This window comes from Medicago truncatula, chromosome 5, assembly GCF_003473485.1.
Source record: "Medicago truncatula cultivar Jemalong A17 chromosome 5, MtrunA17r5.0-ANR, whole genome shotgun sequence".
NCBI lineage: Eukaryota > Viridiplantae > Streptophyta > Magnoliopsida > Fabales > Fabaceae > Medicago > Medicago truncatula.
This window is the reverse complement of record NC_053046.1, coordinates 39172867-39243573: the sequence shown is the minus strand read 5'-3', so window position 1 is coordinate 39243573 and position 70707 is coordinate 39172867. Positions and strand designations below refer to the sequence as shown.

Sequence of the window (70707 nt, the reverse complement as noted above, 5' to 3'; positions counted from 1 at the left end):
AAGAATTTGGATCAAACCCAAAAATAGTTTTTTATAGAAAGAAGAAAGAATATACCCAAAAAGCAAAAATCACAGTGAAGCAAGAAAAAGTAGGGAAATTTGGTGGGTACCAGAGTGTGCACATTGAGAACTTGGATTTCAGAGAATGATTGAAAGATATAAGATTTGAAGACAAAGAAGAGAATTTTTCAGAGAAGAGAGAGAAAAATGGAATGAATCTGTTCACTCCATTGCTGGCTACTACCATGCAAAAGAAAACATAGGAAGACACAGACATCTCACCGTGGTTTGTGGGTCCCTTTTCCATGTGGGATAACCTTTTGCTATAGTGGAGGGTAGAATCTAGGGCATCCAATACGACACTGACACAAACAACTCTGATACCAATGAAAATTTTATAAATGAATAAATTAAAAGTAATAATCATATATATCATTGTCGTATTGATCTTAGACGCTAAACACATTTTGTTTGAATGTCGATGCTACATAGTAGTGAATGTTTTTCATTTGATTAAATTGAAAAATAATCACATACCTCGGTTTTAGACATCAAACATGCAATCTATTTGAAGTGTCGATATTGCAAGTAGTAGGTGAATTCATAATTTCATTGTGGACTCAAAAAATAAATAATGTACTATCTTTTTCTTGTTGAAGCATCTAATTTCCATAATTGAATTTTGTTTTCCAATGAGAAAAGTGGACATGAATTGGATCTCACAGGTACTCATTATTAGATTGAAATAAGTTTGAAAATTTGGAGAACCTTTATGAATGTACTAATAAGGATAGTACATACACAAATATTACATTTGTAGTGAAATTTGAGAAACTTGCTGCTACAAAGTCAGCAATATAAATAAATTAAATAAGTTACGGTATCATTTTTAATGTTTGATTGCATAATAAGGTATCATATTATCATTATGATAAGGTGTCTTTTTTTTTTTTTTTTTTTTTTTTTACATTAGATTTGGAGCAGATATGTATGAGTTGTAAAAGTATGAAGTATCGTTATAGAAATCGTTTTTTTTTTTTTTTTGTGGTGTCGGGTTTAAACTCTGAACCTTACATATTTTATGCATTATCCATACAAACTGAATTAAGTTCACGAAGACATAGAAATCGTTTATTAATAGTGCATAAAACCCAAAATTGATTCCTTTAAAATGGATATTATGGTTTATTGCGCCAGTTTTTATTGCATTTTCCATTTTAAAATGGATAATGTGTTTATTTTTTTTATTATAAATATATTTTATAAAATTTAGACATTTTCGTTCATCTTTTTATTTCAACTCTCTCACCTTTCTCAAATTTTCTTATCATCCCCACATTCATTTGAAGATTTTAAGTGACTTTTTTTAAACGATCACCTTTAATAATTAGTTATTAAATCATACTTCCTTCTTCACCAAAATTTAAATCTATATCCTCGTACTCCTTAATTCTTAGTCTAAATCAGTTGAGATATTTAACCTTCAAACACTTGAAACGAATCATTGAAGCAAAATGCTATAGAATATTAAAAGAAAATTCTATAAATTAAGTCTTCAATTTATAAATTGTGCCTCATGTGTAAGCTAATGCGCGCTTAGAAGAGAGAACTTATTTTGGACCATAAAATGTTTGATTCTATAATGTTTGAGTCCAACTTTTGTAGTCAATGTGAGAATTTTGTTTTTTTTTTTTTTTATTATCAAAATGTGAGAATTTTGTTGAAAAATAATTTGTAGACATTATTTAATGCTATTTGAGTTTTGAGACTTGTCATCACTTTAATGAGCCTCACGAATCTAATTTGCCAAAAAAAAAATCATTAAAAATTCTTTGATTCTGGCTGCCACCTAAATAGATCTTGAAAGTACCGGCCAACGGAAAAATAATGTTATTTTTTTTAGTGAATTTTCACTTTTTTTGGTTGAATAAGAAAGGAATATTCCCTTAACTTCTTTGCATGCATGTTTCTTTTAAATATTGGTACTTCTCAATTCTTGTTTAAGAAAAGACAGAAATACAATGTGGAAAGATAGAAAAAATTCTCTTTTTTTCTTTTCTTCTTCCTGAAAAACCTTTTTCCATCCCGGTAAAATCTTATAATCTAATTGATATCTTTATGAAACTTCAATATTTTAAAAAGTAAACAAAACTTTATTTGGTTTTCTCTGCTCAAAAACTTTATTTGTTGTGCGTGTCATTGTCAAGCTTTATACGACTAGATAAATAAGGTGTCGAATTTCAGTTACAGCATGGTTCATCAAGTTAGTCCACGTAAGAATGACACACATTGACCTGGATTCAGGTCTGGCATGTGAACAAATCTATTTTTGACTTTTTTCATCTTTACAATTAGGGGTCGATTAAAAATTGGTCCATGTATATATTTCTTTATAAAATATGTAGAAAGTACTAGTAATTATAAAAAAATTAACAGTTTGTACAATATTTTACCACACAGCATTTAACTTAAAAATAGTTTTAAAATTAAAAAATCAAATAAACCAAACAACTTTAACTTCTTTCGTAAAGGCCTTTATTTTAATGTGGCCTTAATGTGTCAAACAAATTTGTTAATTTAACGGTGTATTTGCTAGATTTATTGATACATGTCTAAGAGTATATATTCACTAATATATGCCATTTTAGAAAGAGTTTACGAATATGGTAATGAGTATTCATTTCATCATTGTCAATTTAGAGATACTTTTATTTTCCTACTTGACTACTACTCATTTTGTTCTTCATGAACTCCTATACTCTAGCTTGTATGGTACCTGAATGTATAATACTTTAGACTTACCCTTAACTCTAATTCAAAACTATCTTAACTTGGAAATGTTGTTTCTTTGGTTCATTTTGTGTCATGCGAATGTAATCGTAATTTGCACATTATTGGTTCCTTCATCGGTTCCAATTAGTTTAATCTTAATTATTATGTTGTTTTCTCAATCTCGTGAACAAAATATATGCTCTTTTTATGAATCAAGACCCGGTAAAGCTTTGATAAATATTTCTAATATTTGTGCAATATTCCTTAATTTGCTCATTTTTTCTTTGAAACAACTTTTTTTACAAAATATGTTCTTCAACCCGTGCGAAGCACGGGTTTGTAACTAGTTAGAATATAAAAAATTAAGAGGATAAAATAATGTGAACAAAAGAGGGGATACAACCATAGTTTTGAAAACCGGACCGGCCGGTTGAACCGGTCCGACTAGGAACCGGTGGGGTGACCGGTTCGAGTTGATAAACGGATCGGTCATGTAATCAAACCGGACTGAACCAGCGTGACTCGGTCAAACTCAGGAAAAACCGGTGAACCGGCGGGTTTGACAAACTGGACCGGTTTGAAGTAAAGCAGAAATTAATTGAATTAATTAAGCCAAAAAATGGCAGCGTTGGGTGTTGAACCCACATCCCTCAGCTTGCAAGGCAATCACTTATCCACTACAACATGAACCTCTTTTGTTTTAAAATTACTTCTTATTATTTATATATAATAACTGAACAGTTTTTTTTAGGGGAACGAAGTACACTCTATTTTTTTTAAGTAACCAAACACATTCTTATCATTTAAATATTATTGTCCGACATCTCAAATATTTTAATAAACATTTTTTTTACAATATTTTTTTAGAAAGAATTTTTTTATTTTACTATATTTATTTGAATATGTATCACTCTCTTCGTCCATATATTTAAACACCCATTTGATTTTATTTTTGTCCTTAAATGTAAACTTTTTTTAAATTACAACACTCATTAATTATTTTAGTTTATAAAGTGACCGAGTCACCGATTCAATCCGAGTTAATCTGGTTAAATAACTATATAAATTTAATCTAAGGATCGAGTTATCTGACTGAGTCATCCGAGTGGTTCCGATTCAGTCATGCGGTTCGACCAATGACTCAGTGGTTCGACCATTGACCCATTGACCCAGTACCTCCGCCGAATCGATGACCGAGCCGAGTTTTAAAACTATGGATACAACTCTCTTTAAATTTAATCTATGTGAATTAAGAAATTGAGTTCGAATAGCTTAAACAACAAATTGTTCAAGAGAACCCAATTCGATTATCTGAACTCGTTTTCCCTTCCCCTATAAACCAATGAGTTAACACCAAAAAGAAAAAATAATGGAAATGTTAACAAATGTTTATAATGCATTTGATAATAAGTCTAATGAGAAAATTTTATCTTAGAAATTTTGCATTTTTTGTTGTGAGGTAGCCTAGTGACTATAATTCACCTTTTTCAAGATGAATAAGTGGGATGTCCGAGTTCGAACCTCGACCCCTGCATATAACAATGCATGTCCCTGCCAACTGAGCTATGCTCATGGGGACCGAAATTTTTCATTTATTACATTGAAATTTTAAAAATTGAGTTTGTTTCATTAAACTTTAAAACTTGTTCTAGTGAACATAGTTCAGTTGGCAAGGACATGCATTGTTATATGCAGGGTTCGGGGTTCGACCATTTGGTATGTTAATGATTTAAAATACAAAACAACTAATAGAGTTGGGGATTAATCAAAGAAACTTTTGACAAAGGCAGAGACAATTTTAAATTTTTTATTTATTTATTTTTAGAAAAGAGATCACTTTGAATTATTAATATCGTCGAACACCAATTTAAGAATTTAGTATAAAAACATGCACAAATTTAATCGTTTATTCGATATAAATTTGATCCTCTATTTTCCCTCGTTCCCTCCTTCTCCCTCATTCCATAATTTGTTTCTATCTTTCTCTTGATCTTCTCTTTCAACGACCTACGAGAGGAAGGAGATGATCCAAATCCATAAAACTTGGCTTTAAATACGACTCATCTCAACACAATTCCACACCCACCGCCTGCAACTTGTCATTATTTTTTAACACACTTGTCTCTCTTCTTCACTTGTCACTTCCATCATCCTGTGACTGTGATTACTGCCTCCATTTCCCATAAAACCATCATCATTAGATTCCTCCTCTACAAGACTACAACATTCACCTAACCTCTTTCTTTCTCATATCTTCTAACTTCATTTTTCACACCTTAATGCTCGCTTCAAAATCATCCACTTTATTTCCCGGCGACCACCGCGCCGGAAATCACCCTCCTCCACCGTGGTAAGATTTCCTCTCTTTTTTCCCTTACTCTTGTCGTGATACTTCATGCATGTGCTGTACTGTACTGAAATTCATGTATTTTCTTCTCTGTTTGTTCCAACACCGTAACAGGACAACACCACCGTCACCGGAGCTTCACACCGGAACATTACTGCCGTCATGGTGTCCTTTCCTTCAAAGGTTAGTTTTTTATTCTTGTTTTTCCATGTTTATTCTTCAACTCAACAAAAGTTTCAATTTTTATTTTTAAATTTAAATCTTAACATCTTTTTTTTATTATTCAGGTCGATGCAGCTTCACTTCATTGATTTTTGTTCGTTTGTTTTTTATTTGATCCACCGTAATTTCCTTGATTATGAGTGTTTGTTGATGGGAGCATATTCACCATCAAACCATGCAAGCCACCGTCTCAAAGTAACATCATGTGTAATTTCGGTAAGAAAGTTTCCACTGATATGATTCTGTATCTTGAGCTTCTCTTTCTTCCTCCATAACAATCTCACCACATAATATCTGATGTTAATCTTTTTGATTATCTGCTTGAGCAGCCCAAAGATCTCTACTTTGCAAAGTTGAGAGATAAAAAATGGTATGTTTTACTTACCAATTTCAAAATCACATTTTTCTCACTTGCTTTTCGTAGTTGTTTTATATATTTCTGTGATAATCATGTAACCGTTATTGCAGGGTGACGATTCTGGTCTGGAGAGTGACATTGATTGGAATCGATGAGCTTGAGATTCAGAGCTTTCGTTCCTCAAGTTCAACTGTTCCAAATGGACTGACTATTAATGCTGGGTCTCCAGAGGTAACCTATTATGCCATATTTCTTTTCGGAAGTTATCTTTATGAGCAGTTTAATATTACAAAACTAGCAGGCCAATTTGCTGGAAGTTAAAGATAATGCATATATGCTGCTGACTTAAGGAATAGGCACCAACTTAAAGTGATAAACCAAAAAATTGAATAACCCATCAGGTCATTGCAGAAAAAGAAGCTTTGAGAATTGAGAAGTAGTTTTATGTTTTTGAACTCAATTGACGCTATATATTTTGAAAATACAATATTTGATTTCTAAGAATATGACTTTAATCTTCAATGTGTTAAGATGATGCCTAATAAATTTGGATTATTTCCACACCACCTTAAACACACACCAAACTAAACAAACAAAGAAACAAAGATCCCTTCAATGTGTAAGTTTTTTATTTGGTGTGATTTAAGCCATGTTAGCTCAGAATGATTCAGTTCTATTGGAATGACTGAACACGCATCATTCCTTCAATTTTTATATCACTTCCTGCTTATTCCACTTGTGTTTCTATTTTTAGATGTTGAAAAAGATTTTACCATCATAAATGTTAATTTAAGGGTACTCATACTCATTCTGCTTGTGTTGATTTGGAGTGGAGTATCATAAAGTTGAACCTTTCAATTATTAAGAAAAGAGATTCTATTACAACTACATTGTTTAAAATACTCTTTATATTTGATATTAATTTTCTTATTTTTTGTGTTTGAAGGTAGAGATGTTGATCATACTATTTGTTGTCATATTCTTTTTGGTTGCTATGGATGGAGGTGATCAACACCATCACTAAAGGATGCAAAGGGTTGAATGAAAGATTTGTTAGTATTTTTGAACATGGTGTTTAATGAAATTGGTAGATTTGAATTTATTTATGGCCTTTCCTGCGAAATGTATACCTGATAAGGATGGTTAACTTAGAGGATTTGGATCCTAGTTTTGTAGACTTTCTCCTCCAAATTTTATATATTAATCATACATAGTAGTGGTATTATGTTTAGTTATTATACCTTCCCCATGTTTTTCTTCACAATAATTTTTAAATTCTTCACTTCTCCATTTAAGCCTTTGCCCCTGGCATGGGTGGCCCCAATAAATCAGAGCATTCAATGACTAAGAGCATTCATAATGAAGACACTCAATCTTGAGGTCTTAAACGGATCTCACATAGACATATCATTTTTTTATAATTTTTTAATAATAATATCTAATAGGTACTCAATCACTCCAATAGAGAATCTCTAACAAAAAGTTTAAATGGGTTCCACCAATAACTCTTTATCATTTACATTTTAATAAAAGCAACATAACAATGATTATTTTATTAAAAAGTGATGTGGAGCCCACTTAAGAATGGAGGTTTTTAATAAGATCTTGGATCTCAAGAGACTTCCGAATTTTTTTTTTCACAATGGAGGTACCAAGTCTTACATGGTGAAAACCTCACCAATGTAGATGGTCTAAATAAACTTTGTCCGTATAAGACCGGTATGTTGACAATAGCATTTTGTGCTTGATTAGTTGATTATGGGTACCACTTAACACAAACAATTCGCAACTTATAGGTTGTAGAAGAGAAACCCAAATAGAGAAATTTTTAGCAGTTTCATTGCGATCCATGGAATATTATTTAAGGTAGAGTAAATTTTTAACAGTTTCATTGCATGCAAATCCAAAAACTTTTCCACGATTTTTAATTAGTTATACACGTATTATTCCATATGCTCTATCCATATATTCAACCTATCACATATTTTAGTTATTCACTCAACTAACTCCTGAAATAAAAGATAAATAGCAATGTTATTTGAACAATTATTTTTTAACAACATGTGGGACTACCATAATATACAAATAAATATAGGTATTGATGACACAAAAACCAAAGCATAAGAGAGAGAATGTAAAAATACAACGTGAGCATGAGAGAGAAAGTTGTCGTAAAATGGTTGTTTAAATATCATTTCTCAGAGATAAAACACAAGGAAAAAAAAATAAACAACATCATTATCTTCACATGGTAAACTAAGTTCACTCCAACTTTAACTACACCAAGATGATCATTTCTGTAGATAACATCTTGTTTCATATAAAATAGAAACAATACCGTGACAATCCTCAAAAGTGTCAAATTACAAGATATTATATACTCTCACAAGGTTATAATCTTTCAATGCAAGTGCTCTCCAACAGAAGCTACTTCTCCATGATTATGATCATGATCATGAAACATTAGGGTTAACACTCCTACTAAACACAGTACTGAACCAACAAGAAGTTTGTCGTACCGCTCCACCCAATGAAACTTCAGCTGACTGGCCCCATAAAATGACAATGCTACTAGTGAAGTCATCACGGAAATTGTGCTGTAGATGCAATGCAATGTGTTAAAGATTAGTAAACAGTAGAAAATCCCCAAACAAAAACTTCCACAAACTAATTTGGCATCTAGGGCCTGTTTGGATAAATAACCGCTTATCATATAAATGCTTGTGTTTAAATTATTCTTATATGAAACGATAAAAAAAAGTCAAACTGTTTTTATATAAACTATGAACTGTTTTCTTAACCTATCTTGGAGAACATATAGAAATAAATTGAAAACAGCTCATTGGCATGTCATTAGCTGGTTCCATAAGTTCTCCCAAACAGTTTCACAAGTGTTTATGCCAACAAATAACCTCAAATAAGTCGATCAAAACAGGCCTCTAAAACCAAACTAGCATCAACAGAGCATAAGAAGGAATTTCAGGCTTCAAAATTAAGCATCTATACAAAACAGCATTTAAAATTCAAATGCAAGACAGAAATCAGGATTCTCGAGATAAATGTTCTAATCAACTAACTAGAATTATGCAAAAATAGCAAGAGGTATCTAGCTCGAATGTAATTAATATTTGTTCAAAACTAGGTTCAATCTGCTTATTCAACTAGTTGAATTAAATCAAACATCATGTAAGTGGCGACCATGAAATTATTACTTAATAAATTTCCTGAGAGGACTTTAGAAATATTATCCTGTTTAATGTGAATTACTTGTACAATGTCATTTGATTCGACTAGTCAGTTTAAGTTTGAATTGCATATTCATGTCCTGATGGTCAAGACACATTTCATGATCCTGACGTGAGACATTTCTAAAGGGCATTTTTTTAATTCATTGCTGATAATGATAACCAACAATTCAGAATGTCCATTCTTGATAACTACTGACGCAGTGTTCCAAAATATAATCTTGATAACCAAGACAGGAAACCACTGCATTTGCACACGAAAGCAGAAGCAAGTTTGCACCTTTGAAAAAGAAGCACCAAAAAGCAGCAGTAAAAATAAACTTAATACCTGAGTAGCAGCACAATGATGGCGAGCACCATCATGGAAGATGAATTTCCAACAGCAAGAAATACTGGAAGTGTTGTAGCACAAGGAGACAATGCAGGAACAAGAATAAGCCCGGCTACAGCCATTTTCTCCATGGGTTGGTTGTGCGAATGACTATGGCCACCTTTTCCCATAAGAAACAATATAATATACATACCACCGAGAAATACGAGCAAAAGTGAAGCAAGCTTATGCACTGTTTCTTCACCAGCAATGGTGTTAGCCATGGTAATTGCTGTTATACCAAGCAGTGAAGTGGATATTACATGCAAAATTGCTCCAAATGCAGCTGCATGAAGAAAACAAACAGTTAAAAACGAACTGTGGGCCAGTTCAAAGGAAACATGGATGTAAATAATTAATTGCCGCTCTATTAGTAAAATGAACGGTGGGCCAGTTCAATTCATATGTAACTGCTCAAATACTTGCACCGCACTTCACTCGTCAACATATTGCAAATAATAACAACTCTAGTTGCAAACGTTATTTTAGAGAAACTGTACAGATACTTTAGGTTCAAACATACGTTAAGGATTTTCCACAAAAATCCAAACAGACATGATCTTCCATAGCTGTATCTTATTCAGAAAATATGTACTCACCATTTTTAGCTAGTAACTGTCAAAACTGTTAATTGTTCTGTTATTAGCGAGTATTTAAATGGTAGTAGTAGTTTTTTAAGTTAAGTTGTACTGTTGTACAAACAATACATAAAGAACCATCGACTTATAACTGAAAAACAATACAATTCAGATAATCTAGACTGAGCAAGGCCATCTTTGGATTAACTTGTTTGAGTTTATCTACTCTGTCATAAACATTTATTTATGAAACTGTTTGAGCGAGAGCTTATGGAAATGACTTATGAATAATAGAACAAAATAATGAATACGTATATTCTGTTCATCTAGTGACATGACCATGTATTCAGCTTATTTCCTCAAGCTCTACAGGATAACTAATATAACCAACTTAGCTTATAGTTAATTTTTTGTCATAAAAATAGATTATACATAAGCACTTATAAACAACTTAATTATAGCTTATATGAAAACAATTTAACTTATTTCAGCCCTGTTTGGATAAATAGCTTAATTTGCAGCTTACAGTATAAATGTGTATCATGTTAAGCACTTATGTATAAGTTGTTTCTACAACAAAACATAAAATAAAGCAAAATTGTTTTCTTGTAAGTTGTAAAGAATAAACTGTTTTCATAAGTTATCTTGGAGAGTATAAGAAAATAAGCCGGAAACAACTTACAAACATGCCATAAGCTGTTTTAATAACTTCTTCCAAACAGTCTCACAGGTGCTTATGCCAGTAGAAAAGCTCAAATAAGTCAATTTAAACTAGCCCTTTATCTTTTGTTATATAAATAACTTATACATAAACACTTATTTGATAAGCACTTCAATTAAATTGTTCCAACACCCAAATCTAATGCACATAACTACTTTTCTTCCACCCTCTTCAATCTCACATCCTTAATTATTTAACACCCACAAACTAAAGCTTCAATATTTTTCCAGTATAATAATGAGTTTAATTACCGTGCACCGACAATGTAATACTTTATTTATTCGTACGTACATCCAAACAAATCATCTTATATTAAAACTAAAACTTTGATTAAATGCACGTGTAAAACAAAATTACACGGTCATTATACACAAATGAAATCCTATAATAAATAACACTACCATTTTAACACAACTTATTCAAATCACTGAGAAATTAAACATACATCATAAAACTAATCAATAACCAAGCAAGAAAAAAAATGAAAAATGGATCTAAATGAAGAGAAGAAGAATCACATACTAACAAAGAGGGTTCTGGAAAGGGTCCATTTCTGAGCACGACCCACGATGGAAAAAGGAAGCCAGTGTGTAGGAATGAATGAATGGAGAATCGATACGGTGGCGATTCCTCCGATTGTGGACAGATCTTCGGCGGTGAAACTATTCATTGGTAAGAAAAAATTCAGACTTTTTTGGGTAGAATCTGTTAAGGGAAAGACCAATTGTGAATTCTGGTAGAGGATTCAAAAGGGTTGCTACATTAGCAAGAAATTGGAAGAAAAATGTAGTGGAGAAAATGAAGGTGAGAGGTGAATCTGATTGAAATGTAGGAGACGAAAAATGTGGTGTTATGTTAATGGTTACTCTATTACACGAATCTTTAGATTAATATTTAAATGAGTTTTTTTTTTTAATTATTATTTATGATTATAATAGTTTTTTTTGATAATATTTATGATTATAATAGTTAAATGGTTTAATAGTGTTTTTCACCTCTGTAATATAGGTTATTTTTGGTTTTCGCCCTTATTAAATTTTTGGTTTGATTTCTGTCTTGTAAATTTTTTTTTTCCGGAATATCCCCCTCCTCCCTCCAACTCAGCAAATCAGCCTATGTGGCGCTGACATGGATTTTTTTTTTCACTTGTCACGTGTATAATTCGTTTTTTAATTTTAATTTTAAAAAACTCAATTTTTTTTAATTATCTACATCATATTTTATTTTTTAAAATATTTAAAAATTAATTTTCAAAAATAAAAAATATATTCAGATTTTTTTTCAAAAAATTTAAAAATCGAAAAAGAAAAAATTCAAATATTAAAAAAATCAGAAAAAACGATAAGATTTTTTTTGAATTTTTCGATTTTATTTTAAATTCGAATATTAAAAAAATCAGAAAAAATATTCGGTTTTTTTTCGAAATTAATTTTTTTTAAAGATTCTGGAGTTTAATTTTCAAAATTAAAAAAAAGTTAAATTAAAAGAAACAAATTCGAAATTTTTTAAAAAAAGTCATATTTTTTTTTATGGAAAATATTTTATTTTTAATAATCTGGATACAGATTTTTTTAAAAATTCAGATTTTATTTTCGAAAAATTTTATTCTAGATTTTTATAAAATCATTTTTGAAATTAAAATTTTAAAAAAATCATTTTCTAAAATTTAAAAAATTCTAAAAAATCATATTTTTAAATTTTTGGAAAAAAATCGAAATATTTTTTTTTTTTTTCAAATATTTTAAAAAATAAAACAATTAAACAAAAATTGAGTTTTTTAAAATTAAAATTAAAAAACGAAAATTAAAAAACGAAATTAAAATTTCACAATTTAAAAAAAAAAAACGAATTATACACGTGGCAAGTGAAAAAAAAGAAATTCTTGTCAGCGCCACATAGGCTGATTTGTTGAGTTGGAGGGAGGAGGGGGGTATTTCGGAAAAAAAATAAAATTTACAAAGACAGAAATCAAACCGAAAATTTTATAAGAGCGAAAACCGAAAATGACCTATATTACAGGGGTGAAAAACACTATTAACCCTAGTTAAATTTTAGATTAAATTATGGTAGAGATTTTTAAATTATTTAATTGTAATAAGGTAGTCTTTTTAAAAATATTTTTGTACTAGTTAAATCCTTTAAGTTAGCTAATTGTAACCGGTTGATTTTTAAGTTTTTCATATTTCAATTAGGTTATTTAATTTATTTAACCGTAACAATTTATCGATATTTCAAATTTTGAAAACGTAAGTTATGAGGTGTTCAAAAGGTATACTTAAATAACTTAAAAAGACTTATGTGGTAAGAAAAAATGTTTAAAAGACTCAATTGTTACAATCAAATAACTCAAAGCATGTAAGTGGTACAAATAACTCTTATTTTTTTTAAGGGCTTTTGTAAAACGATATTTTCTAAAATATAAACAGTTGATAAATAACTATTTATTTTATAAAAATGATTTACAAATTTATTGATTTAGAAAACGAGTGTATCATATAATTCTTTGTATTTTTTTTATGTCCGAAATTCGAACCTCAGACCTTACATATATTATACATTTAAAGTCCAACTCTCCCATTTTAATGTTTTAAAAAATTCATTATTTTATCATGAATCGAGTCTTGTTAATAGCTGTTGTAGCAAAGATATTGGTTTTTTTTTTTTTTCGTTACAAAATTTTAAGGTGAGTGCATGATGCCCTAGTCCAAGACAGAGAAGACCTACGGATTCAAAGAGCACTAACGAAAAATGATATAGTAAAGACATTAATTAAAAGAAAACTTTATCTATTTTTGTCAATGTAATATACTTGCATCCATTATTTATATAAAGTAACTTTCTTTTAGTTTCTTAACCAACTTTTTTTCTTTAAAAAAACTTGGTTAAGAAATGTAACGAAATAACTTTATATCAAAAATGGACTAGGTCAACATTATCCTTTTGTATAAAGTTTCAATATTGTCAATTGAACTAGGTTTTAGTTTTACGATCCTACGAACTTAACTCAGTTGGTATGAATATTGCATATTATATGTAGGGGCTGAGTTCGAACCCCAGTACTACTTGAAGTCTCCACATTTAAAATGTGTGAGCTCTAACCACTGTACTACTTGACAAAAACAAAAACAAAAATTTGTGAGAGATTTTGATGGCTGATTATACATAAGAATTGTCCGGATTATAAAATCTGAAATAGTAAACACCATTCCGGATTATGAAATCCGGAAATCTCAATAACATTTTAAAAAAAAACACAATGCGCGCGAGAATCCTATGGGGATGGAAAAAGTAATACTCAAATATTATTTCCCTTTCAAAATATCTCTTCAGTTACATCAGACGTTATCTCTAATAAAAACATCCTTCCAGTACCCTCCGTTGACTCATGGCCATGGAAGATAAGCCTGCTGCGCCAACAAGTGAAGGCCAACAATCCATAAGATGTAAAGGTGTGTGTACATTTCTCCCATGATTCATTAAAACATAACTTCATTCTTTGCTGTTCATTTTTTTTTTATATAATAGAATTTTTTTTGAAGGATTTATATAATAGATTTCTTTACCATTCAATTTATTTTGATAATATCATAAGTTAATTTCATGTGTATGAAACTATGAATAATAATAATACTATGTTCATCATCCTTAAAAAAATAAAAATATTATGTTCATAAAAAAACTATGAATGTAATAATACTATTTGCAAATTTTGTAGCTGCGGTTTGTCGCAAACCAGGTGAGCCACTGATTATTGAGGAGATTTTTGTGGCACCACCAATGCCACATGAAGCTAGGATTCGTATTATATGCACCTCTCTTTGTCACAGTGATATTATTTTTTGGAAAATGCAGGTTTTTAATTTTTTATTTGATTCTCTTTTATATAATATTTGTTTATTTGTCTTATTAACAATTCTGAATTAATTTTTAAATATGATTTTTTTTTTTTTTTTTTTTTTTTTTTTTTTTTTTTAACTTTTGAAGGAGCCTCCTGCAATTTTTCCAAGGATATTGGGTCATGAGGCAATTGGGTGAGTGAGTCCATGCATTTTACTAATTTGTATATTGTGTTCATTTATTGAAAATATTTCTCATTTCCTAATAATTAGGTAAAGGAAGGAAGTACATGTTTATCACTACCTCGTTTGTGTGGTCATACACTTCACGCATGCACATAGTTAACAATTTGAAGTCTTCAAATCAAGATTTAAAAAACTCTAATTTTTTAACTTTTTTTTTTGGTCAATTTGAAGTTGCATTTTGTGTCTCACATTGGCAAAGATCTTAGGTCTGCATCATTATGAATGAGAAATGTCAGCGACACACATTTTAACACACTCTTTTTAATGAGTTAGAATTCATATGAAACCCACCCAATTTATATGAGATCCACATGATTTGGTGAGACCCATGTGAATTTTAACCAATCAAAAGTGTGTTGGAAAATGTGTGTTAGAATGTGTGTTTCTCTCATTCCTCTTATATGCATTTACCGCTTTCATTATTTGAGCTAACTTTTGAGAGGGAGATCCAATTTCATTTAAGGCAATATTAGTGTAATGTTCATATGTACTTGGACACCTTCCTCTTATATGTATTTACCGCTTTCATTATTTGAGCTAACTTTTTGAGAGTTAGAAGGAAGTCCGTTTAACAATCCGAACAAAATATGTACCATATGTTGGTCTCATTTTTTCATACATTATTATTTTAATACTATAGAAGTTGATGATGTTCAAGTTTTAATTAATTTTTATGTGATTCAGGGTTGTGGAAAGTGTTGGAGAGGGAGTAACAGAAGTTACAAAAGGAGACATTGTTATCCCAATCTTCATGGCTGATTGTGAAGAGTGCATAGATTGCAAATCAACAAAGAGCAACCTTTGTTCAAAGTTTCCTTTTGATGTTAAACCTTGGATGCTTAGATATGATACCACCAGATTCACTAATCTAAATGGAGAGATTATAAACCATTTCATATTTGTCTCGAGTTTTAGCGAGTACACTGTGGTTGACACTGCCAATCTACTCAAGATTGATCCAGCAATTCCTCCCAACAGGGCATGCCTCCTCAGTTGTGGTGTATCAACAGGTATGCAAATTCAAGGTTGTTATTTTTTTTAGTTCACAACTAAACAAAGTTGTTCTAATTCAATATTTTGATCAAATATCAATTTTTAGGGGTAGGTGCTGCATGGAAAACAGCAAATGTTGAACTAGGGTCGACAGTAGCTATTTTTGGACTCGGATGTATTGGATTAGCGGTATGTATTCTCCTTAGTTTATGTTTTTCTTTTGTAGTTTGGGCCTGTTTGGACCGACTTATTTGAGCTTATCTACTGGTATGAAAACTTATGAGACTATTTCAGAGAGCTTATGACAAGTCTAGAAGCTGTTTTCAACTTATCTCTATAAGCTCTCCATAATAGACTATAAGAACAACTTATAACTCATATGATAAGCGCTTATGCTATAAACGCTCAAGTAAGTTATTTATCTTTGCAAAGCCTTTGTAGTTTTGTATGCTAAAATGCTTATTGCAATTGAATGGTTTCCTAGGTTGCTGAGGGAGCTAGACTTTGTGGAGCAACTAGGATTATAGGTGTGGATATCAAGCCAGAAAAATTTGAAATTGGTAATGCAATATTGGTTTATTATTATCATTATCACATTAAGCATAAAGTCGAATAATAATGTTTTAATAATTTAATATAGAATTTATTATCATGCCTAAATTATGTATTTGTTTTTGTTCCCCCCCTTTACTCAGCAAAGAAGTTTGGAGTCACAGACTTTGTAAATCCTGGAGAATTGGAAAACAAATCTGTGAGTCAGGTTATCATAGAGATGACTGGTGGGGGAGCAGATTATTGCTTTGAATGTGTTGGTATGGCATCATTGGTGCATGAAGCATATGCTTCATGTAGAAAGGTCTATTTCTATATCAAAGTGTGCATTGTTTTCATTTGTACCAACTAATTTTTGTTTTATTTTAACCATATTATTGGTGCAAAGTACTTCCAACTACACTTTTTTCATTCACAAGGCTCTAAGCCAAAACATTGCTTGAGAGATCCGAGTCCAGTTCCACTCGGACTAATGCAACTTTGGTTTTGAATTAATTAATTTTAAATTCCATATCTTCGTTTGTGTGCAATTTTCAATATTATTTGATAAACTACTGCATACTTGTTGAAAGCATGGATTGGAAACTTAGTGTTTTGATTTCAGGGTTGGGGAAAAACAATTATGTTAGGAGTGGACAAGCCAGGATCTAAGTTGAGTATCAATAGTACTGACGTCCTTTTTCAAGGGAAGACTCTTATGGGGTCTATATTTGGAGGACTCAAACCCAAGTCTGATGTACCCATTCTTTTTAAACGCTACATGGACAAGGTGCTATGTCATTTCTTTTTCTGATTTTTTAAGTTTATGATTTCTTCCTCTCTTTTGGTAACATTTTATAAAACAATGTAGGAGTTTATTTATGTAAACAATAGTAATGTCAAAACACATTTTTGGTTAATTTTTTCTCCAATTATTATCAGGAACTCAATTTGGATGATTTTGTTACACATGAGGTGGAATTTAAAGACATCAACAAGGCTTTTGATTTGTTGACTAAAGGAGAGTGTCTTCGAAGTGTGATTTGGATGGACAAATAAGTTTATCTTTTATTTATGTCATATGTCAATGTAAATTGTTGCATTCAGCCTTAAATTATGTCGATATGTAAAATATGAATAATGACCTCTTAGTTTTATATTTGATCTAATAAAACCGATATAAGTGTATCAATATGGTGTTAGGAGTTTTTCTAACAATTTAGATAAACAATTTAGATATTCGATTCTTCGAGTAGTTTATTTAAGAGGCAGGCTAACCTTGTTTGTTAAAAGTAAATGTTCCATTATTGACTCAATCACCGTCATCTAACACTGATTGAAAAAACCTAATCATTTATAAATAAACAATAATCAACACCTAAGATGGGGAGAGAATAACATTTTATTTTTCTTGCATAGTGGAAGGAAAGCTATGGCCAAAACAAAGATACAAATTCAGATTACAACAATGTAGGGTAAAGATAATAGAGACCCATAAATATCAATAATTCCCAACCAAGGGACAAAGAATGATCCTCTACAAAATCAAACCCTTCATACGTGTTCCCACATCATTACACCTAATTAAACTCCCAATAGTATTCATAAAAAGCTTAACATCATCACACACTCTCCCATGTGCCAACTTCTTATACAAGTAACTATCAAATGTCATCCTTTGAACATACTCATCACCACAAAGCTCCACCAAAGCTTCCCTAGACGCATTACTACCATAAAAAACCCTTTGCAAAAGATCTAAAAATCTAAAAGTGTTCACATACTTCGCATCCCATTCCTTAAGATACTCCCTCATAAGATCACACTCGTTAATCATCTTTTCTCCGCCTTCAGAAGCTCTGACAACACCGTTTCCACACATTCGACCTGACATTGCTGCAAAATAAATACCTTCACCCGAACATTTTGTGACGTAACCCGCTGCGTCACCCACAAGCGCCACGCGTCCTCTAACTCTAATAGGACGCGGGTGCTCAGGAATCGGGTGGGCCTCTACTTTGATCACTTTTCCACCGTCGATCTTTGACATTGCTCTTTCTCTTATAGCTCGCTGGTACAGCTTAATATCGTGTTTGGACCGTACTGTACCAGTTCCCACTGCCACGTGGTCACATTTAGGAAAAACCCACGCGTAAAAATCCGGTGACACATCATCACCTATGTACATCTCGGCGAGATTTTCGTAATACTTCATTTTCTCGTCCGATAATTTGATTCGTTCTTGAAACGCGATGGCGCAGGTGTAATCGCCGGCGGAGATTGATTTCGCGACACGGCTGTTGGCGCCGTCGGCGCCGATTACGACGTCGACGGCGAGGGAGTTTTTAGATGAGGTTTTGTTTGTGTAGTTGATGGTGTAGGGGGAGTTCGGTGAGGTTGGGACATCGAGAGAGGTGACTAGGCCAGAGATGTGTTCGGCGCCGGCGGAAACGGCGCGGGATCGGAGGAATGAATCGAGGACTTCACGGCGGAGCATGGCGATGAATTCGTTGGGTTTTAGTGTTTTACCGAAATCCACGGCGATGTTTGAAGGTGAGAAGATTCGCATTTGTGTGACATGGCGGTCGATGAGGTGGTGAGGAATGTCGAATTCTTCTAGCATGCAGAGAGGGATTGCTCCGCCGCATGGCTTCGGTGTCGACGGCGGGTTTCGCTCGAATAAGAAGGTTTCCACGCCGCCGCTCGCAAGAGCTTCTGCAGCGGAGGATCCAGCGGGTCCTCCGCCAATTACTGCTGCTCGGAGCTTGCGGCCGGCGATCGATGGGCGTGTCGAATTCGAGGCAGAAATAGTAATTGAGTGGAAGTGTTGTTTGGGTTTTGAAGTTGGAACTGAGAATGAAGGTGAAAAGGTTTGAATTTTCAATGCCATGGAGAATAATTAAGATCTAGTTTTGGGGATTTAGGGTTTTGTTTGAGTCAATAACTTTGATTTAGGGTTTTGAGAAAGCAATGCAGTACTCTAATTTTGATTGATAAAGTTAATATCTTTTTTTAACTTTCAAGATCTTTGTTTAGTAGTACTAATGCATTGTTTAATTCAATTTGAGAGGACAAAGACAAATCATGTCAGCACCAAAAACCCATTTTAATAACAATAAACACTATGCTTAGTGCTGTAATATACTACAATATAGATATGGTTTCCAATGCAAACCTAGCACAAACACTTTAATCACTTTTGTGCTGTTACTACAAGTGCTTAGATTATGGCTTTATTTTGCAATTCCAAATTGTTTTGAAACTTAGTGCATGTTTGGATTAACGGTAAGATTGTCGTAATCACGGTGAGCTACTGCAATTTTAGCAAAAGCTACACTTTAGAACTTTTACAAAATTACATAGTCACTATAATTTTGGTAAACTCGCCGTTCATCCAAACATACTAATGAGTTTTGAAACTTAAGTTTCTGAATGATTCTTGAAACATATGAGTGAATCTTATGAAACAGGTCTAGCAATTAAATGCTAGGTTTTGGTCTTGACCAATTCATGGATGGTGAAAGGACGGCAAAGATCCGGTATAGGTTGGTTAGACCAGGCTGCTTCAGCTAAAATAGAGTTCGCTGCTTCTGTAGGATTGAATAAGTCCCACCAAACATGTCCTGAAGCTTGATTGCAGGCCATTTCTGTAGAGATACACCCTACCATTGCACCATTCAAACCAAGTCCACAGCATGCGCTCTTTGTGTCTTCAAAACCTGTGTATATTAAGAGAACACTTTATAAAATTTCTTCACGTGAAAATTTATTAGTTTTATACAGGGGAGAAAAACATACCATAAAACCTTGGTCTGTTTATAATCTCCAATATTCCACTGTATACATCACAGAACACTATATGAGCATCAGAAAATTCTGCATTAAGCTGGACTATGTGCTCATCCAACAATCTATTGTATTCCAAGACCCAATTATTGACATTATCTACACAACCATTTCCATTGATAACACCATCTGATGTCTGATTTGACTCCCACGCTATTCGGGGTGTACATCCCAAAGGAAGAACTCCTAAGCATATGATTTTCCTTGCGTTTGCATCATAAAGATACCTCATTGCATTTGTCATCTGATTGACCAAAATGGTCGCAAAATATTGTGCGCTGTGGTTTATCATAGGGTTGGAAGAGTTGTGTAGGAATAAATCAATGTAATCTTCTTTTCCAAATGAGAGGAAAAAGATGGAAGATTTTGTAAATTCAAGAGCAGCTTTTTCGCTTAGCTGCAGTTGCAGTAGCTGCATGCTCTCAGAGACTTGGCGTAGTTGTTGGTTTAGAGACTGGTGGCTGAAGCCTCCCTGGTTCATGATTGTAGCTTGTGTTGATCCAAAGTTGAGACCACCAAGAATCTCATTCAGAGATCCATTTTGAGCGTAAAATGGTTGGATTGATGTCAATCCAATCTTCTCAGCTGCAACGATGATTTCATTACAACAATTAATGTTATTAACAACGCAAGCCTGGTTTAAATTTGTTTATACTCAGAATAAATTAAAACTGAAAAAATCTGCAGATATTGCAGCTGATATGTACATGGCTAAGCATGAGCAAGGTTTGAAGCTGGGGTGCATAAGAATGAGGTACATTTGTTTGACTTACTTTTCATTGATTCCTATATATATTTTTTTTTTCATTCACATCAGTGTACAGATTTGTTTTACCATAATTTGAATGCAATGCTTTCAAATTATAACTTTTCAACTATACTGCATGGTTCTACAAAGGGTTTGAGACCACAATTGTGGCTGCAAAGTCAAGGTTTTTTATGTCTCAGCAACCTCATTCCAACCTAATTGCAGCCTCATCAATCATATTTGATAGCATTTTTCTGCAATATCAAGGATCACAATTTGGGTCTTGGAATAAATCATCAAGAAAAGAAAAAGAAGAGTACCTATAAGTTGAGGAAGAAGAGAGGAATCTGAACCATTACACGGATACAGAGAGAGACGACCGTGAAGCAGAGGGTAGAGCAGAGTATTGTCTCCACAATCAACAGAGGAATCCCCTAGTATAAACAATGATGATAGAAGTGATCCGTTTCTTCCATTGGCTGCAACATTTGAATCTGTTTCCTCGGTGTATTGTTGGCCATGAACTATGCTGCTAAACATGCACATTAGCATAACAACTGCAGGAGGAGAATGAACTAGAGACCCTCTTATTCTCATATTCTTTTCTCTTTGTCTATTCAATTTGTTTTGTTTTGTATCACTTTTTGGAGCATGAACTAATTTGTTGCCAAGGTTGGTGATTTGGTGTCACTGCTCTGCCATTCCAGTTAGAATGAAGGTGCTTGTTTGGCACAAAATTAAAAGAAAAGCTAAAATAATCCTGCAAAATAATTAGCTTATTGGTTTCAACCTTAAGCTCACTTGTCTAAATTGAAGAAGTGTTTTTTGTAAGTTAGCAATCAAATGAAGTTTGATGTTCAAAATTGATAAGAAAAGTTTTTCTTTAGAATTTTCCCATTTGATTATAGAGGAAGGGAAACAACTTCATTCATAACCTACTATGCTGTCACTGGACAAAGTGTGTACTTCTCTTTTCTTTTTTATTTTTAGAAGAAAAAACTGTCACGTTTTTGGCATTTCTCAACAAACTTCATCAGCATAACTTTTGTTTTGTTCATTTTTTTTTTATAATTTAGGAGGTAAATATATTAGAAAAATGGCAGTCATCATGCTTTGCAAGTTTACCAAACCTTTAGAAACATTCTTAGCCTCAATTTTCAATTTAAAGTACAATATCTTAGTTTTGATTAATTTTTTTATTTATGTAAACTTTTAATTGAAACTCAATTAAAACAAGTCTATGATCAGTTCCTTATGTAAAAGTTTTTATACATTTATAGATAGTTATGAAGAAGTTAAATAAGGGAGTATTTAAAGAATTGAGATGCATAAATTAAATATCAACTCATACAGAAGGCTTATTGTTTAAACAATACTCATAACAAGAATTTCCCTAAAAAAAAAACTCATAACAAGATTTTTTTCATATGTACTTGAAAAATTCATTCAAATTGATCATTGATAAACTTTAAAGGGTAGAGTTTCAATTTAATACAAAACATGGTAAAACCATATTGAACAATGCCCCTTCAATGAATATCATCATACATTATTTGCTTGCATCTATTCCTTAATATCAACACCCTTAGATGTTAGATGCAACCTATAAGGAAACATACCACCTTATCAATTCAACAAATGCATGGAAAAAGGGACTTAAGAGGCAACGCAAGAACATATGATCACACATTATACATACAAAAGCACACAGAAAATTCAGTATACCATAGTAATTTTTAAAGAACAAAGCATAATTTAAATTGATAGATCAAGTTATTGACCCAATTGATAGACAACAAAGATAGATACAAAAAAAGGAAAAACAAAGTACTTATAGGTGAGTCGGATAGAACCTTCCCACACATGGTGCAACTTCTGTAAACAGAAAACAACGTGGTATAGTTTATTGAACCATAGTATTTGAATACAAGATTGTAAACTCTAAACCTTAAGTTAGAACAACATAAAGGTACTGTGAGCTGCTCTGCAGCTTGCGACGTGCAAGTTTGGATTGATTGGTAAAAAATATATTTTTACCCTTATATTATATAAATAGAATCTGTTCTCTTTAGATCACCACAAACTTTCATATTTTTCTTACAATTTCTCTCATTTCATTTCAAATTTTTAATCATTCCTACTCAAAGAACAGTTGTAAAATTCGAGCATTCAAACGATCCAACGGTCATGCATTTGAGTTCCAAAAAAAGCATTGCCACGGCTGAAAAGGTTGCTCTATCACTACTCTCACTTAGTTGGTAACACTCGAAGAGTGGTTAATATTGCATGTTGTTGCCCTTAAATCACATTGAAAGATGAAAACCTAGATGATATTTTATGTCATGCTGGTCAATATTTGTTATGGAGTAAAAGATCATAATGTCTTATTATTAAATATTTAGAATAGTGGGGGGCAGCTACCCCCAATATCCGTGTTACTGGGGTATCATTTCATTTGGCGTCATTGTATTTAGGAAAATGTGCAGTCAAGTGTCTCTAGGGCCGGCCCAATAATCTTTAAAAGTAAGTGTAATTTTGATATATGAGGTATTTTTTATCTGCATATGAGGCATTTTTGCTTATAAATTTTTTTTTTTTGTTCGTATGCCTAAAGTGAGGGTTTTAGTGGCCTTATCCTTGGGTCGGCTCCTGAATGTCTCCAAATAGTTTCACAATTTCCTTCAATGGCTTTGTAAAGGATGCTTCTATTCATATCGTATGAGATGAGAAGTGAAACCAAATTAGTTTCACAGTTTCCCTATCTTGCATTGTTTCTCTTTCAAATTGGATTTTTATGTTGGTTATTGCAACCTAGTTGATTTGGCACTCAATGTTTCCATTTTGCCTTTCGATATTTCCTTGATACATCTCACTTTTGTTACGTGCAAGCTGGTGCAATAAGCTTTCTCTAAAGGCTTCTTGTTATTTTAATGTCTTTAAATAAAATGTTTTGCATTTCTTCATATGCACCAACATTTAAATTTCGTGGTAAACATTGAGTGCCAAATCCTTAAAGATGTTAAACAGGTCTCTTATTTTACTTACGAAAAGGGATTTTCTTTAGTGTTAGAACAGTTTATTATCCTTAACTAGTAGGTTGAAAAACTATATCGTTTCCCAAAATGATTGAAAATGTAAAATGAACTTATTAGTGACTCCATCAATTGAAGACTTGTTTGTTGAAGAACTTTGCAATTATCCAGCTTGAACATCTCTGTTTTGATATAGCTAATCTTGCAGAAAATCTACTTAGTACTATCTTGGCTACAAACAATATATATTTTTACTCAATGACTGAAAACAATTGATATGTACTTAATTAAAAAATGTATCAGAATGCAAATGCAACATGTATTTTTTTATCCGTGAGTGCCCTCAGTAATCACATTCGAGACGTGTTAGACCATAAATGTAGTGCTCAATTCAATTACTAATTTAAATTATATTAAGGAAACTATAATGTTTACCTTGCCCAAAACAAAACAAAAAACTCACAATTTGTTCATTTTCAATTGTTAGATTGAACAAAAACAAATTAAATGAAATTGTAGAGTGCATATATTTTAAAAAATTGAAATCTTTAATGTCGTGTTTCTTTCTTACTGTATGCATTCACTAATAAAACATGGACCATAATTTTACAATTGGGAACTAAAGCATTGAATATTCATTCCATTAATGATCAAATGTAAATTCTGAAATTGTTGGTACCAACACTAAGACCATACCAACAGAAGCTCGCTTCAAAATTGAGGAAAAATATTCTTATTATTCATTAAGTATAACGCAACAACTTATTTGACAATGAAAAATGGCAATGATAAGAGCAGAACCAAATCTGAATGACAGCATAACTAAATCTGATAACGATATACAGTATTCTAGTTGAAAATTTGAAATGGCAAATCTCAATAAGAAACCATAAATACCAACTGGCTATTACCTTGTGTAAACCAATTCTCACGCAGAAACACTTCCATTTGGAATTCATGCGCAATAGATATTGAATAAAATTGGTCTGATCTCATTGCTACCATTAATACCGATCATTAAATCACAATACAAAAAATAAAACTTCAGTTGATCATATATCAATTTTGTAAAAACATAAAAGGATAGCTGACTCAGAGCTAATTGGCGATTAGAAGCAGTTGATGGCATCGATCACTATGCCTTCGTCTTTCCACCCATCCCACGTTTACTCGGCCAAATACAAGTCACTGAACTCTTCTTGGCCGCAGCTGAACATTGATCACTCTTACCGCCTTTACTGTTGAGCTCTGTTTGGTTCTTACGTCGTCTCATTCTGTTCTCTAATCGCATTCCTCTCAATGCACGAACTCTGCTTTCAATTTCCAAAGCTTCTGTGAAATTCCAAATCCTAACGACACCTTCTTCACCTCCGCAAACAATTCGATCAGCTCCTATACCTACAGAGAAAAGATTACTCTTAAATCCATGCAACATCCTCTGTGGAGGCTCTACATTAACTTCGCCCGAATACTTTGCCTTCGTAGCTCTCTTTCCAATGGCACGCTTGCTCCTGCGCAGCAGCTTCCTCACGTCAATTAGAGCCAATTTGCCGTCACTTGATGCAGAAACAAGCCAAGGAAACTCAAAGGCAAGGGAATACACAGGACCAGAGTGGGGATCCCATGTAGCAACATGCAGAGCTTCGGTCACATAACTACCGTCAACAATCTCGTACATGTGAATTGAACCATCTTCACCCCCAGTAAAAATGAAATCCCCAGTATGGCTTCTTGCCAGAGCATAAGTATTACCAACATGAGCATTTAGAACAACAGTTGCCAAATTACCACTATTTGTATCCCAAACATAGACATTTGAACCTGATGTGCTGACAACTGTAGTATCATGAGGGACAAGTCCCCAAACCCAGTCACTATGCCTCAACACGACAGTGCATTTCATCGAGTGACGGTCCCAAACACGAACAGTCGTGTCCCAAGAGCCGCTATAAATCCTTGTCAAATCTAAAGCAAGTGAAGTAACCGGACCATCATGACCCCAAAGTCGAACCTCATTCTTATTTTGTTGTGAGTTTCTAAGCTCAAACAGATGTGGCAAACCTTCAACAGCCCTCCAACAATGAATGAACCCATCAGTACCACCAGCAACTAGCAGCCTTGTATCAGCTGCAACCGCACGAATGGTGCAGCCAAGTGGTTTAGACGATGCAACCGACAACCCACTTTCCATGTTCCACATCCTCACAACAGTGTCATACCCAGATGTAAATATAAGCTTTGTAGAAGCCAACAAGAAAACAGTCCGAACCGCCTCAGTATGTCCATACAACACATCCATACTATACCTTCCCATAAAAGTCTTACTCCTATAATCTCTTTCCACGAAAATATCCTTCCATGACTTTTCATCCTTAACCGAATCCCCAACCCCAGAATCCGAATCCAGGACAGCCTCAGGAACTGCTGGAAGCCCCCACCTTTCACAATAGAATTCCTTCCAAGCATGATGCTCAGAAGCAAGACTACGCAGAATCAACGACACACATGAAACAATTCCAAGTTCTTTGGGATCAAGACAATTCAGAATCTCAGATATCAACACCGGAGGCAGGTCGGTAATTGACCTACAATTACCAATAACCACATCACCAGGAACTGATGATTGATTCAAAGCACCAGCAGAGGCTGCTTTGATTCCTTTCTTAGAATTCAGCTTGGATTTCCCCTTAAAAATCTCACCTTTTCCAGATTCAGATTTGGTATTTGTAACAAAATCAGGGAATGAAATTGAAATTGCTTTGGAATTGGGTTTTGGATTCAATTCAACTATGTCTATGCTTATACCTGGATTTTCTACCAAATTTTGAGAAACCTTAATACTCTGTGGACAATCAAATGCCATAAAAAAATGGGATTCTACGCTATGAGTCAAAAGGGTTGAAAATTCAAACCCCAAAAACAATGAATTGGGAAAAAATCGAAACCCTAATTGAAGACAAAATTGAGAAGTGGAAACCTAATTTTGCCGAAAGAATGAGAATAAAATAAGAATGATTGATGAATAAATAAAAACTAAATGAATTAGAGGGTGAAAATACCTTGAAAAAGAGATGAGTGGTGAAGAGAGAGTGAAAAGGGTTTGTGTGGTTAATTCGGTCAAAGAAGGGATATACTAAAAACTAAAAAGAATGAATGAGATCCAAAACGTGGTTGGAAAATATAATTTTTTTGTTCTTGAAGGATTTTAATTTTTTCATAATTTAAAATATACATACTACTCCCTCCGTTCCTTTTTAAGTGTCGTAGAAATTTTTTGTTCCTATTTAACTGTCACTTTCAAAGTTCAATGCAACATTAAATGTTGTTTTACCAATATTATCTTTAGTTATTTATTGCGGAGAGAGAAATATATGAAATGTGATATTAAATGAATAAGGTCATTATAGTAAAAGTATAGCTTATTGCATCAAAAGTAATATCAATTGTTGATTGTCTTCGTTTGTGTAAAATGTTAAAATGTGACAATTAAAAAAGAACGAAGGTAGTATTTTATAAAAACAACTCAAAAAGACCACTAATAAATTGGTCCAAACAGTAAGAGATTTGGGCCCCTTAAGCGTGGTCAAAGGATCGATGTGTATGGAAAACTTGTTTGGAACAGGGGAACCCACCTTGTGTGTCAGGTTTTCCAACGAAGATTATTGTCGCTAAAAGCTCCATACAAATATCATAGTAAAAAAACCAACTAAAAACAAAAAAAAAATCCTAAAAACTCAACAATTTTTTTATTTATCCAAAATCACTTGAATGAGATGATAAATAATTTCTCCTAACTTAACTAGAGGTCTTGACAGTTCGAATATAACTCTGAGAATACAATATTGTTAAACCTTGGAGAAGAGTTTTGTCATCCGTCATAGCCATACCGATTCGAGGCACTAGCATTTACAGTTGCACGCAGAGATACTGGTTTGCATAACAAAAAATAAATTTCATTCAAATGATAAAATAAGAGGAAACAATTATCTTGATCTCTGAATGTGTACATCACTATCGTAATTCATAAAACAAATTATGGGTTCAAAATTCGTTAGTCATTTTAGTCTAAAAGATTTTGGTTGTTTAATGTACAAAAAAGTTGAGTTGACATTTTTTGGATAAGGGAAGAAGGTGTGACGTGGCTTTAAAAATAAAATAGATATAAATAAATATTTGGGGTCATTTAAACCCCTCGAAGGATCATTTGAAAGCAAAATTTGCCCATCATAAATTGGGATTATTGGATTTAGAGATTTAAATTGAACCCAAATATTGTTTGTTAATTTAGGATACAGAGATTTAAATTGAACCCAAATATTGTTTGTCAATTTAGGATACAAATGTTTCAATATTGTCAGTAAAGAACAAATGTTTAAACATCATTGTTGATTGAAGCAACTTAATGGACTTAGCCTTATTACATACAAATCAATAAATTGGCTAGTCTTTGTTTATCTTGTTACTAGTATGGACATCCGTGCTAATTACAGGCTAGAATTTTGTCATCCTCGAAGGATAGAATATTGTGATGTAATAAATGTCAATTAAATCTTAACATTGGATAAAATATTAGAGGTTTAAGATGTAACATCATTATTACTTGTGTGATTGCTCTTTCTGCAATATATCGATTCACACAAGTGCTGGCTCCCCATAAGTCCCAATGGCGATATCATATCCGCTTCAACATTTTTGTGGAACGGAAGTGGTTCGTGGTGGTGGATCGTGGACACAAAAGTCTCATACTTGATGGAGAGATGTTAATGTGTCAAGTGTGAGTTAAAATAACACATTGAATGCAATAGTAGATGTTGAGCAACATATAAGTGAGATGACTCATATATCTAATGACTTAAGATTTTGGGTGAAGTTGTGATGTCAATCTCACTTGTGTGCTTGCTTTTAGCCTAATGTTATGATACAACCCAACAAAGGTTCCCACGAAATTCCCAACATTATGACGATTTGTTTTGTTAGTTTTTTTGTTGTCATTTGTTTAATTCTGTGTCTTAAATTTTAGTTTTGGGATGTTATTCGTTTTCAAGCAAATTTTTATTCAACCTCTATTATTTTAAGGTTTTTTTTTCTAAATTACCTTTGAAGAATGGTGGGTAATTTACCCACCAACTAATGAAAATGAGCAATTTATTTGTGGGGTCAAGATAGTTCATGAATATGTGCTTATGTGGCTAATGTGTATTGGTTGGGGTAAATTACCCATCATTCTTTCATGGGTAGCCTAGTTGCCACCTTATTTTAAATTTTTTCGCTTTTGATATTTTGTCCGATTTTACAATGAAAAAATGTAGATGCTACGTTCACAAAATACATATTTATTAGACATTTTAAATTGATGTGACATTTTTTTAATGAATCTATTATTTTGATAGCATAATTATCCAATAATTTCCAACTCCTTCAACAATTCATAAAAATTACCAGCAACTCATTATGTTCCATATACTCTCACAAATAAAGCACACACTCCTTGGTTTTTCCTTTATCATTTGTCTCGTGTACAAATTCCTTTTTCACCTTATTTCTTTTCCTAATTTACTTTCTCTTTTCTTTTGGAACAAAGGAACAAAGACATCCTTCTATCAAACCGCCACCACCATATTTTTTACCTTGTTGCGCCCTTCGGCTTATTTGATTTATCTAATCATATAACAGATACAAATAATCTCACACTTGAGGGAAAGACGTTAATGTGTCATGTGTAACGCCCTAGTTATTTATTTAATTATTTTAAACTATGTGGAGTATATATATATATTTATATATGATGTTTGGTGATTTATGTGGTGTATTATTTTATTATATGGTTTATTTAATAATAATTAGAATAAGTATGAAATATTAATTATTTTGGTGTTTGGGGAATTAATTGGAGTTATTAGGAATTTGGGGGAGTTAAGTGTAATTAGGAGGGAGTTACTCTTAAGTGGGAAGTTAAGAAAATAGAAGTTAGAATTATTGTACGTGAGAAAACAGTTTTACGTGAAACCAAACCAAGGAAGAGAAAACCAGGAGCAAGAGAGAGGAACCAGAGGAACCCCTTTTTGCTGTGCATTTCTTCTTCAATTTCTAAGGTAAGGGTGGGGTTTACTTCAATAGTGTAGAATTTAAAGTCTGATTTTGAGTTTAACAGGTTTTGGTAAAAATTGGGGATTTTGGGTTTTATGTTGAAATTGTGGGTTTTGATGTTGTAAGCATGAATTTGATGTTAGAAATAGGTTCTAAGTGCATACAGAAAGTTAATTTGCATCTGTAAACTGATTTGGGGAGTGATTGGAAGAAAAATGGGATTTTGGGGAAAAACCAGATTTATGCCCGTACAGAAGTTCATCGCTCGCCTCGCGAGCATTCATGCTTCGCCTCGCGAGTGAGCAACTTCATCACTCGCCTCGCGAGCAGTCCAACTCGCCATGGCGAGTAAGCCTGGATAAAACTTGATTTTTGAAAAGTTGTTATAAGATGTTTTGGGGATGGTTTAAGGTACCTAGATGATATTAATGATGAATGGCGAAAGTTTTAGGTTAAAAAGATGAATAGGGAGCTTAGAATTGGAGTTTGAGTGAGAAAATGTCACTTTTTCCCGAGAGTACCTGATTTTTACTCGCCTCGAGTTCGCCTTGAACTCGCCATGGCGAGCTAGTGTTTTTGTGAACTCGCCATGGCGAGCAGATGTGCTCGCGAGGCGAGCTACTCAGTTCCTGAGTGTTGATTTTCGTGCATGGATAGTAGTAACTTATTGTTGATGTGTTGAGCATAGTTTTATGTAATTGTGCATTATTATGGATTGATGAATTGCTGGTTGTTGCTATTGCTGATGGCTATGATGTATGATTTATTTATTAAACCATACATGTTGTATTAATTGGAGTCACATGGAGTTGCATTGCATGGTCAGTTGTATGTAGATATACACAAGTAGGTCCATTGCATATGCATAAAACAGCGGTGAGGGCTTCGGTCCTGGAGTACTAGTTGCTCAACAGCGGTGAGGGCTTCGGTCCTGATGAATGCTTTAACCATTCAAAAGCGGTGAGGGCTCCGGTCCTGATTGGTACCACATGCATAATGCATCTCATTAAGAAGTCTAAGATGGTGTCTTAGCAGTGGTCATGTCATTTGCATGAGTCTTGGTTGTTGTTTCCGTTTTATCTGATGGATGATGTTGATGTTGAATATACATTTATTTATATATATTCATTGTGATCATGTTGTATTGTTGATGTCGTGGTAATATGTACATTGTATACATCCTTATTAAGTGGATTATTATGATGATGTTGTTGTGACTTGTGAATAAATTATTAATATTTGCAAGATGATATATTGAAGTTCTAGGGTGTTAGATTCAATCGAAGATTTAATATCTATGTTTATTGTTGTGAATCTCACCCCTTCTGCTTGAAAATGTTGCCCTTCCTATGGGTAACTTGCAGGTGATCCTGAGTAGTCGGTGGTGGCTCAAGAGTCGTATCTAGGGCTCTGATACGTGGGATGGGAACTGTTATTTATATTATTGTTGTTTCTTTTCCATGTATCGAATTTTGGATTTGCAATGTGGAGCCTTTATTGTCTTTTGAACAATGTTGTTGAATCATGCTAAGGCCTTTAATGCCGTAGTAGGCTGTTGTTGGATTGGAAACTATTCCGCTGCTATGTTTTCATATTTTATCAAGTGGTTTGATTAAATAGTTTTATTTTCTATTTAAGAATTTTGAAATTGCAATGTAGCATACCCGTTTGGTGAAATACCCTGATGATTATTGTTATTTATTTACTTTTGGGTAACGGGGTGTTACATCATGTGTCATTTAAACTTCTACATTGTATGTAAGAGTAGATATTGAGCAACATATAACTGAAATGACTAATATACCCAATGTTTTATGGTTTTGAATTTAGATGTGGTGTGAACTTCGCGTGTGGAGTTTCTCTTTGTCAAATGTGATGATCAAACCTACTGTAGGCACTCTAAGAACTATGAGCATCATGATTAATTGTTTTGTCAGTTTTTGAATTTCGTTTGCATAAATTTTTATGTTAAATATACGTTTTTGGATGTCATTCACTTTCATTCAAATATTTTTATCGAACCTCTATTATTTAAAATACATTCACTTTTGCTTTTTGGTGGGAACTAACAATGGAAAAATGCATGTGTTTTGATGAGTTGACAAAGTGACATATGTTATGATGAGTTGACGGATTGCATAGTTAAATGAGTTACATACGTACGCAACAAAAAAATTGTACAAATTATTTTGATCTCCAATATAGATGTCATATGTCGGAGCGCAATTAAAGGAAATAATCAAAGTTTCAAATTTAAAATGCAAGAAATTTCGCATCCATATTTAATTTGAAATACATTGAAACCGTACGATTGTCATTGATATAAATACAATAATTAGCGGTTAATTGGTATTATATATTTCAAAAAAATGTTTAATGAGAAATATGATATTGTAAAATTTACATTTATAGATTAACAAAATGAATGATAACACAAATGAATTTTGAGTGAAGACAAATTTTAGTTTCGTATAAAATTTAAGACCCAATTTAGTAGCTAAGAAAAAATAAAAGAATCTATTAGCTCCAAAAAATAAATTAGAAAATCTAGTATCTATCTCACTATGCTTAACAATATTTTTTGCGTGGGAATTAAACTTTTTTTAATGATTGTGAGATATAATTGTATCCATTTTTACTTATTATTTTCAACGTTGTAATTATCAATTTTATATTGTTGTGAAGATATAATCGTCTCTTTAATTATTTTGATGACCTAATTTAGTTGTAGAATCCATTAATAAGATGAAGGTAAGCTAATGGAAAATGAAGAGAGTTTAAGCCAGAGTTTTTAGGCCCAAAAACTAACATTTTCCCTACCCTTTACAAATTTACTAACAACTAATATTTGTCTAATAAAAAAAGAAAGAAACCATCGCAAAGGTGAAATAAATGGGTGAAACAAAATTTCCTCTCTAAATAGGTTGTTATTAATTATCAACTAAATAACTTAATTTTTTTTTAGGAAAGATAGCTTATAAATGATTAAAGTATCTTAAATAAAAACGATATCATATAAGCGCTTACATGAAGCAAAATGACCACGACAAAGTATAATTTTTTTCTTCTACAGAAGCAAAATGGATATGAGTCTCAACAGTATAATGTGACACAAAATGACCATTTTTAGTAGTATATGAAACCTTAAGTAGGTTTTATAAAAAAAATGACCATTTGGCTCTAATAGTTTTTTAAATAAATTTTAGGCAATGATATAAGTTTTTTCATCTCAATATATTTAATACATGGTTATGTATAAATAATAGAACACATTAAATTATTTCTATTTTGGTTAGTTGAGGTACATTAAACTCTTCTATTTAAAAGATTGTTTGTCTTCATTTGTTTTCTCTTACTTTATGTCTATTTGTTGACTTTATTTTTAATACGACTTGATTGTTCTTAAAAAGAACATTACGAACGAAAAAAGAAAAAAATTATAGATTGATGAATTTGTTGACGCAAATTTTTGCCACACTAAAATTTTGCGGTAACTTGATTATTTTCCACATTCATAACTTTTTGTTGATCATAACTCACTCGTTCCTAAAATCTAATCACATTACCATTATTGATTAATCATCATCTTTATGCTTGAGTAAAGTCGCCGCATGTTCTAAAAGAGCAATGATATTTGTACATCTATTCCATGACAATTTTAGTGACAATTTTGTTTTTTTCTCTTCTTATTGGTCAAAAACAATGGAGAGAGAAAAAGGAAGAGAGAGGATAAGACCATCATGTGAGTATGAGAGAGAAAATTGTACAAAAGTTATCACAAATTGATTGTACAAATATCATTTCTCGTTCTAAAAACACACACACCGCTTTATATAATTATTATCACTTGATAAATGAAGCACATAGTGTAATACATGAGCACTCACGGACACCACTTGTGTACCATTAAGGTACCAATGTTATATAACATTGGCCAATAAGAGTGTGCCACATACCAATGTTACTTTATAAATACTTTATTTGATATATGTTTTTTAAAGTGTGTGCCACATGGCACACCTTAATTGGCTAATGTTATATAACATAATGGTACACAAGTGCTATCCGACACTCACATATGCCTCTAGTCATAGTGAGTACACCAAACACCATTGGAGTCGATATATCTAGTGTCTCGATGTGTGTATGTATAAAACATTTTGGACTTAATTTTTTTTAATATTAGCATCTCACTCCAAACCTCTCGCTCTCCTCAAACCTAAACAAAAAATAATAAAATAATTATTAATATTTAAATTATAGAAAATGGTTAGGAGAAATACCGAGCAAAATCGCTAAAAACTTTGGTTTAATTGTTAGAAAATACTACTCTTTTTCTATAATTTTAATTTTATATATTACTTTTGGTTGCCCATCTATAACCTTTACCTATCACTACACACTACCTTCGCTAACACATGAAAAAAACTAGTGAACTTATATTTGTGAAATTAAATTTAATCAGATGAGAATTGGTTAATCATATGAGAAAGAAACTCTTTCAACATCTTACTTGTTGTCTTTTGAGGCGAATTTTAAATTGCAAAAGATCATTTATTTGCAAAAAAAAATATTGAAGAAGTCAAATATATACATAAAGAGATTATCATGTAGGATTATAAACCGGACACAACTTAACATTATCCGGTAAATACAACTTCTTTTGGACCAACTTACACCAATAATTAGGAAATGCCAGAAAAATGATGGGTTCAAAATCAAATTCATTAAGCTACTAATTTCAACTAAAAATACACTATTAAAAACATATTATTACCGAAAAAAATATATATCACTAAAGTAATAGAGACATGAACAAATGGTAGCAATTAAAAAAACAATTGAAAATAATTAATGATGGAAAGCAATATTATGTGCCAAATGTACTTTTCAAAAAAATTAAGGCAAATATTTATAATAGAGATTATTATTTAATATATTATTTGCACTTGAAATTTGACTTATCCTCCAAAAACTGAAACTTGTTTTATTGGCTATTAATTTTTTTTTCAAGTAGTTTAGCGATTAGAAATTTTCTTTACATATATGCAATGTCCCTATCAAATGAATTAAGTTCATCAACACATATAATCATTTTAAAAAAGGAATGAAAAGTGGTCATTCTCACCTAATATATGTGGACTTCTTGTACAGTTTTCATGAATACGTAGACTTTCTTGAAAAATGAAACAACAACAAAGTATGTAGAAGTGAGTAAGATCACTTTCTAACAAAATATTTCCTAAAAAATACAAACTAAAATATGTTTCCGTGGAAAAAATGGTGCATAAAAGCTCTACATAATACAACATGATCCCATCAGGACAAAAAAAACCCTAGCAACACAACTCAAAGAAATTGAGTACCAAGATGGATAAACTGAAAACTGTTTTAATTCTCCTATATAATTCTTATACAGTGAATTTTAACGTTACAATCACTTAATAGGACATAAAGCAGAAACCCCTAAAAAATTACAAATTTTACCCAACAAACCCAAAACAATCAATATATGAATTTTCTTCCCTACAATTGCTAGTGTAGCAAATTCTTTATAAACAATGACACAAAGTGGAGCAGAATTATGTTGTGGTTGATTATCTTAATTATTTCTTCTCCTCGCACTTATGCATTTGCACTTTCTTCTTCTAGTGACAGAGGATAGCATCCCTGAAATGAAAGATTGGTTTATTACACCATGCGACATTTCATTTGTTTTTAGAAAAACAAAACAAAATTGGCTTGAGAGTTATGGGTTTGGGACTATGACGGTGATATATCAAAAAAATTACGGAAAGAGAATTCTATGAAAATGAATTGCAATGAAATGAGGAATATATAGGAGGTTATGTTTTGAAATAGCTTCATTGTTGGTTTAATATTATTTGATTTGATTTTTTCTTTGACTTGTTTTTATACACAATTCATTTTCTTTTGTTTGCAGGTGATTTAATGAAATTAAAAAATACATAATTGTCCGATTTAATGTGATATTAAAAGTTGTCAAATAAACCATTGCCCAAATCCTTGATATGTAACCTCTCTCCTTGAATTGAAAAAACATTAAATTATAATTAGGCCTAAAACATGCGACGTGTACTATTTTATTTTATAGAAGAGTGTTGCTAGATGGTGCGACAAACATACACACGAATTTGCACGACCACACACACATTTCCTTTTGTTGCAACTAGCAAGGTGTATTTTTTATTATTTTTACTGGTATATTTCTTTTTAAAAATCAAAGATAAACTTGTCAATAAAAAAAAACTCAAAAGATAAACAAAATGGAAACAACTATGTAATTGTTTATGTGGCATACTGGGTAGAAGGCATAGCCTTCTCATCATCTATACAAACAACAAGCAATGTCGTTGTTGCCTTACAATTTCACTTTGTCTCCATCGTTGTTTTCGTCACGGTTGCCGCCACGACTACGATCACAACGCCGCTGGAGTGAGAATTGGTTGTTGACAACCACCTCTGCATAATCACCGTTAGTGCTGCAAGCACTGTGTTTGTGGCATGTGAGGTGGAGAAAATTGGGAAGGCACCGACAAGGAAACTTTTACCACCGTCAAAGTTAATATCAGTCACAATTTCATGTAACTTGTTATTTTCAATGAAGAAACAGAGAGTTTTTTGACAAATAAAATAGTTCAACTCTTTCTTGGGATTTGCACGACAAATATGTCGTGCACTTTAGCATTTTCGTTTATAGAAAAGGTTTGAATTGTTTATATTGTAGATTCGCTTCATTGTCAGATGTGTTGTCTATTTTTGTGATTTTTATTCTTTCAATGAAATCATTAATTCAACTATGGTAGATCATTATTACAAATTACTCCATCCGTTTCTAAATATAAGCAAAATTTAATTTTTAGGTTCATTCATTTAATGATGTATGTTAAATGAATGAACCTAAAAAATCAATTTTGATTATATTTAGAAACGGAGAGAGTAACATTTACTTAACAAGGTTTGTTGTGGTTAAAATCATATATTAAAGTTGTTTTTTTTTTTGACAAAAACAAAACGATATTCATTCATTCAAATCGATAGATTACATCAGATACAAACATCGCTAAAAACGTAAAAGGTGAATATGTGAACAAACTCACAGCACCCAAGTTAATAGCATAAAAGGCAAAATGCCTACAAATAATATGATAAAACCTAATTCACCGAAATTCACATGCTTCCGGATCTTCAACGTTGACGTCCAAATCATTGGTTAAATTTGTAATTGACTGATGCCGATCTTTCAATAGGAAATAAACAAACACCGCGACAAAACACGAAATCAAACGCCGCACAAGACGATGAACAGCACAATGTCGTACTTAGACGACGAAATCACAAAAAAACAAAAAAACAAAAAACTTGATATGTGTGAAAACCACTTATTTAAATTGAAAGAAAAGGGAAAAAGATGTAGAGGGGTGATTCGAGGTCAAAAAATGACCTAAAACCACCCCTCCTCGATGAACGAAGGAGAAAGAAAGTTTAGAGAGAAGATTGAGTTTCTCTCACTAGAATAGAATGGTCCATCATTGGACCGGGTCCATAAAATTTTATATTAAAGTTGTTTTAACCTCAACAAAAATAAGAGTATTATTGTAGAGAGAAAAAGTAGAGAGAAGTTGGCGTGAAAACTATTCACACCAAAGTTACATCAAAATTAGAATGAAATAAAATAAAATTTTGATGGAAAAGAAAAATTCAAATGCACAGGATTAGACATGGCAATGGGGTGGGGTGGGGACGGGTTTTACATTCCCCGTTCCCATACCCGATTCTTATATACTTATCCGTTACCCTACCCATACCCAACGGGGATGAGAAATTGAACCCCATACCCGTCCCCGATGGGTTTGGGTATCCCCGCCCCATCCCCGTCCCCGCATTGAATAATTTTTTTAAAAATAAAAAATAGAAGTTTTTCTGCAACCCCAGAGAAATGTTGCAATGCATTATCCAACAATATGCTCGTTTTAACAATTGTTAGACCAATTGATTTAGTTGCTCCTTTAAATATCAATGGTGGTTTTTATAATACGACTATTATCAAACAAAATAACATGACATATTAACATAAATTAATTTTCAACATTCGGGACGGATTTGGGTATGGGTTCGGGGTGGGTACCTATATATCTGTTACGCGTCCCATACCCGTATTTTGAAATTGGGGAAAACCCAAACCCAGTCAAAATGGAGAAAACCCGTCAAATCGGATTTGGTTAGGGCGGGTAACAACAGGTATAGGTTTTGTTGCCATGACTACACATGATACCTTTTTCTTATTCTTTTAGAGACGATTAATGGAATCAAAACACAACTAAGATCCTAATTTTCCTCCATAACCTACGCCTTCTCTCTCATTATTCATTACCACCATTACACAAAACAACACAAACTCATTCGTTACAACGTTGTCTCTCTCATTTCACAAACACACCACCCTCTCTTCCACACAATGTCCGACGACGAAGCCACCGCCACCACACCCACCACCTCAGCCGTCACCTTCACCCCAAACTCCTCAGATAAAATCCAATTTGCACTCCAATCCCTTTGCACCATCGTCAACCCAACACTCTCCATTACATCATCAACCACCCCTCTCTCTATCCTCAACGAACTCAAAATCTACAACCAAATCGCCACCCTCCTCCGCCAACCCAGCTCCGGTGCTGGCGACAACAATCTTTGTCGTTGGCTCTATGACACTTTCCAATCCAATGTCGGTGATCTCCAGCTCACCGTCCTCCGTTTCCTACCTATAATCGCCGGAGTTTATCTCTCACGAGTCGCGGATAGAAAACCGCAAGCCGGGTTTGAAGCCGTTCTTTTAGCACTATACGCGCATGAAACAAACTCACGCGCCGGTGAAGCTGTTACAGTTACTATCCCTGATATGTCACACCCTAGCGTGTATCATGAATTCAAAGCAGTAGTAAATAAAAACGGTGCGACTGATCTAAACATCGTTGTTTTATCACCTTCGCTTGAGCCACACGGCACTGTTCGATCAACACGAAGAGCTCGAATCGTCGGCATTGCATTTGAGTTGTTTTACAACAAAATCTCGCAAATGCCAGTTGCACCAAAAATTGATTTTTGTAAGTTTTGTAAGATTTGGGCTGGTGAAGATGGTGACATGTATAAGAATTTTGAAGATGAAGACGAAGATGAAGAAGAAGAAGAAGAAGAAGAAAATAATGAAGTTGAAATACAGAAAGTAGGTGAAGGTGGTGAAGAGTTTGTTAAGAGCGGTAGGGTTCCAATGCCATGGGAATTGTTGCAACCAGTTTTGAGAATATTGGGACATTGTTTGTTGGGTCCAAATAACAGGGATACAATGTTGTTTGAGAATGCAAGTGAAGCATGTAGGTGTTTGTTTGCTAGGGCAATGCATGATGTTAACCCTAAAGCTATTTTACCTATGAGGAGCTTGTTGAGGCTTTCTAAAAATGTTGATGTTGATGATTTTGATCCAACTGAACCACCTAAGACTGATGTTATCACTCTTTAGTACTTTATGGTGTTTTGCTTTTTTTTATTCTTTTCTTTGTTTTTTTTTTTCTATCATTTCATTGCCATGTGTTTTTTAATTTTGAGGCATGATGGATTGAGTATTTTTGGGGATCGATGATTCTAATTCAAGTTAATTGACAATTGAATTTTATTTTAGTGGGAGTCAATATAATTGGTTTTCAAAGTTTCATTGTGGTGAAATTTCACTTTTGGTTCCAACAAAAAAATTCAGCAGATATTGTAATTGAGAATAGTTATGGATGTTAAATTTACTTTTGTTCTTATCAGACGTTATCATCATTCCGTAAGATTTCTTGTGTTCCTCTCATAGTTAATGGTCCCACAACTATTTAAGTATATACATATCCTTATTTATTAATTTTGTTAAGGTTTGCAATTTAACTTAATTTTTTTCGTTCATTTGCTTTAATAGGTTTGTAATTATTTAATCTAATAAATTTCATCTAAAAAATGCATCGCATCAATTTCATTCATATCCTCTTGCTTTTTTTTTTTTGAAGAAAATATTTTCTACACTTATTTGATGCTGCACGTTTGTTCTAAAAACTATGAGCATATATAAATGATCACGTTTGCTGTCTTCTATTTTATACTTTTTTGTTCTAAAAACTACGAGCATATCATATCAACGATCACATTCAATGCCTTATATTTTATACTTATTTTTTTAATTTTATTTTTGAAAATATTTTGTATTTCATGCTTTTTTTTTTAAAATATTGTGTACACCCAATTTTATGCCTTTATTTCATTCTTATCATGTTGCCTTTTTTTTTTTTGACAATATTTTCTACACTTATTTAATACGTTTACAATTAGAATGCCCTACTTTCCATGCAAACTCAGCTACACTAATTTCCATGTAAACTTGGTTATATATATCCGAATTAGTGATATGATTAACAATTTTTTTTTATTTTTTATAATATTTCCAGATTTGATACATTTTATGAAGTGTTTTATTTTGTCTACTATGAATTACCACGTGTTATTTTTTCACGTTACCTATTATATATTGCATTTTATTTTTCATATGTAAATCTCTTTACAATAAACCCGAGCGGAGCACGGGTGTAGATTATATAGTCAAACTAATGGTGGTGCCCCATTACTTTCAAGTATATCTTTTTGTTTGAACATGAAAAATCTTCTTTTGTCAACTCTTTCAAGTGCGTGTATGGTAATGGTCTTAATGGGGGGAATTGTCCCACACATATAAAATAACCCTAATTTATACTTCAAAGACGGGAATTGTCCCACTGATAAATACCTCCTGGCCCCATACTGACAAATTACTCAGTTGGGCAAGTATTTGTCTAAGACGGGAAGAGAGTTATTAATTAATCAAATCAGTTGCTCAAACTATAACGACATATTGGATGAGTTCTTTTCTCCTTCCCTCTCAACTTTAGAAAACGAGATTCAACACATGTTAAATTCTTATTTGTGAAGATCTAATAAAAGCAATGAAAAAGGCATACATTGGTTAATTTATGATCAATTAACCATGAGGAAGGAATATGGAAGAATGAAGTTAGCTACCAATTACCAAACAACCAATATATTGTAGTTGAAAGGATCTTCCAAAGATCCGAGGAGTGAATTTTTTTTGGTCAATCTTGGTCATGATCCGAGCTTTATTTGGGTAGCATTCACACTTCACACGAGGTCGTGGTCAAGGGAGGTTTAAGATAGCGAATGAGGGATGAGAGGAAAATAAATGTGTTGCAAGATGCATGGTTAGGGGAGCAAGATAATTCTTTTGTTACTAACCCAATTGCTCCAAGTATGGAGTCTATGTGTGCGAATGATCTTACTGAACCAAATGACAAGGAGGGGTGAAGAAGCTCTTAGTTGATGAAATTTTGCATTGTTGAAGATTTTCTATTTTTCATGAGAAAAGTATACTACAAAAGACTAAGGAGGTAATATAAGGATACCATACCCCATTATATCAAATTGAAGCTTAAGAGCTAAAGAGAAATAGGGAGAAAGAAGAATTGTCCAAACAATCAGTAAAATGTATAAACCAAGAAATGTCGAGTAAGAAAGGCTCAAGAGTCATAGTGTTGGTTGAAGCGCCACAAACAATCTAAATAATAACATGAGAATCATAATCCACGATAAGAGAAGTAATACATTGATCACATGCAAGCTTAATACCGAATTAATTAAAGACCCCAAAAGCTCAGTAAAAATAGCAATGAAGGTTCCAATATATTACAATGGAATCCTTTGATGAAGCTGTCAAATGAATCTCAGATGAAGTCACTGCAGAACGAGGAGCTAAGCGAATGATGATATTACGAGAGTCATCAACATTTAATTTATAGTTTGAAGGAGGGGGGAGGGTGCCAATCAATATGAATTTAAATTTTGATGTTGGTGGAATATAATGGAATACTATGGGATGTGTCTTGTATAGTAAGTAAGATGAACCATATTATTGGAGGATTCAAAACGACCTCTATCAAAAATAGTTTTAGCTAAAAAAATAAGATTATTTTTGTCCTTATATATATGCCAAACCATAAAAATCTAGTTAGAGGTAGAAACACCAACGCCATTTGAGGAGAGATTCAAATGTAACCAATCATTAAGACCTGGCCTAGAGAATTTACTCAAATCCCTTTAATAAGATGATCCAAAAGTTCTCAAACGTAGTCACAATCTCTAAGTAAATGCATAATTGTTTCCTCCTAAGCACCACATCAAACTCAAGTAACATCATCAGTCATGTGACGGATTCTGCGCTCAATATTAGTAAAGAGCCGACCATGACAAAGTTTTCAATGATATGCCTGAATCGGTCAATGACTTAGGCAGATTCAATATCCAAGATGAAAAATAGTCAATATGAGAGGACAAATCTCGAGTGAGATATTGATAACCTGATTTAAAAGAGAAATTATCATCACTAGTCATGACCCTAGAAAAATGGTCCTTAAAACAATGTGATGGATGGTTAAATACTAGCAATTTTTGTGCATATACTCCCAAGGAGAAGTTAATTTAACTTGTTCCCATTCCACTCGCAACCTTCTAGAGAAAATAGTGTATTCATCTTCACCATAAAGAATAGTGGAGGCAACATCCACTATTAATTTAACGCCTCGGATTTCAAAAATTACTATTATTTTCTTTTCATCATCAATAATAAATTCTTAGCAAAATCTATACAAAATTCTTAACATAATTTAATAAAAATTCTTAAAATAAATATCCTTTAAAATTTACAATTCGATCAAAAAACCCAATTTGTCCCTCGTACGCACTTCAAGCAAAAACTTCAAAGCATAGACCATCTCTTCTTTGATACCTAAAATATTAGTGTAAGAGCCAATTTCCTTATCCAAATTGGTTCATACACAAAACACCAAAACAATGTCATAAAATAGATAGTATCAAAACTTCTCAATCAAAAAGATTTTAAAAAATACATTCAAGTCATATTCTTAAAGTAAAGTTCACACATATTTCATTTGCATTATACTAGTTTAATCAATTATAAAATCACAAATAAACAACCGACTCAATGCAATTATGCGTAAGATGCATGCTCTTATAACTATATGATCCGGATATAATTCCCACCACCAAGGCATCCACACAGAATATAATTGCAATTCCCGCCACTAATGCATCCACACAAGATATAATTGCAATTCCCGCCACTAGACACCACACAGATGCATATGTCATGCGATCATGAAAATGCAGATTAAAACCCGCCACTAAGACACCACACAGAATATAATTATAACTCGCCACTAAAGCACCACACGGATATATAATATTAACCCGCCACTAAGGCAACCACAAAGAAAATAATAACACATTATCATGCACATGACAAAACAATGATTAGTCACACATATACTACAATTTAGACTTCTATTAATTTATTTAAGAAAGATTTTAAGTACTTTATCATAAACATAATTTCATTATTTCTAAAATTTCCATCATTCTCACAAAACTCACGTTTCCCCTTTTTTTCTTTCTCTAATTTATCAAAAAATCTAACATCTCTTTTCCAACATCACAAAAACATATAAAGCATAATAGCATAAAATATATCATTTCACATCACACTCTCATTCATAAATATCATCTAGAACATGATTAAATAACTACTTTCAGAAAAGATTAGACTTTACCCTGAAACTATATTTTAATTATCTGTCTTTTTAAAAGACAAGAATTGCTACCATTATTTAATAACACAGCTCTAGCACTTAGTATGGACGTATGGGGAAAAAACCCTTACCTTGCCAGCTTTTCCGTTCCTATCACACACTAAGGCCACGAGGATTGATATCTCAAGGGATGAGGTCAAAAGCTTCAACATCATTATTTTAGGATTAGTATTACAAAAATAGAGTAAAGAAAATCGTGGAATTGGAATAGTATTTGGTCAAGCACTTACACAAATGCGATGACAAGCCCTAAGAATTGGTGGTAGAAAGTGTCTATAAACTTTGAGGTGAAACAAGATTACAGTATGAAGAAGAGGGATGTTGCGTGGTATTTATCTGTGTGTAGAGGGGAAGTGGTTACTGTTCTTTATAATTGTGTGGAACACAAAGGCAACCAATACAAATATCATGGAATGATGGAGTGAATGGCGAGGAGCATGGTAATTGAATGAGATTTAGTTAATCAATGATTGTCTTGACTCTTGAGGCATGGTGAGAGAGAAGGAAAATTTGGTAGATTGAAGAAAATGTGTCTTAATTGAGAGAAGGGAAATTGTGGAAGAAAATTGTATGAGCAAGAGAAGACAGAAAATATATCATGGTCTGTTATTGAATGAACACGGTTTTCTCTTATTTTTATGCAAAGCAATTTGCTACATTGTGCAACTAATATTTTTGTTCTCCTTTCTTCCCCCTGTATTGAATGAACACGGTTTTCTCCTATTTTTGTGCAAATGGGTTTTCTCCTATTTCTCACACAAGTAAAGCCACTAAGCCAAGTTATTAGGAGTAATCTGTAACGTATTTGACTGAGCAATTGGGTACCAAAAAAAAAGTGTAGTTTTTACTACTATATATGACCATGTCCAAGTAAAAAGAAAACTAATTAATATAATACAAAATTAATTTTAAAATAAATCACAAATAAAAATACCACAATGAAGGAGTGGGATAAAAATAAATTATGTAAGAAGTAATTATCCCCTTTTTTTTCTTCACACCAAATTGATTTATAAAAATGAAATGGTTTGAATAATAGATGAACTCAAATTCTAAATAATTAACCACGGGAGAAAATGTCAAGTTTTTTCTTAAATTTTCCACACATGAAATAAATTTTCGAACAACCAAATGACAAATTGAGAAAATTATTCAAAAGAACATGTATAAAATATTGGGATGTTACAGGATGCTATAGGTGAAAATATTAGCTATGAAATATGAGATTAAGTAGAAAAATTGTATCAATTTGTGTCATTGTGTGACTATTTAAGTAATTCTTCTTCTACCTCTATTTGTGTTCGCTCTAATAGAGTCTAAGCATATGATAATTAAGCTCTTGTTCATCTCTTTTTTGTCTCTATTGATAAATAGGCCTCCAAAAATAAATTTGAATTCTCTCCATTTAAAATTCTATCAAGTTTTCTCCATTTTCAATATCTGCTTCACGCTATAAATTATTGGCAAGCTATACTTCAATGTTGATAAACTTTAGACATAACTGAATGAGTAGTTGTATTAACATTGAAAAGCACACCATTATTTCTAAATCTCTAAATTCCTTCAACCATCTATCCAAAAATTCCATCACACATATTCAAAATCAACCAACAATTCAATCTACTCATCATAAATTCTTAGATAAATAATAGCATTACAAACATACAAACACATTACACCATATAAAGTCTAGATAAAGAAAATAAAAAGTAATATCCTAAATTATTAATTTATCAGAATTGTTTTTTAGAGGATAATTTATCACAATTATTAAACATTTAGTTTACAAAGTTCAAAAATAAATGAAAGGTGGGGTACACTCTACACTTGATAGATCCAACCTCTAAGGACAAAAATTAAATCAAGATCCAAATTTAGACGTTTTTCTGTATAAACAAATATCAACCGTCCGATGCAAATCCAACGGTGAACAAGACGTGGGTATACTTCACACGTTTCATATCGAAAACCTACGCTATGCTATGCAACACTCTCTCTCTTTTTCTCGGTCTTCTCCGACTCTGCAACGGTGGAGCTTCACAATCCAAAACCCTAACTCCTCCCAAAACACCGTCGTTTTGTCCCTGCATTGTTCACACACCTACAATCAGAAGATTATGAAATCAATTTTCATTGCTGTAAGTCAGGGTTTCCATTTTCCCATTTCAATTTCTACACTCAATTCTGTAGCCATTTACTGTTTTTTATTGAATTATTGTTATTATTTTGTCCTTTTGTGAAATGGGTTTTGATCAAATTATATTATGTTACTCTTATAAGATTAAAGTTTTGATTTTTTTTTTTTGAATTGTTATGAAAATCACTTTTTGTGGTTTATTAATTTGTTTTTCTGCATTTCATTATTAGGAATTTTCAAGGTGAAATTGATTCAACACGTGTGGAGAGTAGAAAAGAGTGGATTTTTGTTGTAGTTTTGTGTAGTGTGATAATTTTCACCAGCTGGGTTGTTTGATTTTGGATTTACATGGTGGCACGTAGGAAACATTGATTATGCATGCAATTTTCTATTTGATTGGCGTTTAAGTGTGAAAGTCAATGATTTAGCAGTATAAGTTGTTTCATTGTTTGTAATGGATGTTCATGTGATAACTATCGGAGAAGGAAGTGGATCGATGGAACATAATGTGGATGCTGAATTTGGTCAAGTTAATGATGCTGGAAACTCGGGATCTCATGCTGAGGGTATGGTTTCGGAGCCGTATTTGGGCATGGTATTTGATTCTGAAGATTCTGCTAAAAGTTTTTATAGTGACTATGCTAGACGGTCGGGTTTCAGCTCAAAAGCTGGTTTGCATGGTCAGTTTAATGCTGATGGGACAAATATGTTCCGGGAGTTTGTGTGTAGTAGGGAAGGTTTGAAAAGAAGGATGACTGAAAGTTGCGAGGCGATGATTAGGATAGAGCAAACGGGTCAAAATAAGTGGGTTGTTACAAAATTTGTGAAGGAACATAGCCATTCTCTGGCGGTACCTGATAAGGTGGAAAAACTTCAACTGGTGAAGCACTTTTCTAGTGTTGGAAGAACCATGCCTGAAACTTACAAAGGACTGGGGCTTGTTCCAACTGGTGTCATGTATATATCTATTGATGCTCATCACGTTTCCTCTGACAATAGTCAGAAGATTAGGAATTCTCCTGCAGCTGCTGCGAAAACGAGTCATCCAGTTAAAAATTCCACTTCGATGCCTTATAATGCGAGGCAACCCATTAAAAAGAAGACATTAGGGAGGGATGCTCGGGACCTGCTGGAGTATTTTATGAAAGTGCAGGCTGAAAACCCTGGTTTCTTCTATGCAATACAACTTGATGAAGATAATCGTATGTCTAATGTGTTTTGGGCAGATGCAAGATCAAGGACAGCTTACAGTCATTTTGGTGATGCAGTTACCCTGGACACAACACATAGAGCAAATCAATATAATGTGCCATATGCTCCATTCACTGGGATAAACCATCATGGTCAAATGATTTTGTTTGGTTGTGCACTCATTTTTGATGATTCTGAGGCTTCTTTTTGTTGGCTCTTCAAGACATTTCTAGCAGCTATGAATGACCGTCACCCTCTCTCTATAACTACCGATCAGGACAGATGCATACAAACAGCAGTATCACAAGTTTTTCCCCAAGCACGTCACTGCATAAACAAACGTTATGTCTTGCGAGAAGGCCATGAAAAATTGGGCCATGTATGTCGCATGCATCCTTATTTTCACTATGAACTCTATAATTGCATTAACCTGACAGAAACAATTGAGGAGTTTGATTTTTCTTGGAATTCTATCATAGACAAATATGAACTCAGAGGGCATGATTGGCTTCAGTCCTTGTATAGTGCTCGTGATCAATGGGTTCCAGCATATTTCCGTGATTCATTTTTCGCTGTAATATCTCCTAATCAAGGATTTGAAGCCTCTTTTTTGGACGGTGTTGTCAACCGGCATACAACATTACCAATGTTCTTTAGGCAGTATGAACTAGCTTTGGAGAAATGGTTTGAAAAGGAAATAGAATCAGATTTTGAGACAATTAGCACTAATCCAGTTCTAAAGACACCTTCGCCAATGGAGAATCAGGTTGCTAAGCTTTATACACAGAGAATATTTTTGAAGTTTCAAGAAGAGCTAGTTGAAACTTTTGCTTATACCGCCAACAGAATCGAAGAGGATGGGGTGAATAGCATATTTGGAGTTGCAAAGTTTGATGATGTCGAAAAGTCGTACACTGTCACATTAAACCAGTCTGAATTGAGAGCTAACTGTACATGCCAAATGTTTGAATTTTCAGGCATTCTTTGTAGGCACATTTTAACTGTTTTTACCGTGTCTAATGTATTCACTATACCATCCCACTACATCTTAAAACGGTGGACAATGGAAGCAAAAAACAGTAATGTATTGGATGAATGTGGTGGTGAATCACTTGCATATGAGTCTTTGACATCACGGTATGCCAATCTGTGCCGGGAAGCCATCAGATATGCTGAGGAAGGTGCTGTAGCTATGGAAACTTATGATGCTGCAATGAGTGGTCTTAGAGAAGGTGGAAAGAAAGTTGATGTCATGAAGAGAAATATTGCCAAAGTGTCATCAACTAATCATCGACTCAGCGGGAATGATTGCTCCGATCCCGACAAGAAAACCCCTACTTCAACATCAGATACAAGTACAGCCCCTCTTTTATGGCCACTTAACGATGAAACATCGACGTTTAATCTTAATGACGTCGATGCTCCTGTTCAACCAATGGCTGATCTGAATTTACCACAAACGACCCCAGTGCCACGTAAGCAAGTTGATGTTCCATCCCCAGTGCCTCGTCAGCGAGTTGATAGTCCATCCTCAGTGCCTCGTCAGCGAGTTGATGGTCCACGACCAGTGCCTCGTAGGCGAGTTGATGGTCCATCCCCAATGCCTCGTCAGCGAGATGATGGTCCTCCCCCAGCGCCTCTTCAGCAAGATGATGGTCCACCTGAAAACACGGTATGGCAAGAACATCTCTGTTTTTGTTGCTTTTTTATACATGTTCTTGGGATTGGAATAGAATGCATAATGTTGGAAATTCCGCCTTTATTGCGGTCTGCCCCTAGTCGCCTAAATTGCGGCCTTTGGTTTGCCTTCATTCCAGCTTCCAACACCTTCATTGTGTTGGCTTTGAGGGGGTGGATTTAGTCCCACATCGGATAGATAGCACTCTTGAGAAGAGTTTATAAAGAGGAGGCATTCCTCACCTTACAAGCCGGTTTTGTAAGGATGAGTTAGGCCCCAAATTTTAGCACATAACATTAAGCCAGTCCTTTTATTCTGGCATGTAGGTGGCTCTTCCATCTTTGAAGTCAATGACGTGGGTAATGGAGAACAAAACCTCAAATCCAGAGAACAGAATAGCTGTTGTCAATCTCAAGGTATGTGCACATCAATCGCAACATCAAAAAACTGGTAGTAGTATTCCTGATATAATTTAAAATCAGTTTTGGATACCTGTGTTTCACTTGAGAAACTCCTGCCATTCGGTTGACCATGGTCCTTTTTTAGTGTTAGTGTACTTTGCTTTTATCGTGTCGCAGTATTTTAACAAAGTAATAGTGAGGATTGCCAGTCATTAAACATATTTCAATTGCAGTTGCAAGATTATAACAAGAGTCCATCAACAGAATATGAGGTTAAGTTCCATCTCTCTCGGGTTACTGTGGGACCTGTTTTGAAGTCTATGGCTGAAGTCGGGGAGCAACTTTCAACAACAGCTAATAAGGTTGCTGTAATAAATCTCAAGGTATGTTATTTTGTTCTTTAGACTCATTATTCTCTAAGATGCCCGGTTCATTTTGTTGCTCTGTTATTCTAGTACTGGAATGAAAGTAGAGATCAATGCAATTGTTTTCGTACTAAGGGGATGTAAAGCAAAAAGGGAGGTACATATAAGCTGATTTATATTTAAAAGAAAGAATCTGGCTGTCGAGGTAGAGAATTTTAACTTTAAAATAGAATGACAACAAAGAACAGAACAGAACTAGTATATGGTCTTTGTGGCTGGTGGCATAGGAATATTGCTAAAATGAATATATTTATACCGGTTATTAATAATGTGTTTAAGATGCTGTCAAGAATGTGGACTTCTAATATCAGGGAAAGGCATTAAACTTGGTTTTTGACTTCAATATCCTGCAATTGGTTTTCACCAAACTCAACTTACAATATAAGCAACACATAAAGGATAGAATATTGAGCTTCATTCCTTTGCATCTCAAGACTGAAAGAATTAACATTTTAATTTGGAAGCCATATTTTGTTGCAAATAGAATATTTGTGGAGTGATAGTTGTGTTAAATATCGATGTCTCAGATGCTTTGGTTGCGGGTGAAATCTTTGTGCATATTATATAAGACCTAATAGTTGCTAGGTCTGTATAAAAGTATGCATTTTTTTTCTATCTAACTGATCCGTGCCTCCCATTTTCTCTTGTTTGGTTATGGAGAGAATATAGCGTAGAAGGAACTAAGTTGATGTGGGGGCCACATTCAATTTTATCTCAAGTTGAGAAAACACAATTTCAAGTAGACAATTTACCCTTTTTTAATTTTACAGATCTATTTATCTATCATTTAATGTGGGGGTTTATTTGGTTATTTTATCAAGGTAAAAAGGTCATTACATTGATTATTCATCTTTTCCCCACTTTTCCGTCCGACCAAATGAGCAAAGGAGAAAATTATACAATTCTTTCTCTCTGTCTATCCATATACACAACAGACAAAACTTCTCATTTTCTTCCAGCCTCCAAATAGAAGTAGTAAAGAATAAAAGGAAATGTAAAGAAAATAATGGTATTATGTTATTATTATTATGGGAGAAATAGTGGTTCTTGTTTTAGTTATTGTGCAGGAATGACACTTTCTTAAAAGGCTTTCTTTACTTTGAATAACTTTAAGTTTGTTGAAATTGTTTCAATTGTCTCAGCTTGATAATGCCCGGGTTTCTGGTGAGTCTGAAGTTAAGTTTCAAGTATCCAGGGATGCATTGGGTGCTGTGCTACGATCAATGGCTTATATCCGCGAGCAACTTTCTTGTGCTGTAAGTTTTCCTGTTACCTAAATATGTGTGTCATCCATCATCGCATACAAATCAGTTTATCTTTAAAAGTAATGTATTAACCATCCAAATCCAACTATGTTACAAGAAAGCCAACTAGTTTTCCATCTCTGGAGGCGTAATAATCATGTTAAAATCTACTCTTTTTTTTTTTAACGACAAATGTTAGTATGTTAATTGTTATGTTAGTTTTTTTTTCATTGCCAGGGTTGGTTTGAACCCTGGACCTCCAACTAACCCTCAGCTCAAATTAGTTGAGCTACCCAACCCACCCAGCGTTAAAATCTAGGCTAGAGTTCTATGTTTTTTTTTGAAGAAAAGGCTAGAGTTCTATGTTAAAATTTACATAATTTGATAATGATATGTCAACTAGTATCTTTATATTGTTACTACAATTTAACTTAGTTTAATCTAAAAAAAATATTTAGATAAACTGCTTTCACTGTGTATATTAATATTTGTTTGCATGCAAAATTTTTGCAGGGCGACGCGAACTCAGAACCTATGTCGAAAAAGCGTCGAAACTGAAGCGTCTGAGTTTCATTTAATAGCCGGGTGGTTATGTGAGTATGTATTTTTGATGGCTGTGTGGTGGTCATTTGATACACAAATGAATTAGAAATTGTAGTGTCTTTTTTTTGTGCAAGCCTCTTTCTCTACAAAAATTTGTTCTCTTGCATATTTGTACATGTATCATATCGTAGGCAGAAGACTTGTTTGATAGGAAGGATTGGAAAATCCTCTACCCTGCAGCTCCAAACAATCAATTACAATGAGTAGAAATGGGTTTAAGAACATGTCCAGGGAGAGGAAAGAAAGTATAATTGTTGTTCAGTGTCTTTTTAAGAGTCACTATATCCAAGAAGTTTGGTGACATAACTACCGTATGAATTGCTAGTTTTAATTTTTTTTGAAGAAGGTATGAGTGCTAATTAATTATTCACAAAAAATGAGCATAAGTAATATGTGACTATTAGATTGTTACATTACATTAATAATAAACCTATGCTAAATAAATGTAAACAGCATATTTATTTCGTTGTGCTCAGTGATTATCTTGTCCTGAAAAGCGTGGAAGGTAACTTATAATTGAAAGACTTAAATATGTATTTCATCCATGCAATTAGGGGTCGTTTAAAAATCGATCTCTCTATTTGCTAATCTTTGCAAACTAGCCTTGCAATCATTAATCGTTTAAAATTTCGTCCCTCATCCTTGTTAATCACTGCCACATCAGCAATTTACCCCTTCTCTTCTCAGACCGTTGGGAAAAGACAAAAATACCCCTTAGACAAACACGAAAGGACAAAAAAAAAACCTGATGTCATCTTCTCAAAACCTTCACTCCTCTTCTCTGCATCGCACACCACCACCAACCTCTCCATAACATCCTTCCTCTTCCTCCTTCATCATCTACACATGATTATTCATCACCTTCCTCACTTACAAAATTAGAATCAAAACTGAAACCAGCATACTTTCTCTCATCCATTTTCATTACAACAAACCCCTGTTTGTCTTCCAACAATATTCATCTTCAACAATCTCAAATTTATCCAACGTGTTTGTTCATCAGTAAGAACAAAATTCCTTATCTTCCACACTTTTCCTCAACCATTTCATACTTTTCCTTTTCATAGCAAAACCCATGGTGAAACTAACTGGAAATGCTAAAGTTCCATTTTTTACGTCTTCTACATGTTGTTGTAAAGAAACATTCTTCTCTAACTCAATTGGACCATGATAATTAATAATCTAATAACCAACCAACACACGCACACAAAGTTAAGTAACTCTCACTCACCAAAACCTCCCTGTGGATGTAATAGCTTGTAAAATCCAAATAACTTCATCCCTCAAAACATCGCTTTTTACTTCTTCTTTCTCTACCGTGGCTCTTGAAAACAAAACACAATTACAAAATTCAATTCAAAAGAATTCTCAAACAGAAAAACTAGCTCAGTGACATCGCAAAATTACATGTGAATTGAAACATCAGCCACAGTCGCATCGTTTTGTAGATTATCAGCGCCGTCGCTGGAAGAAACCACTGGTGCTTGCTGCATATTTTCCTCTGGTTGCGTCTCCGTCATAAGCCCTCTACAACCACGTACTCAGTGACGTTGCAGCCAACAGAAAAGACTGGATTGAGAATGTTGCAGCCATGTACGATGTTCTCCCATCGTCGATCTGGCCGGAGGGAATGAAGCAGTACAATGGAATTTTTTTTGAAGCTTTGGCTGGCGTTGACATGTATAGATTGTGTTGGTGTTCGGTTCGACGGAGAGAAGGAAGTTGGTGTTGTTGGCAGCGGCGCGGTGGTTGTAGGGGAGAAGAGAAGATGACGAGAGGTGAGAAGGAGGAAGAAGAAAGAAGTCAAAGGGGAACTAAGGGCATTTTTGTCCATTCAAGGCAAAAGTATGAGTCAGTAGCCATTTATCCCAATTAACATCGGACACGTCAGCTAATCACTGCCACCTCAGCGAGATTATCACTTCAAGGACGAAATTTGAAATGATTAATGATTGCAAGGCTAGTTTGCAAGGATTAACGAATACAGGGACCAATTTTTAAACGACCCCTAATTGCAGGGATGAATTTCATATTTAAGCCTAATTGAAATAACACATTATAAGCACAAAAAAAGCATCAACATATATATGACCTTGGAAGAAGACGAGTGGCGTTGAAAGTTGGAGGGGTAGATTCACGCTGGAATGGATTTTAGTGTTAGAGGGGGGAAGAAATGTGTCGGTAAGTCGTGTTCAAGGGGCCATTTGGAAGAGTCCGGCTTTGCTAAAGGCGGCGGCGTTGAGCTGGAGAGTCTTTTTGGATCGTATCCCAACAAGAGACAACCTTCAGAGGAGGAATATAATTTGTCTGGACTGATCGCTTGCGTATGTTTATTGTGAGGCAGCGGAGGAATCGGTTGACCACCTTTTCCTACATTGTAGGGTGGTGATGTGATGGGTATTTGGTCCAATCTTATGAGATAGTTGGGTATAACGTTCATTATGCCGCCAAATTTGTACATTCATTGGGAGTGCTGGAGTAGGGAAGCGAGGAGGAAGAGGTTGAGAAAGGGTTTTTGACTCATTTGGCATGCCGTACTTTGGGTCATCTGGATTAAGAGAAATCATAGAATTTTTAGAAATGTTTTGACCGAGGTTGAAGAGTTAGTTGAAGAAATAAAGGTGTTGGCTTGGCGTTGGAGTTTGAGTAGGCTCAGTATCACTACGTGCCTATACTATGACTGGTGTTGGAACCTGAAATAGTGTATTTTGAGATAAGAAACTCGATTGGAGATAACTGAACACTATTTTGTTAGGCTGTGCTGTTTTGCTGTTTCTCCTCGGATTGCAAATGGGTTGGTGGTCTAAGCAGCTGTTGTGGAGGGTCCGTAATTAGGTGGTTGCACTTCTGCCAATATGTGGATAGAGTGGTAATGTAGGTGATTAGCAAGGAGCTCTCTGGTTTTTCAATTGGGGTGTGGGGCATGCTTCTGCTGTTACAAGTATGCTGTTCTGCGTATCCTGCTGCTGTCTTCTGTAGGTTGCAGCGGCTGCTGTTATGCGCATTCTTTTTGGTTGCAGAAGGTGGTTACGCCATATTTTTGTTTACCGTTGTGTCGTGGCAGTTGTTTTCGGATGTTACATCTATATGCGGCATCCTTGTTCTTTTATCACCATCTCTAAGCATCTTGCTAGAGTTTGGTATCAATAAATTTTGCTGATTCAAAAAATACAATAAAATATATAGATAAATAAAATTTGACTCATTTGCATTAGAAACTGATAAAGGTATTAAATGGTCAATTATACTTTGCCTTCATAGTAATAACATTATCCCTATTAAAAGATTGTAGATCAGCCAGTATATGTAGACATAAGGAACTTTAATTCTCAAATTCAAATGCAACAATTCATAGAACCTTATTATACTTGCAAAATGGTTCTAACAAAATCATCCATTGCTCTCAATGAAGACCCCTTTTCTTTACCTTTCTCTACTGTTGCCTCTCTCATGTGTACTGCAATCTCATTTGCTTTCTCCTTCATCTCTTTTCCCTTTCCTTCTTGATCCATAACTATTTCTATGACCCACTTCACATCTTCCTTAGAAATCACACTTTCCACAGTTCTTGTCAGTTCCACACTCACCCCCATTTCTTCTACCAACATCTTTGCATTGTATGCTTGTTCTGCTGCAAGTGGCCAACCAATAATTGGCACCCCTTGGCTAAGACTCTCCAATACAGAATTCCACCCACAATGACTTAGAAATGCTCCTGTTGATTTGTGTGATAGAATCTCTAACTGAGGTCCCCATTTATGCACCAACAAACCCCTTTTACTATGCTTCATTCTCTCTTCAAATCCTTCTGGCAACCATTCTGCTTTGAACTCTGCATTAATGTCAAAACCACAAGGTGGTCTAATAACCCAAATGAAAAGTTTCTCACTTTCTTCTAACCCTTCAGCCAATGCCATCATTTGTGAAGCACTTACTGTGTTCTGTGATCCAAAAGATATGTAAAGAACAGAATTCTCATCTTTCAAATCAAGCCACTCCATGCATTCTTCAAGAGCTATACCGGATTCTTTTCCGGCACGATACTTTGAATTCGAACCCTTTAATGTAGTTGATGGAAGAAGAGGACCAATACACCAAACAGGAAGTTGAAGATAGTTCTTCAATAGTTGCAGCCCTAAATTCTCAATCTCCTCAACAGTGTTACAAATCCATCCATCAGATTTCATAGAAAGTGCTATCTGTGGAGGGAAGAATTTTGACCAATCATCAGTTCCATCAGCTGCTCTTAGATATCTATGCATCTGAGAGATGTGGAATCTGTAGTTTTGAGGAAACCCTAGTATCATATATAAAGTTAGTTAGATTTTGTTTTTGTAGTGAACAAAAATAATATAAATGAGATATTTTAGGAGTACCTGGAACCCAAAACTCATCAGAATCTGTTTTCCTATGAGGTAGATTACACCAAATAGAGATATAAGCCAAAGTTCCATAAGCACCACAAGTAGTGAATGATATATTCCTAGTTCCTAAACTCTTTGCAACATTGGTAGCCCAACCAAGAAACACATCTGATATAATACAAATTGGAGGTTGACCCTCTTGTTGTGTGATCTTTGATATTAAAGAGCTTAGAGGAGCTTCAAGGCTAGTTGATGCATGAAAGAGTTTGATTATATCAGTTAGAGGAAGCTTTTCTGTATTCTCTACGTTTGGTGGTAAACCATATTGGCTATGATTGAAAGGTAACTCAGCAAGATTGATTGAGATATCATTGTTAGAGGAAGAAAATGTGTTGGATATTGCAGATTTAAGGTGTTGAATGTTGAGGGGAGTGGTGGCTATTGTGATTTTGAAGGTAGTAGTTGTTTCTTGAATTTTTCTTGCTAGGGCTAGGAATGGAATGAGATGACCATGTGCCATGAATGGTGTCATCACTATGTGTGGTTTCTTCTCTGCAGTTTCTGCCATTGTAGAAACTTAAATTCTTTAGCTCATGAATTTTCTATTGCTTTGGATTTTGATAAGAAGTGTGGAATATAGTAAAGCGTGAGAAAGATAAAGTAGCATTTTTGTTCTTAGGGGGAATGTTTAGTTTAAGTGTGGGACAAAAACATGTGTGTTACTTTAGTCCACGTCCACATTCTAGGTATGTAATAAACTTGTCGGAAGTCGGTTCTGTCTTTTAGTGACAAAAAGAAAATTATACTAATAAAAAAGTTTAGATAAACCGAGTTTTTAGGACTATGCAGATAAATTGCGTCCCTTGCTGGCCATCCCATATCCAGAAATTACGTTGATGTGTCGTTTTCGTTAGATTATGGTAGTCAAATACAATCAACTACATATAACAATGACGAAGACACCCTCAAGTAAATCGCGGAAGACATCGTCGAAGACGAGAGTGTGGGACAACATGGCATTTATAATAATTGTAGTTGATTATTATTATTATTATTATTTATGCATGCAATTAACGTAAATGATGCTTCAATTTTTTTTTTGTCTTTATTATACCACTCTACTCCAAGTAGAGGGGTATTTAAAAATTAAAAAAAAAAATCACAAAATATCCCGCAAGTCAAGGGTATTTAAAAAAATTGAAAAAAAAAAGGGAAAATACCCCGCAACTCCAAGTGGAGGGGTAGGGGTATAATGAGGACAAAATTTTCACCACTTTTTAGGGTACCCCGCAACTCCAAGTGGAGTGGTACTAGAGACTCCTGAAAAAGTAGGGCATTTCTGCAATTTTTCGAAAAAGTGGAATATTTTTGTGTTTTTTAGCAAAAAGTAGGGCGCAAAAATAAAAAATTTCCCGAGTTTTTAGGACTTAGATCAATGCAGATAAATACATTATTTTTTTAGTATTTTACAACAGATACACCGTAATTGAAATATAAAAATAAAATTGTTTGGAAAGAAAAAAAAAATAATGACAAAATAAAATATGGACACTTTTAGATTTTTACTAAAATCGGAGCAAAAAAGTTATAGAAAATAATGTCTATAAATACATTATTAAGTCATTACCTAACTAATAATAATGTATAATAATACCAACAATATTTAAGTGATTACCTAATTTTTCTGTAAAAAAAAGTAATTGCCTAATTTATTATTGTGTGAATGCATGAGTAAGAGTTAGTTGTTAAAAAACATCAATTTGTTAGTGTTATAATAATAACGATGATTATATTATTAAGCAATCTAATGGAAAAACAATAATGACCGAATCTGATATCACTTTACAAAACTACAAACATGTTTTAATTAAGAATACATTTTTTTTCCTCTCAAAAAAAGAGAATACATTTGTAAATTTAGCTCAGTTAGTAGAGATATGCATTATTATATGCAGAGGTCGGAGTTTGAACCCCGGACATCCCACTTATTCACCTTGAAAAAGGTGAATTCTAGCCACTAGGCTACTTGAAAGAAAGAAGAAGAAAAAAAAACAGAGAATACATTTTTTTTTTCCAAGTACCTAAGTGGCTAAATATTCTATTTTTAAGAAGAATAAGTGAGGTGTCTGAGGTTCGAATATCGACCCCTCCATATATTATATAATGTATTTACCATCTCTTAGCTAAACTCACAGAGACAAAAGAATACATTTATCTCTCTATAAAAAAACATCTATCTATTTATAATCAAAGAAATGGGTATTAAAAAACTAAGATTGCAATTAAATGAGTTATTTGAGCGTATCAAATAGGCTTAATATGCAAAACCTCCATGTAAGCTCGTGTGTTTTTTGAAATTCGTCCCTGTATATTTTTTTTTTGTTTTCTAAACCATCATTGTAAGTTGTTAACTGTTTGCAATCAGTCCCTCCACTTAACTCCCGCTACAAAAACGTTGTGGTGGCAGACAGAGACACACATGGCGAAGGGTGAGTTGACAAAAACAGGCTTATATGTCAAGAGAGATGATGAGTGGCTAGAAAGGAGGGACCAGAACCAAAAACGAAAAATTGCATAGGGAAGAAATTAAATTAACGTATTGTTTTTTCTTCTTCATCTCCAACCCTAATTTTGAAACTGTTCATTTGAGTGCGGCGTTGTGTTGTTCATCGTCTTGTGCGGCGTTTGATTTCGCATCTTGTTGCGGCGTTCGTTTGATTCTTATTGAAAGATCAACTTTTGTCATTTACAGATTCAATCAATGATTTGAGTGTCGAAGTTACAGGTCCAGAATTATAGGTATTTTAGTGACTTAGAATTTATCACATTATTTGTAGACATTTTGTCGTTGTATGCTATTAACTTGAATGATGTGAGTTTGTTTGCAGATTCATCTTTTACGTTTTTAGATTGTTATGTTCTTGAGATTTTTCCCATATGTCGGGATTTGGAGATTTTATATGTCGATGTATGTTGATCTTATGACATGTATATTTTGGAGATGTATGATTTATATCTGATGCGACTGTTGAGAAAATTTATATATGCATGTTGTTTAAAATCTATTGAAGACGCAGCGTCTATTTCTTGAATATTTGTATTATTCACGTGTGTTATCGCTTTAATAGAAATAGGGGGTTACACTTCCATTCAAGACTAGATTTGAGACTTAATAGAGTTGCATGTTGGAGCTAGGGTTCTAATGGAGTTGAACTTGAAGCTATAAGTTGTACCAAAAATCTTATGTGAGTTTTTAGATAGCTTTCCTTACCTTCGGGTTGTGTGAATCTTAGGTGAGAAATCTTAAGTATGTTTATGTCATGAATTAGGTTTAGAGATACCCCTTTGTACCATAAATCATCAAGAACATGTTATTGTTGCCATGCATTTCAATTCCTACTGTTTTTATGTGTTCTGGAAGTATCAGGTACCTTATGATGCTTGAAATTGAGGTTTTTTTTATGCAAAAATACGTTTTCTGCAGAATTCTGGACTGTCACAACTCGTCGGGCGAGCTAGAACTCGCCATGGCGAGTTGGGAATCAGAACTCTCTGGAACAGCTCGCCACGAGCTCGCCATGGCGAGTAAACTGCTAGCCATGGCAAGTTTGACTGCACATCATGTGTTCTCTACTCAGCTTGTGGCCAGTAAGAGCCATCTGAGGCCCGTTTCCTGCAGTTTTTTTATTAAACCTTGAACCCCTCAATTCTAAGTGTCTAATATACAATCCAAGTTAAGTTTTAAAAGGGAAATGCATAGTGAAACATTAACATGGTTCGACAACGAATGGTACACGAGAGTACATGACATGATTTATGCCGGGTAGTAGCTAATCTCTAAGTAATGGGGAATGGTAGAGCCTCAACTTAGGTAGTCGAGAACAACTATGTATTTATGTGACCTAAGTATGTTAAGTTGTATGAACAAGAACAAGTATGTACGCAATTACCAATAATCGGGTAGGTTACGAACCCGTGGTAAACAAGCATGCAAGTAATAGGATAAATCCTTATGTATGTACAAGACCAATAAGCTATGTAACATAAAGTTTCGTGTCTCTTGCGATCCACGCCAAGGGGGATTTCAAGAGGTCCACGTCGAGGGGGACGGGATACGCTCCGCAAGGTAGGCCCGCACGGCATTAAGAGGAGTCCGATGTACCTTAGCTAGGAATTCATCGGTCAAGTAAAGGATTGTACTCGGGGTTACTGCACCCGATACACTCTGTCAAATCAACTCAGATAATGTTGTTTGTTACACGCTAACTTTCTAACATAATGAATAATCATGAATCATGCTACAACACGTTTATGTTAGAACACAAAGTATGTACAAGCTTATGCAATAGAACAAGACTAAGAAGATAAACTGTCGACGATCTTAGTACCTCCCCGATCGTCCAGTTCAGGATCATGTCACGAATGATTTATGATTAGTTCTTGATGTGTTTATCGTATTTTGACGTAGCGGTCTTAGGTTCCCTTGAACGCCGTGGCATGTAGAGTATATGACAAGACTGGTAAGTTAAGATACGAAGAACCTTATGACAGACCTAGTATGCACGATCGTCTAGGTTGGCATGTTTCATGTAACAGCCCGATTTTCGCTAGATTTATTTTTAATTGTTTAAATATGTGTTTATATGTGCTTATGTGTGATTATTTATCATTGGGTGCATTTTTATGGGTTTTCGTGTTAGAAGGGTAATTTAGTCATTTTGGACTCAGGGGTATTTTGGTCATTTTGGGTGTAAGAGTAAATTAGTAATTTTTGTGAGGATTATTTTTAGTGTTTTAGCGAGAACCATTATTTTACTAAGTTACTAGTGTAGTAATTAGTTGTTAGTATTTTACCGTTAAGTGACCGTTGTTAGTATCTTACCGTTAAGAGTGTAGAAACATTTTAGAGTTGTGTTTGAGTGGGTTAAGTCCACTAAGGCATTAGGGTTAAGCCCATTAGAGGAATAACCTATATAAGCCTTATCTTAAGAGAAAATATCATTCATTTTTCATTACATAAGATATTTTGAGAGAGGTATAGAGAGAAAGTGCAAGAGAAGAGGAAAAAGGGTAAGAGGAGAAGAAGCTTGAAGATTCAAGAAGTGGTAGAGATCCTAGGAGCTAAAGTGAAGCTTGGGCTAGAAATTTGTGCTAACTAAGGTAAGGGGGTTAGAATTCAATCATAATCATTTAGTGTAATTTTTCATTTGTTGTATGATTAAGTGCTTAATTGAGTAAGTGATTAATTGTTCATAGTTGTTAAAATTTGTGCTCTATCTATGGTGATATATTTGAATGCATGAAATTGGTGATAATTGAATTGTTGTTGGTGAAATTGCATATTCAAAGTATGTGAAAGTGATATATTGTGAATTATGCTCTAAATGTTGAATTGTGCTATGTTATTGTTGAATTGTAATGAGAATCATGTTTAATTGATGTTGTTGTTGTTAAGTGATATTGTTGTTGATGATTCATAGCTTGGGTGTTCATAAATCAGGATTTGATGATGAAAAATGAGTTGTTGTTGGTTTTGTAAAATGGGTTGAATTGGTGAATTATGTTCAAATGTCATTTGTTTTCATGTTTGTTGTGTTCTTGTGAACCTTTTAGTTGTATTGACCTGTAAACAAACTCTGGAGGACACATTTGGGCATTGGGAGATCAAAATTGGGAATTTTTGGTGAAAAATGGTTGAAACCCGTAATTTTTTTTTTCTTGCAGAACTATGACTGTTCGCTTAAGCGAACGCGTAAGCGAACCAGCATAGAAAGTTCTGGAACCCGGCCTCTTAAGCAAACCGGTAAGCGACCAGTAAGCGTACATTACTAGTAGCTGCTGGAACTTGTTCGCTTAAGCGAACCTGTCCAGTTTCAGCAACTTTTGATTTTTGTTCTGGGTCTTAGGGGGCCAATCTGAGCTTTGTAAAATGCTTCTTTCAACTTGTTTAACCTTTGTTTGAACTTCTAAACCTACTGGAACATGTTTTACTCATTCAAATTTGGGATTTTCCATTTTGGGTTGAAACTTTAAATTTTGGGAATGATCGGATTTTGTCGAAATGAACTTTTGTGAACTAAATGAGATTACAAGTTTAACCTATAGTTCATATAGACTTAGGTAGGACTCGTAATGTTGGTCAAACATCTTAATCATGTTAAACTTGATATTTCGGATGGGAATGTGAAAAATGTGAACTTGAGTTTTCTTATACGAACTTAAGCTATACTTTGAACTAATGTCTAATAGTTTGTAAGTGGCTTAAGCTCATGACTACATGATTGATTAAGATAGATTTGCGAGTTTTCAAACTTCATATTGTTACCTTGTTTTGAGATTTGTCAATATTGTCCGTTTGCCACTTGACACGGATTTTATCGAAAATGATTCTTTTATGCCAATTATCTTATGACCTTTCGTGACTAGCCTTATATGACTAAAGGAAGAGGTGTGAATGAATTGTTATATGTAGGATATGATATTTATCATAAGATGTTGTATGTTCTCTTACTTGGAATATGAGAAATAATTGGAGTGGTGAAACTATATGATGTAGTTGATGTTGAATGATGTTGATGATTATTGATGATTATGGTGATAATGTGATGATGACTCTTATTTAAATTATGACTTGAATGTTGTGTGGACGTAAATACTTGATAATGCAATTGTTGTAAAGATGATCAATATACTTGAATGTTGTGGAGATGATCAATATATTTGGAAGTTGCTTGTATGTCCTTTAGAATGTAGCGTTAGTGTTTTAATTATTTAATATTATGTAGCGTAAGTGTTTTAATTATTTAAAAGAATGTAGCGTTCGGGTTTTAATTATTTAATATTATGTAGCGTAAGTGTTTTAATTATTTAAAAGAATGTAGCGTTAGTTTTTTAATTATATAATATTATGTAGCGTAAGTGTTTTAATTATATAAATTACTGACAATGTAATAATTAATTTGAATTTCAGATGTGGCATGATCAGACAGGTTACAAGTGTATAAATGCGGGGAAAAATATGAAAGAGCTTGGTAAGCTGGAGGCGAGTGTGAGGTGGTTTTGGGAGCCTATGGAGGGGTCTGACCTGCATGATTTGATATACACGGGGTATTCTACCGTGACCCATGCCATGATACGTGCTATGTGCGAGAGGTGGCACACGGAGACCAGTAGTTTTCATCTACCTGTGGGGGAGATGACGGTTACTTTGGACGATGTGCATAATCTCCTACACATTCCTATTCACGGGCGCATGCTGAACCACGATGAGGCAATGGGTCAGGAGCGTGCGATTGATTTGATGACCAGGTTGTTTAGCATGTCAGATGCTGATGCCCGGGCTGAGATTAGGAGTGAGTCTGTTGGTCATATCAGTTATCCCACACTCAAGCGGGTATATGAACACCACCTGATAGAGGCTAGACGGCTGGAGGAGCCACGGACGAGGGAGGATCTACGGGAGAGAGGCATGAGGAGGGTGTGGTGTGTCAGGAGTTTCCTTCTATATCTCGTTGGTTGTGCGTTGTTCACTAACAAAACGAACAGACACATCGACTTGATATATCTTGATTGTATGGCTGACTTGCAGGCGATTGGGAAGTGGTCATGGGGAGGGATGACCTTAGCTTACATGTACGACTATCTGGATGACTCTGTTATTTTGAATAACAAAACGATGGCTGGGAGTATGACTCTTTTTATGGTAATAATTTAATATTTATCTTCATTTCTTTATGAATTTATTTTATAAATTTTATTATCATGTTAGATTATTTTTTTCCTAAGTAAGACTGCATTTATTTAGGATTTAATTTAAATTTTTCTGTGAAGCTTTTATAATGTATTTTATTTATTTGTTGCAGGGATGAATTTTGGAGCATTTGTCAGGTCCGTACCCAAGGAAGAAAAACAGGGAGTGGACGCCGGAGAGACCATGTGCTGGGAGATGGCTTACAAGCAAAGGACATAAAGATGTGCATCATTACCGCTTACGTCTGGATCGCTTTGAGGTGGATGACGTCAGGTTTTCTACTTATGGTGATCACAGAGACGTGCACCCATTCCAGCTTATTGTCACTTACTCGGGATGGCTGATGTGCGGGAAGGAGAGGGTGTACCGTCATTTACCTGAGCGAGTAAAGAGGAAGCTTTTCTATGTACATGATGTTCCTAGACATCCGTCATCTGTCTCTCAGGTGCCTACACATGATCCCACCACCGTGCTGCAAAAAGCTCAGGCGTGGTTCTTCACTGCTTGGGGAGATGCGTGTGAGAGACCATGGCATCATGCTCCCGTCTACATGGCTTGGTCTGCCAAAGTCTCTCACCCTCGTATTCTCCCACCTGATGAAGGATCTCCTCCCATGCCGGCGAACGTGGAGCAGATCATAGAGGAGGAGCATGCCAGGGAGATGTCTGACACACTGACGATCATCCGGGATGTGGTGCATATTGCTGACGATATTGTGGCCAGGCAAGCCGAGATGACTAAAGAGGAGATTGTCCACGAGGTGATGCTGATAGCAGTACTAGTCGCCCTGCCCTTACTTATCAGATTGCCAGGCGGCGTAGGGGTCAGAGGCAGGGTAGACAGCAGGGCTGATTATTATTAGGCTTTTTTTTATGTATTTTTTGACTATGATGATAATGATGTATTATTATGACATTTTCATATTTCTATGACATTTACGTACGTACGTTTTATATTATTTCTTGCGTTTTAATTTTACCATTTTCCTGTTAAATATTGCATGAATATGTTTAGGTATCAATTGGTTATTAGATTAAAATTTTAGATGAATTTTCAATTGGTTATTGAATGAAAATCTTAGATGAATTTGTTTAGGTACCAAAGGATTTGGTTAGAAAAGACACTGGAAAATGAGTTTCTGGAAAATGATCCAGACACGTAGCGGTAGTTAATAACCGCTGGAAGCCAGCGGCAGTTAACTGTCGGCGCATGGCCTAACGGTCGTTAACTGCCGCTGGGGGTATTTAGGTATTTTACTTGTGTCAATGTGAACTTATCAATGTTAGAAAAACAATTTTCAAATTCAAATACTTTAAAGCCCGATTCATTCATTTTCAACAATAACAAAAATAGAAAACCCTTGTTAATTTCTTCCTACGCAAGTCTCATCTTCTGAATCATTATTGCGTTCTACTGCTAATTTCGCCGCCGTTCTTCTTCCCACAATGAATGGAGAACAAAATCTAGAAGATGAACAATGTTACTCCAAAATGATCGAGAAACCATAGCACAACTTTAAAAGGATTCTAGGATGCCACAATTCTTTTTCCATATTTGAACACGGCCCAGAAAAAGGTTTCTTATAGGTTTCAGTTTAATTGATGATGTTTTCAGAATTTTCCATATTTGCTTTTGATCTGGAGCATAGCTCAGAAGATCATTTCTTGGCTTGATATGTCTTCTACAAATATCTTTCAATGAGGAGGATTATATTGTAGACCCTCTGAAATTTCATGACATGATTCCAAAAATGAAGCCAATCTTCGAAGATGTTCAGATATGCAAAGTCATTCATGACGGGAGCAATGACGTGCTTTGGCTCCAAAAGGATTACAATACATATCTTGCTAATGTCTTGGATACTTATCAAGTATGTTTGGCTCTTAAAAAGGAAGAAAAATCCCTCAACTATATTCTAAATGAGTACTGCAAAGAAACGAAAAACAAAGTCATGCAGATTTGCTTTCTAACTTTATTTTTATTCCAAGTACATAGTAAGCAAAATGCTAATAATTCTCATTTTTAGTTACACGATTGGAGGGAAAGACCATTAACGCATGATATGATACTGTATGGAGCTAAGGACACACACTATTTATTACATATAGCACAACTACTAGTCCTTGAGGCCAGAGCAAAAGGGTTATTTATTGAACGGATATGATACTGTATGGAGCTAAGGACACACACTATTTATTACATATAGCACAACTACTAGTCCTTGAGGCCAGAGCAAAAGGGTTATTTATTGTACGAAATTTGGGAGAGATCAGAGAAGCTCAGCCAAAAGTTGTGTAATAATGAAAGAACCATTGCTAGTGCAAAGCCAAATGTCAAAAAGAAAGATCTGGGCGAATTAGACTTAACTCCTTCAGATATACATGAGCTAATTTATCTAGTATCTTATATTTATGGGTTAAATATGTTTTTGGTCCCAATAAATATACCAACTTTTCGTTTTAATCCCTCTAAAAATTTTCTTCAATTTTTAGTCCCTATAAAATTTTGAGTCACTACTTTTGGTCCCTATTTTAAAGTAAATTTTAGTATTTTTTTTTTTAATGAAATTGTACAGAAATGTGTAGAATATTGTAAAAATATTTCCAAAAAAAAAATTAGAATTTTTTAAGTAAACATAAATTATATATTAATTTTTAACCATAAATAATATAAAAATTCATATTAAATTCATGTTTTGTTAAAAAATTCTATTTTTTTTTTCGGGAGAGATTCTTATAATATTATGAATTTTTCTGGAAAATTTGATTCAAAAATATGAATTCTACATATGAGTTTACTTTAAAAGAGGGACCAAAAGTGAAGATGGAAAATTTTTTAGGGACTAAAAGTTGAAGAAAATTTTTAAAGGGACTAAAACGAAAAATTGGTATATTTATAGGGACCAATAACATATTTAACCCTGTATTTATTTGTGGATAATTTCTATAAAACCTATGAAATCTATAGGTAATTATGATTTGTGTCATAGTAAATGTAAAAACTTTTTTATTGCAATAAATTATATACGTTAGAATCATAGAGTCTGGCAATTAAATTAGCAATTTCAATTAAAAGAGTTATAAAGGGCACATGTTTTAGTGGAACTTGTTTGTCTTAGAACGCAATCAGCTATCTCCACCATGTATTAATTTTAATTAATTTTTCAATCTCATAAATTATCAAAAACATATTCTCTTTATTATTTTCTCAAAAACTATATATTCATATTTAAAAATATGTCAATGAATAATAAAGTTAAAATAAATAATTCAATAGATGATTATGTTTTTCCTTAAAAAAAAAAAAGATGATTATGTTTTTCACTAAACACAAAAAGATAAAAAAAAAAAAAAAAACAAAAAGGTCAATTCTTTTGTTGTAAAAAAAAATATCAATTTTAAGTTAAGTATAAAGTTGTCTCCTAAACTACTAATATGTGTTTGGACAAAGACACATTAAGGATTTGTCCTTCATAGAGAATAGCTCTTCTTATTACAGTTATTATATAGTTTTTTAAAAAAAGGAAGATACATATACAATTTTATATGAGAAACTTATGTATAATTTTGTCACAAAAGTTTCATTTCCATTTCATACCCGACCTTCCTCTCCTAAGAATTTTTTTCATTTCTCTAACTAATTAGGCAGATGGGAATAGCATGTTTGCAGTTGGAGGTAATAAAAATGCACACAATATTTTTTGCAGTTATCAATTCAGACACCACCATGGTGAGGTATGCATAAAGTAGGTAGTCGTTAGTTAGTTAGTAAATGCATTACTATTCCCATCAACCAATACTTCAATGCAAATTAAGCTGGTGATGTAATCGGATAGGCATCATTCATTTTGCTACGACACAAGATTAATGAATAATTTAAATTTTTCTTGCTTTAAATTATTTGTGAAAATCCATAATCACTATTTTGTCTTAATGAATATCTATTTTTGTTTATACTCAATCACTCTATTTTTGCTTTAATAGTGAAATATGACATGCTCGTTTGTTGAATTTTCTATTGCACTTAATTGTATATCTATTTTATCGCATTTGATTTTAATTGTTTTTTTTGCAAATAAGATGAAAATAAGTTTCGTTTATAATTTTAATATTGTTTCTATTGTAACAAGATTGCTCAGATTATAATGAAATTTAACTGATTTTTTTACATTAAGATTTAAACAACATTTTTTGGACAAAAATTTAAATCGTATTATAAAAATGATAAAATTGTAAATACAATAGTTCAAATAAAATGTATAATTGAAATGAAAAATGGTATACCAAAAGTAGGTATTTTCTTTTGGGTGTGTTTTTCTTAAAGTGTACCCTTAACATTTTTGAAAAAGTGAGAATAGAAATATAGCATTCTCATGAATTTCGTACATTTTTTTTTTCTAAAAAAAAAAACTCAGACATTTATATATTGGGAAATCCACAAAATTTTAGGGTGAGGGGATGGTGCCCCAGTTCAAGGCAGGAAAAACCTTCGGGCTCAAATAGCACTTACAAAGGTATTTACATTAATTTACCTCCCTTCAAATGCACTAGCGGGGCTCGAACCCAGGTTCTCTCGGATTCAAGACCTGTCTTATTTAAATGATAACTTATTTTGAATGGAAATTGAAATATTTGATTTTTTTATGAAATAATTTCTTCTTTTAGAATGTTTAAAGAGTATTTGTGGACACTCGTTAACAAAACTCTTATATATTTATTCTCATAAATAAAATTTATACATAACTTCTCAACTTTATTAACTACCATCTTTAGAGGTTCGGAACTTTTTATTCCAAATACAAATATCAATAACTACCCACTTTTATCTATTATTTTTACTATTTCAATTAAAGTATGTGCAACAAAATTCACTTGTCTGCCAGCAAAACTTATATCAAAGTTTGGATAATTATTTTTGTTTGAAATGATTAAAGTTTGGATAGTAGCTAGCCAAATTCGATTTAGATATGAGAGCTATTAACTATGCTATCAACCACTAGCTTTCGATCTAGTTTAATTGACACACATCACTTCCATAGATGTAGTTAATCCGCTGTGCCATGTCGCCTTCGCTTGGATAAAATATCCTATTCTATCTCGGATACACATACCTATTCCAAAAGAATGTTGTTCTTGAAACAACGTTGTATCCACATTGCATTCTAATTCTCCTCATTGACTGTGGTAGCCATCATGCCAGATGAACTGATACGCTGCATGGTTTCTCCATGTCCTCCCATAACACCACAAGTCACAACATCATAGCAAAATCAATAGTCTTTTGGAGCTGCAAGTTAGTAACAACATTAAAATATAAATTTGTGAAATTTTGGATCAAATATTGTAAACCATCCACAATCCCGTCATCTCTCATACTTGTCTCGCCTTAGCATATCCCAAGAACAAGTATCAATCGTTCTCATAGCTAGTTTGTTTAACATTGCCAAATTCCTCGTCATCCCTTTCATTTAGCAAGCAATTTATAACATTCCATGTCTAACTTTGCGTATCTTAATCAAGCAAATCGGATAATTGGAAATTCTCACTCTCTTGTGGTATTGGGATAGTAATATGAGAGTTTTCCATACATCTCAACTAAGGTTCACCCCAAATTTTATATTTCCACCTGTGATGCATGGAGACTATGTAAAAATATCTAGCTTTGAAAATATGTGCAAAAATCATATCTTGGTTGGTTAAAAGCCTTAGCTGAAATCGGTTAAGTTTTTTCAATTGTGACTCTCTTTGTTTCAAGCGATTGACAGTGAAGGAGAAACATTGTCCCTCAACTATGAGTTGCTTAACTTCTACAATAGAGTGTTAAGTACGGTGGTTTTTGGGTTTAAACTACACTAAGAAATGCATAAATAAAACATAAATGTAAGCGATAATTTTTTTTTTTTTTTTTTGCGAAATAAGCTTGTTGATTGATTGAATATGTTAATTAGAATGTCTGAACAAAATATTTATAGTGTAATTATTGTCTAGTAGCCAAACAATATTGCCTATATGCTTAAACCTCCATTCAGCTAATTTCACGGGTGTTGCATAATAACTCCCTTGTTAGTGGGATTCTGGCACTCCATGTTAAGCTTCAATTATGTCTTCACGACATGATCATTGACAGTATCCTTGGTGCGCAACTCCACCGGAGATTTTGTCTTCTCCCTCATTCCTTGGAGCGTTTAGTGGTAATGAGAATAGATTGTGGATTTGTCGAGTCATTTTCTAATCTCATTATGTTTGACTTAGTTTGGAGTCTTTTACGACCCACACTTTAAGTTAGTGAAGTTGATAAATATTAATCTCTATCGCACTCGGCTTCTCTAGCATCATTTATCCTTCACTCAGATGAGGGATTTTCTTCCCTAATAGATTATTTGCTTTGCAAAATTCGACTAATATAATAATTATTTTTAGGTGTAAACAACTTATTTCCCTCGTCTTTTATCTTGCCTCACTAGAAAGAGTTTAGCATCCTTTGAATATACTATCATAATGTTGATGGTAGAAGAAATGTGCTCATGCAATATCTTACCTTCTTTTTTCCTTCTCACCGTTGATTGAAGAGCCATGTATTTTACAAAACTCGTGGCTTCTGAGACTTGAAAAACATTCTTGATATCTTCCTTTTTATTTTTATTTTTTATGCTTGAGTATTTTTGCTAAAAAATCTTTGATTTTTATAAATGAATAGCTTGTCCCGACACCTCCTCATACCTCAAGAATCTCTTTCAATTTTTGTCATGTAAAGCAAAAAACGGTCTCAATAAATAATAGATGTGTGAGGAGAGAAGATCCAAAGCCTCTTATAGAAAGTTGAATTCCATCCGGTCCTTGTGCTTCGTCAAAATAGTAAGACATGTTATGATTATCAACTCCGATAAATACAATAGTTTAAATATGAAGGGTACAATTGAAAGAAAGAAAGAATACTACACTAAGACAAAGTAGTATCTTTTAGAATAAAATATTTCATAAAGTGTTCCAACATATAAAACTAAATAATAATCATAATTATTATATTAATTTCATCTAGGATTTGGACTTTTGGATTGCTTAAAATATATATATCAAAATTAATATATTTAATATAATTGATAAATAAAAGATTCATAATATTTTACTCATACACAATGTGATCAGCATATCTTAAAAAAGTAAAGCGAAAACAACGAGATAATAGATATACAATATTTTCCTTAAAAAAAAAAATACAATAT

At 33.6% G+C, this 70707-nt stretch overlaps 10 protein-coding genes across 12 annotated transcripts in view; 4 read left to right on the top strand and 6 right to left on the bottom strand.

Annotated features, from left to right (window-relative positions):
* Window positions 1-278, bottom strand: part of LOC11425729 (protein ROLLING AND ERECT LEAF 2) — a 6066-nt gene extending 5788 nt beyond the window's left edge. Inside the window, exon 1 of one of the 2 annotated variants that reach the window (XM_024785253.2) lies at window positions 56-278. The gene's annotated coding sequence lies outside the window, so the exon portion shown is untranslated. The remainder of the gene's footprint in view (window positions 1-55) is intronic. The other variant, XM_003617034.4, reaches the window with a different exon arrangement.
* A 4586-nt stretch (window positions 279-4864) lies between these two features.
* LOC11423231 (uncharacterized) lies at window positions 4865-6922 on the top strand. 2 transcript variants are annotated; one of them, XM_024783932.2, is made up of 6 exons: window positions 4872-5122; window positions 5234-5302; window positions 5407-5557; window positions 5671-5711; window positions 5810-5930; window positions 6646-6906. In XM_024783932.2, the coding sequence occupies exons 1-6, from the start codon at window positions 5052-5054 to the stop codon at window positions 6721-6723; spliced, it is 531 nt and encodes a 176-aa protein (XP_024639700.1). In that variant the 5' UTR covers window positions 4872-5051; the 3' UTR covers window positions 6724-6906. The 2 variants fall into 2 exon arrangements, with proteins under 2 accessions (XP_039690091.1, XP_024639700.1); XM_039834157.1 differs by having other exon boundaries at window positions 4865-5122; window positions 5810-6922.
* Window positions 6923-7865: 943 nt separating this feature from the next.
* On the bottom strand, window positions 7866-11412 carry LOC11435197 (uncharacterized). Its single transcript, XM_003617032.4, has 3 exons — window positions 11136-11412; window positions 9273-9600; window positions 7866-8296 (listed from the first exon to the last, which is right to left on the bottom strand). Exons 1-3 carry the CDS (start codon window positions 11281-11283, stop codon window positions 8101-8103), a joined length of 672 nt encoding a protein of 223 aa, XP_003617080.1. The 5' UTR covers window positions 11284-11412; the 3' UTR covers window positions 7866-8100.
* Window positions 11413-13913: 2501 nt separating this feature from the next.
* On the top strand, window positions 13914-17411 carry LOC11435196 (alcohol dehydrogenase-like 7). The gene is made up of 9 exons (XM_003617031.4): window positions 13914-14062; window positions 14329-14465; window positions 14598-14644; window positions 15380-15705; window positions 15795-15877; window positions 16173-16248; window positions 16384-16544; window positions 16845-17009; window positions 17162-17411. Exons 1-9 carry the CDS (start codon window positions 13999-14001, stop codon window positions 17276-17278), a joined length of 1176 nt encoding a protein of 391 aa, XP_003617079.1. The 5' UTR covers window positions 13914-13998; the 3' UTR covers window positions 17279-17411.
* A 194-nt stretch (window positions 17412-17605) lies between these two features.
* LOC11429848 (geranylgeranyl diphosphate reductase, chloroplastic) lies at window positions 17606-19254 on the bottom strand. The gene has a single exon (XM_003617030.4). It carries the CDS (start codon window positions 19107-19109, stop codon window positions 17757-17759), a length of 1353 nt encoding a protein of 450 aa, XP_003617078.1. The 5' UTR covers window positions 19110-19254; the 3' UTR covers window positions 17606-17756.
* A 304-nt stretch (window positions 19255-19558) lies between these two features.
* Window positions 19559-21410, bottom strand: LOC11421438 (GDSL esterase/lipase At1g71250). Its single transcript, XM_003617029.2, has 3 exons — window positions 21134-21410; window positions 20018-20650; window positions 19559-19938 (listed from the first exon to the last, which is right to left on the bottom strand). The coding sequence occupies exons 1-3, from the start codon at window positions 21408-21410 to the stop codon at window positions 19706-19708; spliced, it is 1143 nt and encodes a 380-aa protein (XP_003617077.1). The 3' UTR covers window positions 19559-19705.
* A 3311-nt stretch (window positions 21411-24721) lies between these two features.
* LOC11421437 (F-box/WD-40 repeat-containing protein At5g21040) lies at window positions 24722-26979 on the bottom strand. Its single transcript, XM_003617028.4, has one exon. The coding sequence runs from the start codon at window positions 26706-26708 to the stop codon at window positions 24981-24983; it is 1728 nt and encodes a 575-aa protein (XP_003617076.1). The 5' UTR covers window positions 26709-26979; the 3' UTR covers window positions 24722-24980.
* An 11389-nt stretch (window positions 26980-38368) lies between these two features.
* On the top strand, window positions 38369-39470 carry LOC11432312 (uncharacterized). Its single transcript, XM_003617027.2, has one exon. It carries the CDS (start codon window positions 38412-38414, stop codon window positions 39468-39470), a length of 1059 nt encoding a protein of 352 aa, XP_003617075.1. The 5' UTR covers window positions 38369-38411.
* Window positions 39471-45653: 6183 nt separating this feature from the next.
* On the top strand, window positions 45654-51716 carry LOC112421987 (protein FAR1-RELATED SEQUENCE 3). Its single transcript, XM_024784517.2, has 6 exons — window positions 45654-45830; window positions 46060-48692; window positions 49025-49114; window positions 49333-49482; window positions 50667-50780; window positions 51282-51716. The coding sequence occupies exons 2-6, from the start codon at window positions 46284-46286 to the stop codon at window positions 51324-51326; spliced, it is 2808 nt and encodes a 935-aa protein (XP_024640285.1). The 5' UTR covers window positions 45654-45830; window positions 46060-46283; the 3' UTR covers window positions 51327-51716.
* Window positions 51717-54593: 2877 nt separating this feature from the next.
* On the bottom strand, window positions 54594-56423 carry LOC11423230 (UDP-glycosyltransferase 92A1). Its single transcript, XM_003617024.4, has 2 exons — window positions 55748-56423; window positions 54594-55668 (listed from the first exon to the last, which is right to left on the bottom strand). The coding sequence occupies exons 1-2, from the start codon at window positions 56301-56303 to the stop codon at window positions 54734-54736; spliced, it is 1491 nt and encodes a 496-aa protein (XP_003617072.1). The 5' UTR covers window positions 56304-56423; the 3' UTR covers window positions 54594-54733.
* Window positions 56424-70707: the final 14284 nt, after the last annotated feature.

Excerpts from the sequence above, each read along its gene's own strand:
- LOC11435197 (XM_003617032.4), bottom strand. The coding sequence starts at position 11,283 with ATGAATAGTTTCACCGCCGAAGATCTGTCCACAATCGGAGGAATCGCC. Across the intron at positions 9,601-11,135 it reads TTCCAGAACCCTCTTTGTTA|CTGCATTTGGAGCAATTTTG; the intron begins GTATGTGATTCT and ends TTCTTCATGCAG. Across the intron at positions 8,297-9,272 it reads ATCATTGTGCTGCTACTCAG|CACAATTTCCGTGATGACTT; the intron begins GTATTAAGTTTA and ends TTGCATCTACAG.
- LOC11421438 (XM_003617029.2), bottom strand. The coding sequence starts at position 21,410 with ATGAGAATAAGAGGGTCTCTAGTTCATTCTCCTCCTGCAGTTGTTATG. Across the intron at positions 20,651-21,133 it reads TCTTCTTCCTCAACTTATAG|CTGAGAAGATTGGATTGACA; the intron begins GTACTCTTCTTT and ends TCATCGTTGCAG. Across the intron at positions 19,939-20,017 it reads AAACAGACCAAGGTTTTATG|GTTTTGAAGACACAAAGAGC; the intron begins GTATGTTTTTCT and ends TAATATACACAG.
- LOC11423231 (XM_039834157.1), top strand. The coding sequence starts at position 5,052 with ATGCTCGCTTCAAAATCATCCACTTTATTTCCCGGCGACCACCGCGCC. Across the intron at positions 5,123-5,233 it reads AATCACCCTCCTCCACCGTG|GACAACACCACCGTCACCGG; the intron begins GTAAGATTTCCT and ends ACACCGTAACAG. Across the intron at positions 5,303-5,406 it reads TGGTGTCCTTTCCTTCAAAG|GTCGATGCAGCTTCACTTCA; the intron begins GTTAGTTTTTTA and ends TTTATTATTCAG.
- LOC11435196 (XM_003617031.4), top strand. The coding sequence starts at position 13,999 with ATGGCCATGGAAGATAAGCCTGCTGCGCCAACAAGTGAAGGCCAACAA. Across the intron at positions 15,706-15,794 it reads CAGTTGTGGTGTATCAACAG|GGGTAGGTGCTGCATGGAAA; the intron begins GTATGCAAATTC and ends ATCAATTTTTAG. Across the intron at positions 15,878-16,172 it reads TCGGATGTATTGGATTAGCG|GTTGCTGAGGGAGCTAGACT; the intron begins GTATGTATTCTC and ends ATGGTTTCCTAG.
- LOC11423230 (XM_003617024.4), bottom strand. The coding sequence starts at position 56,303 with ATGGCAGAAACTGCAGAGAAGAAACCACACATAGTGATGACACCATTC. Across the intron at positions 55,669-55,747 it reads TGATGAGTTTTGGGTTCCAG|GGTTTCCTCAAAACTACAGA; the intron begins GTACTCCTAAAA and ends ATATGATACTAG.
- LOC11421437 (XM_003617028.4), bottom strand. The coding sequence starts at position 26,708 with ATGGCATTTGATTGTCCACAGAGTATTAAGGTTTCTCAAAATTTGGTA.
- LOC11432312 (XM_003617027.2), top strand. The coding sequence starts at position 38,412 with ATGTCCGACGACGAAGCCACCGCCACCACACCCACCACCTCAGCCGTC.
- LOC11429848 (XM_003617030.4), bottom strand. The coding sequence starts at position 19,109 with ATGGCATTGAAAATTCAAACCTTTTCACCTTCATTCTCAGTTCCAACT.
- LOC112421987 (XM_024784517.2), top strand. The coding sequence starts at position 46,284 with ATGGATGTTCATGTGATAACTATCGGAGAAGGAAGTGGATCGATGGAA. Across the intron at positions 49,115-49,332 it reads TAGCTGTTGTCAATCTCAAG|TTGCAAGATTATAACAAGAG; the intron begins GTATGTGCACAT and ends TTTCAATTGCAG. Across the intron at positions 50,781-51,281 it reads GCGAGCAACTTTCTTGTGCT|GGCGACGCGAACTCAGAACC; the intron begins GTAAGTTTTCCT and ends AAATTTTTGCAG.